The sequence below is a fragment of the Drosophila virilis genome, chromosome 4 (assembly GCF_030788295.1).
Source record: "Drosophila virilis strain 15010-1051.87 chromosome 4, Dvir_AGI_RSII-ME, whole genome shotgun sequence".
In the NCBI taxonomy this organism is placed as follows: Eukaryota; Metazoa; Arthropoda; class Insecta; order Diptera; family Drosophilidae; genus Drosophila; species Drosophila virilis.
In genome coordinates this window covers 27,832,096-27,904,184 of record NC_091546.1, presented here as the reverse complement: position 1 = coordinate 27,904,184, position 72,089 = coordinate 27,832,096, and the positions used below count along the sequence as shown (strand labels likewise).

Sequence of the window (72,089 nt, the reverse complement as noted above, 5' to 3'; positions counted from 1 at the left end):
TTGCCCAGCGCCTGGGCATTTTGTATATCCTCGTCGGTGATACCGCCGCGATTGAGCATATCCCTAACCTGTGGCTCGAGGTCTGCCACCTTCGGTGGTGCGGCGCCATTAAAGGTGCCGCCATAGTTGGTTATCCGTGTTCTCGTACTCACGGGCAGCTCGTCAATGTTGATGGTGGCCACAGTCTGGGGCGTCGACTCGCCGCCCGTCTGCTTAAGGAAATCCTCAAATGCAGGCAGCGGCGTGGTGGTGCGCAGCTCGAAGACCCCAACTGCAGGCGGTGCTGTCGGCAGCGGTGGCTGACTGGGAATGAAAGTTGGTCGCGTGGGCAAGGGCAGCGGAGTGGGCACGGGATTCGCAGAACTGGGCACATCACCAGCTGCTATGCCATTAACGAAGTGAGGATTGTGGAACCACGGATTGGTGGCTGGCTGCCAGCTGGCGGGCAAACCTCCGACATTGTCATTGCCCGTTGACCATGTTGTAAAAATGGGACTCTTATAGCTTCTCGTCAGGGTGGTCACCGTTCGTCCCTGGTCATCGATTTCCGTTTTGGTGCTCGTTTGTGGTGTCGCACCCGTTGGCAGCTCAAAGCTTGGCCAATTCGCTGACAGATCCGTGCCCGTTGACCAGCTATTGCTGGCAGGTGTCTTATAGGTCTTGATCGTCGTGGTTACTGTGCGTCCCTGATCGTCCTTCTCCGTTTTGGTGGTTGTTTGTGGTTCTATGCCCGCTGGAAAGTCAAAGCTGGGCCACTTGTTGCCGCTGCTGCTGTGAAATTGCGGAAAGGCGCTACCAAAGTCTGGCCAATTGGCGCCAAATGGCGAGCTGTTGCCCAACACAAAGTTGCGACGATTAGAGGGCACATATTCCCAGTCTGTCTGCGGATTCGTTGGCTGCACTGCAGCTGGCGGACTGACCGTGCTTGTGCTGGTGCTGGTGCTTGTGCTTGTGCTTGTGCTCGTGGTTGTCGGCAGCTGTGGCTGATCCTCTTTGACGGTGGAGCTGGTTATATGTTGGCCATCCGGCGAAAGCTCGTAAGTCGTCGTATACAGCTGACCCAGTGCGTCCGGCTTGCTGATAATCAGCGGCTGCTTGGTGCGCCACAGTTCCCCCAATGCCGATGGCTCCAGGCCCAGCTCAATGGCTTGTCTGGTGATTGCGACGCTGGGTCCGTTATCGCTGCCGCTGCTGCTGCTCGTCGCCCAGCCCGGCTGCGATAATAAGATGACGTCATTGGAGTCTACCAAGTACAACCTGACCTACCTCCAGGGCCAATAGGCAAAAGCCGATGCAGCTCAGCAAAATATTCGCGCGTTTCATTCCGTTCAATTCGATTGTCCAAACTAAACTGAGCTCAGCGATCGAGCGGGTGGCCACTAAATAGATTCTAGGTTCTCTGGAATTATGATTAATATATAAGTATTTACAGTCCATGCATCTACATGTTTTTCGGATGGGTGTACACTTGGCTAAAGGTTATCGCAGCTCATGTCTAATGCCTCATTTCCACTCACTACTGATTGGCATATATATATATGTATATGAAATTACCCAACACAATTCTACATATGCACATAATAGTTGTTTAAAAAAATATATATATATTTCTCTATAAATTTGCAATGTTTGATAATTCAAAGACATGCACTTCTAGGAAAAACCTAGTCGACTTAAAGACCCGACTACTTCATTTTTCCTAACATAGGCGCCTTGAACCAAGAAGTCCTACCAAATATATTTATTCTTTCCTGATTTATTTGTTGAGCGACCTCACATGCTGCTGACACATTCAACTTGTTGGCCGAACTATTGCCTGCTCATACATACCTATTAATACATATACTATATAGATGGCAAATATTTAAAATATATGTATATAAAAATAAATGCTGACGCAAATAGAAACTCGTTGATTGACCTGCCCAGCACCACAATAAAGCCAACAGCTAACAAATGCATTGACAAATGCAAAAATATAAATATAAATAAATACCAAAGTAATATATTTAACTTATTACGAAACCTAGATACTCTCTATAGAACTATTAATATCCATTAATAAATTTGAAGCATAGATACTGATAAAGAAATCTAAGCTAAATTTTGATTATATCAAAAGAGCTAGATCTAGACACACTAAAACTTTCTTGCTATCCCAAATGTAACTTCCAGGCGATAACTTATTCTTCTAAGCATACATTTATTTATCAGCTATGTGAGAGGCCTGCATATATTTCAAAAGTATCTCAATGGAAGAAATGAAAGCGATGGTTATTCCAGCATATTTGCTAGCGGGTATACCCCGTTCTTTTCTGCGGCACGCATAAAATAATTCTCTCAAAGATCTCTATAAATGTGTTTGAAACCGATCGGACGGTAAATAAAAAGTTCTCATACAACAGTTTTACCACTGTTGCGGGTGGAATTTCCACAAATCGCTGAATCACGTATTCCTTAAGTCCTTACGTAGAGCTTTAAAAATAAGTTTGACTTAAATCGGGCAAAATTTAAAACTTTGCCCATCATGGATCGCATTTTTCACCAAATCAGCTTGGATTCTGTGAAAAGTTTGAAACACATCTCAAGTGATTTTTCCTTGGAAATAATAAACATCCCCAAATGAATTCAAATATAGATCTTTCAAAATGAGTTTGACGCCGATCAAATGGTAAACGAAAAGTTTCATAAAATTGTTTTTCGCGATTATTTGGAATTTCCCGAAAGTCGCGTTCATAACATAAGGTAACTACGATGAAAATATTAGTTTCCCAATAGTTTATAAATATTTTTCAAAAGAATGGTAGTTTAAAGACTGCGAGCTCTTTACAATCTGCTCTCCGTTAGGGTATACAAATCAAACACTGAAATAATACAAATATGACGCACTCTCGTATACAAAACCAACAAGAACTTGGATAATATGATGAGCGACAAAAAATTGGGCAAAAAAATCAACTTGTATTAAAGTTTCGACTTTGTATGTGTGGGAGTTAGATGGCAAAGCCACCAACACATCCCAGGTCCACGAACCGTGCTAAAAAGGATATTGAAGATGCTCTCTCTGTCTCGGGCAGACATGGCCATGGTCCAGTGGCGGTCACACTGTCGGCCGGACGAACCGAAAAGGGTGCACATTGTCGGGCGGGCGGGCTGGGCATGAGGTTAGATGCACGGGTTACCGGTTACCCATGCAGGATTTACGCTAAAAAGACGCCATAAACTTTGAATGCCGGTAGAGGCAGAAAAAATAACGAGTCAGAGTGCGCTTATTCTAGAGTATCCGACTAGTAGATGCCTTGCTTTTCAAGGCTTAAAACTTAAGCCGTGTGTCTATCCCAAATATCAAGACTCGCACTTCAAAAAGTAGTTTTTCCGCCTTATAGATATTGGCTATAAAAAGTAAAGTCTCTTTTATTTATGTTATATGAATTATCATATATCAAATTAAACTAGAAGCTATCAATAAACATCGATCAAATAACAATTTAAAATAATCTAAGTCTTAGACAATAATCTGCATATTGCCAGACTGAAATTTACGACTAGATCGGAAATGGGGTATCTTATAAGTTTGGGGATGCCTTCTTCTACCTGTTACATCGACATACCCTCTTAGTATCCCCTTTCAGTACAGGTACAGGGTATAAAAAAGGGACCGAAATTGGAATTTGATAGACGCCTGGGCGTCGGTCTGTGCCTCGTGCCTCGTCCTTCGAATGCCCTCGTTGCTGGCAAAGTTCAGAGGCCGTTGCACGGCACACGAATCGCTCACGACATGTAGGTGGTGGAGGGGTAGGAGGGAGGGTGGTGGGTCAACGCGGGGCAGGACTGTAAGGGGGTTACATGCCAAGTATTGACGACTTTTTAAAAGGGTCGAGTGACGTCGTGGCCGTTAAGGACGGGACAATCTGTGGGCGGCGAGTTCCACCAAGGGCTGCGTTGGCGCGTGTAATAAACCAAGCGATTTTAACGCCCGCAAGGCGGTGGTGGGTGGTGGATGGTGTGGTGGCACAGGGTGCAGGATGCAGGGTGTAGGGTGTAGGGTGCTGGTCTGCGGGGCGCTGGCTGAGCTGGGCAAAGTTATAAAACTTTACAGTTAACTAGGCTTGGCAATCAAGCTAAAAGCAAAGGCGTCGTCAACAGTGTCCCAAACACCGCTCCCGCACCCCGCACCCCGCACCCAGCACCTCACACTCCACATCTGTTGGCGTCGCGTCACGTCTGGCGCCACCTAGCGTACGTTGTACGAGTATGCCAGCCGAAAAAAAAGAAGAGCTGGCAACACCAAACGGAACGGCAGGCACCTCTAAACGTGGACAGCTCTCAGCGCACAGCTGCACACACCTGTACACACACACGCACATGGAGACACACACACACACACACACACACCCAGTTGACCGTGTGTGTCCTTTTTGTGAGTCGGTCGACTACCCGCCGGGCTTGGCTTACCCAATGCGCCGTTTGTTTGCTCAAATCGCTTCTCGTTTTAAACATTCGCCTTTTGTTTTTTTGTGTTTCCTTTTTTTTTCTACTCTTGCCGTTTGCCATTTTATCTGTCTCGTTCGTAGACATTGTCTGTGGCCCGACCAAAATGGGCAGCACCCTTTATTTTCTATTTTTTCATCTATTTTTTTTTTTTTTTATTTTGAGTATAGCCCATGAGTGGAAATTAAAGTCTATCCAATATGCAATGCCAGCAAAGATCTAATTAGCTAGATACTCCATAAGAAAAACCAAAAAGAAATAGAAAAGAAAGCAAAGCTACAGAACTTAAGGCGAAAAATCAAATGAATAATATATAAAGCTTACATTTTTTTTTTAATTCCTGAAAGAATAATTATGTTTTGTAATTCTCTACACAGAACAAGTTTAATCGTTGCTAAAAGTTGGAAATTTCTATACAAAAAAACAAATTTATGAACTTAATGAATTTTTAAGAATTTCATTTGTGCTTCCATTGAAAAGTTTTTTCGCTTAATTCAAGCATTAAAATGACTGATTGACTCACTGACTGACTGATTGGTGATCAACGCACAGCCCAAACCGTAAGAGCTAGGGAGCTGAAATTTTCATTGGAATTTCCTTATGTGATGAAGGTTTACGGTGAGACATGATTCCGGGATCGTTTTAATAAAACATTTTTGTTTACCATCCGATCTGGCTCAAACCCATTTTCAAAGATCTTTCATTTGAGGTGTGTTTGGCACTTTTTGGAAAATCCATTTGCAAGGATCCATAAGAAAAATCACTTGAGACCGTTCTTACATTTTTCACAGAATCAAAGTCTCCTCGTTAAAAAGCTAATGTATGTATAAACCTCATGAGATCGAAAACGTGTTTTTCTATTTTAATAAACAGCTGATAAATATATTTCTATGTGTGATAGAAGCATTTTGTCAAAGCTGCAAGCGATCATTTAACCGTTGTAAACTTTTTTTAGTTTGTATTTTAAAAAATTTGCACACAGAAAAATGAAAATCTAACAAATCGCTTTCCCGAAGTGTTCAGAATCATTTAAATGTCCACATTAATGTCGGGAGCTTAGAAAAAAATATTCAAAATAATAACAATCATTTCTTGGCTTGCTTCAGACAAGCGCAAAAGTTGGACAAGAATACGATACGCACCCTTATAAGTTAAAGGCACAAAAACAAAACGACAAATGGAGCTCGGGGTGCCACTGCCCTCCCCTTGCACCCCAACCTAGCACACATACCCCTCCTGGCCGCGTCTGGGGACTGGGCATGTCAGTCAGACTCTGGGACCGAGCGGAGTTTTAGGACCGGTTGGAACATGGGTCGGGCACTTCTTCATTAATTTTCATGGCGGCACAAGAACAATGCCCGGAACGAACCCCAGACCCAAAGCCAGCCCCCATTCTTAGTTCCCGGTTAGGTCTTCAGTCAGCTCCCCCCCCCTTCCACCGTTAGCTCCTGCTCTGCTCAATGCTCCAATATGAAAACGTAGAAAACAGAAATGATGAGAAAAAAAATACCCAAAATACACTTCAAGAAATAAGCCGGTCAACTAAAATATTGTTCTTTAAAATTACGACTAGATTTTATTCTTCGATATTATTAAATAAAATTAAAATTCACGCTTAAAAAAGTATTAAAATCCGTAAACTTCTCGTTAAAAAATCGACAAGCTGTGAAGTGCACATTTTCGATATTCATTTAGGAAATTCAGGAATAAACAAAATTGCATTTTGCATAGATAATTTCCGATTGTACTTGATTTGAGTTTTAGTAAAAAGAATATTAAAAAAATATCTTGACCTTACAGAAACTCCTGCTGGTCAATTTTTGACAGTATTTGTAATTATTTTGTATAGAGTGTGCCTGAGATTTTTGCTGAGTGTAAGGAAAAGTTACTCCGGCTGCCAAGTTGTGGGTGTGCGTGTTTGTGTGTGTGTGTGCGTGTGTGTGTTTTGTGCAAATGAGTGGAGTGAAGTAGAGTGGAGCGAAGGGCTGGCTTCTGGGGCTGGGATAGACTCTGGTTAGGGAGGGCAGTACGCTTCGCTGCCCTTCGTTCGCTGTCTGTCTATGTGTGTGTGTGTGTGGGTTGATTACTTTCTGTTTTAGGTGCCTGTCCATCCACGCCCACCACCCACATCCACGCCCATGCCCACGCCCACAGCCCAGACCACACGCCCCACGCCTTTTCAGGACGAACGCATTTTTATGTTTGCTCGCCTGGCTAGCGGTCCTTATTTTTTATCGCCAGCACAGGATGCGAAGCCCTTTTTTGTTGCCCCCACAGCTCGCCCGGCAGAATGGACGATTGGCAGAGACAATTGTCCACTGAGCTTGTGGGGGGCGTGTCAGGTGGGTGGAGGAGCAGTTTGTTGAAATTGCAATTTTTGCACAGAAGAAAAAGCCAAGAAAACGTCTTGGTAACTGTTTGACATGCTCGGCCTCGGCCTCAGCCTCGGCTTTAGCTTCAGCTTCAGCTTCAGAGTCTGCCTTCAGCTACCAAATGCTCTAATGAATTTCCGTCCAGGCAACTGGGCAACAACCCTCAAAAGAAAAGCAAAAAAAAAAAAAAAAAGAAAAGAAAAACAATTAAAGTGTACTTACGAGGGGTGCCTGGGATTTGGGGCAGACGCACCCTCACCCGCACCCATAATCATAATTGCGCGCCCGAAACTGTCCCCCCTCCCCCACCCCCTTCAGCATGTCGATTGTGTGCACCCCACCCGCACCCCTCGCAATACATTCTCTAGTTACCCCTTTTTTCTTTCTAATTGTTGAGCCTGTATTCCCGTTAATTTTTTCCTTTCTTCCCGGGCTTGATTGTGTGCCCGGCTTGTTTTCCTTTTGGATATCTGTCCTTCATTTATTTTTTCTTTTTTTTTGTAGAATTTTCACTTGCTTTTAATTTGTCAATTTGGTGCGTTGTTTTTTTTTTCTAGTTTTTTTTTATGTTTGCTGATGAGCTCAGAAAGTTGCCAAACAAGGTGGCAATTACTTATTTTGGCTTTTCAGTGACTTGCGTTTTAATTACTTGCTAGGGTTTTCCCTGAGAAGGTTTCGCCAGGGATTTACATTTAAGTTAACACATTTGCTTGAGGTTTTTCTCAAGTTTTTACTATTAATTGGGGTTGATTTTGGGCAAAGAATTGCGGTAAAAGGAGAATATACAGCTCCAATATTGGTAAATCCCAAATCGAACATTATTTCAGAATTAATAACAGTATTTTTTGGGTAATGGTATTTTTTTATTTAGTATTTTTCATTTTAAATACCTTTGATCTTAAAAAAAAAAACCCATTGATCATTATTAATATATCTTTATAGAAAATTTTTTTTAATGTTTCATATCGAAAAATAGATTTCGATAGACTTGGAAAGATTTAGAAGAGATTTGAAATTGTTCCCATCCCTCTACATAAAGTAACTTCCTCTACCTCATTCCTGTTTGTATTCTCTAAATCCTGAGAATCGACATTTTATTATTTATTTTTTCATTTATAATAATTTATAATAACACGTCTTTATATTGGGCTGCGCAGCTTACAACCTTTTTTGGCTCTGTCAACCGGATCCCATTTTGTGATCGGACCAGAATAGGGTTTTTTTCCTGTACTCTCTTCAGCCTCTTATATTCAGTTTTCTGAGCTGTTCTCAGTCTCAGCTGTTCTCACAAAGAACTCTTCCCTAACAAGCACAATTTGGCTTCGATTACGAAAATACTTTTTAAAATAAAACCAGGATGAGTAAAGTGAAAGAACAAATAAGTGAGGACAACAAATGCATTGCAACCGATTGAGCTTCCGTTAAATGTGATGACAAAACAACAACAAAAGCGAAACAATAAAAACAACAATGTCCATGATGACGATGACGATGAAGATGGTGCTGATGATGATGATGATGATGATGATGATGATGGGGACAAATAAACAACAGACTAAAGCCAGACAATGCTAAACACAGCACGAAAATCTAAACAGGATGGGCGAAAGGAAGTGTGCAAAGAACTGGCAAATAATGAATTCCTTTGGAAAAACGCAAATTGATAAATTAAGCGCCACTTATGCACAAAGTGAAGAGGCTGACAAATAAATAAAAGGAAAAGCTTATGGCAAGGAGGGGGCAGCAACAAGAAAGAGAGTGTTGCCGGCGCATGAGAGAAATAAAGAAATCAAAATAATGGCAAGGCCACGCACAACAACAACAACAGCAACAACAACAACAACAATAAGAACGACCGCAAAGTGCACGCAAATGGAAGCGGCAATAAAAAGCCGAGCATAAACAAGCCAAAAATAAAAGTCAAAAGACACACGCACATCATCTCTCACTTACTCTCACTCTGTCGCACCCACATGCACACACGCGAGCGAGTCGCTTAAAATAAACAAAAAAAAAATACAAAAAAAATAGAAGCAAAACAATTAACGTCCTTGGCAATTTTTTTTTGTAATTTTTTTGTTGCAGCAAAAGCAAAACTTGAGTTTCGCCCATATATAAAAGTGCAAAAAGCAAACGAAGAAATTATGCACAAAAAGTGGAAGCAGAAGTAGCAGCAGCAGCAGCAGCAGCAGCAAGAAGTGCACAAAAAGTGAAGCAAATAAACAAATAAACAAACAAGGCGAACAAACAACACAAAACGAGCCGCACGTCGCCGTCGCCGTCGCCGTCGCCGTCAATTTGCTGAGAGCGCGCGTTCATTTCCTGAGAGAGAGTTCAAAAGAGAAGACAATGATGATGATGATGGCGACGGCGATGGCGATGATGATGACGCACGCACACACATAAAGAAATACGCAGGCAAAAGTGTTTGAAAGCAACAAAACAAAAAAAAGTAAAGGACAAAACTAGAAAACGAGCAAAAAACTCAATGACAATGCCAACAACAACAACAACAACAACAACAACAACAACAACAGCAGCAACAAGAACAAAACAGCCGAGCCGGAGACAACAACCTGTTGAGCCACGCACACACTCACACACACACACACACATACAGAGAAGCCTGCAACTCAAGCGGAAATGCAAATAAACAAACACGAGGCGCTGTGAGACGAGGCGAGCAAGAGAACGAGACAGACTCAGAGAAAGAGACAGAGAAACAGCAACGGCAACTCGCGTCGTGCTCAACTATGGCTGCCTTTCATTGTATTGCAGCACGCACACTCACACGCACACACACACAGAGGCTTTGAATAACATTATGAGAGTTTCGCCTTTTACTTTTAACACTTTTTACAAATAAAAAGAAATAAGCGCGCTCAAAATGCAAAGCAAAACAAAGCAACAGAAGCAAAAACAAAAAAAAAAAAAAACAACAACAAGCGAAAGTTGCCCAGAGCCAAAGGAATTTACGACTTTTGCGAAATCAATTGAAAAGTGGCACAGAAAAGAGATGCACGAACTCGCTTGCTATCGCACTCACACTCCCATTCCCAATTGTAATTCGACTGATTTTTGATTTTGCATGCTAACTGTAAGGTTTTTTTTGTTTTGCTTCCCCTTGTTATTTGTGACAAAGGATTGTCGAATTTTTTGATTTGTCAACGAAGCGAAGCGAGGCAGAGATACAGTTTGCTGGACTACTCATATCTTTCGGGCAATAACTGTTTGCGGTTGAGCTTTTATTGTAATAGATACGCCGTTCGATTGATTTCTAATTGCTTTTTATTGGAATCGGGTCGGAAAATGGTTTCAAATTTTCTTCTTTTTTTTTTTTTTTTTTGTTAGATTATGTCAGTTAATGCTTTTGCAATAACCAGTGCAATGAGATAAAGTTCTCTTGAAAGCGAGTGTTGAATAACGAAGCAAATTGAAGAGGGTGTAAAGTGAATTTAGATAACATAAGAGCTCTTATTGGATAATAGGTAAGAAAGCTCCTTTTGAATGATAATTACTTTACAATATTCTTAAGAGAAAAATCAGCATTTTGACCAAATAAGTATATAAACTGAAAAATATTATAGCAAATACTATTAGCTACTCTAAAACAATACTATGTCAGAAAAGCTGTAGAGCTTTTGTGTTACTGTTTTCTGGGAAATTAAATAGCCGAATATCTGCTTATTTATATTACGACCAGATGTAAAGGTTATATAGCTTATAATAATATCTCTACAGTTAGTTGATTAATGAGATGCTTGAAAGTCAGATTATTGATTCCTATGTACAATTTTATTGAATTTTTAGCCTTGAATTTTGCAAAAATATTTTCTATAATGTGGCCTTCCAGAAATTGCAACCTTTCTGTATTTATGTTTTCTTTAAAAGTCAAAGCATATTCGGAGGGGAAGCTCCAAATGGCCAACTATGCCACATGAAAGCGCCAACATTTTCTGTAGCTCAAATTTCAAACGATTTTGTTTTAGTTTGAGGCACTACACATAAACAAGAAGAAGAAGAAGGGCAGCAATAAGCAAGCAAAACATATTTGCCAAAAGCTTGAATTATATTTTCGAACTAATTTAGAGCAGGGCACTAGTTTTACCCAGTCCAAATCTATGTAACTCACTCTCTCTCTCTCTCTCTCTCTCGCTCTGTCCCTGTCTCTCTTTTCTCTGTGCATCTCTTTCCGTTGCGAAAGAAGAAATGCATTGATTATGCATGCGTAAAGCTGAAACTCCAGTTCTCCAGTGGATGCTCCTGTGTCGCCTGCCTTTGATCTTACGAATGCTGCCTGCTCCTTGACAAACCTTTCGTTGGGTCTGCTCCTGCAGCAGCTGCTGCTGCTGTTGCTGCTGTTGCTTCTGTCGCTGTTGTCCTGTGGCAAGTGGAGGCTTTCAAGTAAAAAGATAAGATAGAAGCACATTTACAGACGTATACTGTTCCAAGATTTGCCCAGACCACCAAAAAACACAGGCTCCAGTGTGGACTCTGTTTGGGCGTGTGTGTTTGTGTGCATGTTGAATTTTCTTGAAAATTGTGCCTTTTGTTTATTTGCGTATGTGTTTGTGTCCTGCACAAATTAAAAGCATTCATGTGTGTGCACTGAGAGAAATGTCGTTATACACTTGAGATGCATCGCGAATACATCTCTTACCTCACAAATATTTACAAGGTACATTTTCGACTATAACTAAGAATAAAAAGTTCTCTAAGAAAGAACTTAATTTCCTAGACTCACTTGATTTAAGCACAAAATTCTTAGTTGAAAATTGCTTAGATTGAGTACTGTATTTGATCTCCTGCAATTATTTTCTTCTTACTCGGGGACTTGTAAAATAATTGATATACAAATATTATTTCCTATGGGAAGGAAGCACAATATGTATTTAATTTAATTAAACATTTTTTGGACTTTTTCTCTGCGTGTATATATGCATATGCGCATACGAATGTGCCTTGAATCAACCTCTTGGGGAAAATTAACCCAAACCCGTCCGTACTGCTCCGCCCCGCCCCGCCCCGCCCTGTAGCATATCCCTGCTCGATGCGAATTATGCAGAAAACTTCATTCGTTCAACATTGCGTTTACGTAACGTTTGGCCAGGACCCACAGCCTGCTGTGTGTGTTGATTAGATTTTCTTGCAAGAAAACTGACCAAAGAGTGCTCATACGTCAGCAACACATACATATATACATATGTATATATATATTTGTATGTGGTTACACCCACACACACACACACAACTATAGAAACTGATGTATGTGCCAGGCTTGCATTACTTTTACTCGAAGAATTTTGGGCCTTGTGTGTGGATGTGTATGTGTGCGTGTCTCTGTGTGTGGTCAGCTTCTTAAAATGCATGCATACACACATACAGAACTGCACAAGTCATGCACATGTGCAGCTCGCACACCCACACAAACACACACACACACACACACGCTTACACCACAGGCAACTGCAGCTGCAGCCTCAACTTTTTGAAGGGGGCTTTCTTGGGCTTTTCTAATGCACATTTTTGCATTTCCTCTAGAAAGAGTCAACTGCAATGCTAGAGCAAGAGCGCCTACATTTCAAAATTTCTTATTAGTGCACACACCAGCACACACACACACACACACATGCACGCGGAAAGTGTATGTGCGAGCGAGTCCGATATATTTGCGAAGAAAGTGCAGCAAGTTTTTGAGAAATTCGGCTTGTGGGTGTCAACATACATTGTTATGTATGTGCGTCTGTATGTGTGTGTGTGTGTGGGTGTGGGTGTGGGTGTAATTGAGTGTGTGTACTGCTGACTTGGCACAACAAAATTCAAATATTTTTATAGGGACATATTTAATTTTAATTGAAGTGCAAGGCACTTATTGTGGGGGCAAAACCCTAAAGAAAATTGTAGCTGAGAAATGCATTTGTGGGGAATAGAAATAATAAAATGGGTGAAAATTGAGAAATTAGAAAAATTCAATACAAATTAAAAAAATATAGAAATGAAATAAATAAATGAGATATCAATATTTATTATCATATAGTTATATTATATTATATTATATATATAAAATTAAATATAAATTCGGTATCTCGTGAGTTACTATCTTTTTTATCCAAAAGCTAAGAAAATTCTAAAACCAGGCGTTTAACAAAAATTATTATTGAACCATTAACCAATAAAAGGTTATCGATTCTATTCCAAACGATCTGTAAATTACAATTTATACAGGAGTCTAGTAAGATTTAAAATTTAACCTCCTATCAACTTTCCCTAGTCTACCAAAATGTAGAATAAAATAAGATCCATAAAATCGTTCACCTCAGGTTTAGTTTTTTTGAAACTAATTCGAACTTTTAACGAATACATTTTCTCGATGCTTTTGAGTAAGTTCTGGAAGGAGGCTTATACAAATTTCATAAATTTATATGCGAAACAAAAATAAATAAATAAATAAATAACCAGCTCGAGTAGAAATTAATCTAAATGCTAGAAAGCACAAATGACAAAGTAAATTGCTCATTTATGCATAAAACTGGCCAAAAACTCCAGACGTTGAGTTGTTGCAAGAAGAAAATGCAATTTCTTAAGACATTTTGCTCGAGCAACAAACTCAAACCCCGAGCTAAATCCAACCAGTACAATTTCTAAGCTAAAAGTCCACAAAGACATGCATACACATACATATATACATATGTATTTATATATATATATATGTGTGTATATTGTTGCGTGAGAGTAAGAGAAATCTCAGGTGTGTGCGTCTGTATGTCTCTGTGTGAGTGTGCGTGTTTGTGTGCGTAGGTGTGGACGAAGGTTTGGGCACGAGTGTGTGTTGGTCAAAATTTTAATCAAACTGCGTCTTAAGAAAAATGAAAATGACCATAAGACAAGCGCGTGCGTTAGAGCGGGACGTACAGAGCACAATGGAAGCAACTGCAAATCGATAGCATTGCATACTTTTAGGCCTCAAGATGTGGGCGTCACACACGCACACACACGCACGCACACACACGCACCTGGTTTGAGGCCTAGTATAATAATAATTATAACAGGCCAAACATTCTCTAAACTTAACTTCCTGCCAGGCTTGCCCATTTTTAAGAACAGCAGCTATCTCTTTCTCCTTACGACTGGCCTAACTAAAATAATTATAGGCTGAGACGCTCTATAATAAAGGTGCAACTTAACTCCTTAAGTTTGGCCAGTTGGCTCTTAGCCCAACACACACAAGAGCAGCTCAGACCCATCGATTGTCTGGCCAAGTCATTGATTAGAACAGACAAATCCCCCCACACCCCCTACACACCCACACACACCACTTCCACGCAAAATAGTGTAACCCATACGAGCTGTTCTCGTTGGGGCAGAGCAAGCCCTGTTTATTGTGTGCGTGTCGCTGCCACAGCGGCTTTGTTCTATGATGATGCATCGCCATCATTATGATTTTCTCTACACACACACACACACACACACACACACACACACACACACACACATGTGTATGTATATATCTGTATATATATATACTACAAGTGTATGTAGGTGTGTGTGTGTGTGGGTGCTTCCCTTGCTTTGCCCCCAGCTTTGTGTGTTTGTATATAATTTTCCACATATAAATATGCGCACATTGGGCCGCAGTTCAACATTCAGACTGCCCGCTGAGTGTGAGTAATTATATGCGCGTGTGTGTGTGTGTTTTTTTTTAATAATTGTTTTCATTGCATCCGACTGTATGTTTTTAGTCGGCCATCAACCCCGCCCACAACATATGCAGCAGCGTTCATTCAATTAAACGCATTAACTTGATTTTCAATTAACTTTGAATATGCCCCGCAAACAAGCGAGATTTTTATGATCAATCTATAAATGCGTTTCGTATTGCATGGCTCATAGTTAAGAAATTATTTTGCGTAAATTGTGTAATTTAACGAAATTTGATAGCATTCAACAGGAAACTAAATGACTGTCAATGCAAATGTTCTCTTTAATCTTAACTTACAGATATGTGAGTACGTGGCGGCAGATAATTATTGAAAAAGTTGGGAAAATATATACCTAATGAGATAAACTACTCAATATCCCATCCTCATTAACATTATCAGCATTATAGTTTGATCTCAATGAGATAAAGGGTGTTACATGTTTAAATGAAATGATCTGCTAAATATATATGTACGTATATAAATATATTTTTATATATTTTGAACATATTTAATGTACATATCTGTGAAAGTAATTGTAAGATAAATGCCTCACATTTTTAATACATTCAGAGTATTTTAATGGAGGCTCTTAAGATTGCAAACTGCAGTTACAATGTGATTTATATGTTCTTTAAAATATTCTTAAAAAATGAGTATCATATACGAATTGAGGTTCCAATATATTGGAAATGCCAATAATCGTAAATATTTGTAATTATTTGATAATATCTGAAAATTTCCGTTGATACCATTTTTATCAATAGGGACAGTTTATTCAATATATTCATTAAATTAAACTCACAAGCCTAAAATCATTTGTGAAAAGCTAAAATATTCACCAAACATAATCTCAGCTAGAATATATATATGTGATATCTATAAAATGAACCCTGTGTGCCAATCAGTTCCTTTTAAGTCCTTACGCACATTTATTTCACCAAACTCATCCCTTAAGACTTTTTCAACACATATCTCAGTCACATAAGTATTTTGTCCAGGCAATTTCGCTTCCCAACTTCTGCTTCAATCCGTGTGTATGCCACAGGCCAACCCCCTTCTATTATGTTCCCCTCAAATTTTCGGCTCACTTTCGTTTGGAAAGCGCAAAAACTACTCAAAAGTAACTTTGGCAACTTTCGCTGTTAAATGCAACCCTTTAAGTCCAAGTTGCCACACACCACCCTCTAGCTGACAGCTACCCCACCCCTCACACTGCTGGAAAGTTTTCACCGCTTTTCTGCTGTTATTTTCATCAAATATACGAATGTTTTTGCTAAAATGCAAAACACAATTAACTGAAATTAAAATAGGCGTACAGTCACAGGCACAGGCAGTGGGAGCAGGAACAGCAACCCTTATTGAGTCGTTAGGCCTGGCCGTTACCCGTTATACACCCCGCTGCCCCTCCTGCCCGTGGAGCCATTTCACCTGCACGCAAAACCTGGGCACATCTTGGGCCGAACCCTCTTGCTCTGTCTTTGCCTTGGTTTTTAATCACTTTGTCACCCCCGTTTGGGTAGCGTCATCTAATCCTAATTCAGAGCGCGCGCATTGCCAAAACCCTTTTCAGAAATTGTGCCCATGCCCATGCCCCTGCCCCTTAAGCCCTTACCCAGTGGCGACCCCTTGTCCCGTTCGTAAATGCAAATCAGACACATTTTCCGACCCAAAATGAAAATTCCAAGTGAACGCTTAGAAAAATACGACTTTGTGTGCCCTTTTTCTACAACATTTTGTTGTTGTTGTTGTTGTTGTTGGCTTTTTTTCAGCTGCTTTTCTCGGAGTTTCACTTTGAAAAGCGAAATTTATTTTTGATTAGGAACACCCCAGTTTGTAGAGAGCTCAAGACCCAACCACCCAACCACCCAACCACCCGAGCTGCTGCTGCTGCTCGTCATCATCATCATCAAAACTTGAGCCCATCAACCCCCTGGACCCGCCCGCTGCCCGCAATCTAAAGAAACCAAAGGGGGTCCGCGCTGAGTAACTTGGCGGTCCTGAAGATTTTTGTGCCTGGTTGCCATGGGCGCCTGGCTGGGCGGGTGAGCCCCACCCCTTGGCCCCTTGGCAGCTGGGAGCAGTTGTAGCTTTTGCCCCCGATCCCACACTTTCCTGGAACCCTGTTGTTGTTCCGTAATCCTCCACGCAAAGCGTAAACTGAGCTCGCGTCGCCGTTGCCGCCTGGAAGGACATCTTTGTATTATTTTCAACATTTAATTTGTTGCCGGCGACAACGAGTAGGTGGACGAATTGGACAAAGACGACCGCCTAACCACACCGTCCCCACCCACTTTGTAACTTTGTTTCACATTTTTGATTCCCCAATACATATATATATATATGTTATATATAAAAAAAATGCTCGGTCCTAAGGACTTCCCCTTAGGGCCCTCCCCCAATGGGCGTGTGTGGGCTCCCAAAAATGTTGTTGGCTCGTTTGCGCTTATGTAATAACGTCGAATCTAATTACTTTTTGACAATATCAAGTGAGGAAAGAAAGTTTTTCGCTTTTTCCTTGATTTCTATTTCATTGCCCGAACAGCTATTGCTATACGGATTGCTGCTGGGTTGGCTTCTTTTTTTTTTTTGAAGGGTGCGGAGAACTTCAGGGAAAGACTTTACTTTGGCAACTGACGTTACATTATTGCTGGTCATCAATTAAAATGCATATGATGGATGACTTTGAATAGTATTACGAAAGATCAATTTGGGTTGAATTTAGAATGCAGGTTAGCTTCAGATAGCAAGATAGCCAAAAAAAAAGTGTACCCAATAGAAATACATAAAATGAAGATAGAAGAAAGTTGTGCAAAGGTAGCGGAACGTGGCAGAACATGGCTGCGATTCATTCTCATCATTATCAACCGATCCATCTGGACATTACCAGCTGTCTGTAGAACTTCTCCTTGCATACCGTACGTATAACCAGCTTATTTTCTCCAGTTTCCAGTTTCTCCAGTTGTTAAAACGATAATTATCAATTATCAAATTCAGATTCTTAAACATATCTCGATGTTTTGAGGAGCTACAGACAGGCATGCTCGTATTTAATTATTCATATAATAGAAATTGAATTCTTCCTCAAAAAATATAATGTCATTTTAAAAGCCTTATAGCGAGCTATTCCAACATTGAAACGGTTCAAGTGTTATTTTCCCATAATGTGAGTCACTGATAACACGAAGCATAACAGCTGTAGGGACTCTGTTAAGTGTCTGTTAAGTTTCGCACTGTTAGAGTATTGGCCTTCACTGCAGTCTCTGTTATGCTTTAGTTAGATAGGCATTAAGTCCCAGTTTATCTAGTGATTCATCAAGTGTCATTGACGGTAAACAAAACCTGCTTTCACACGTGAACAGAATTCATCTCACTCGACATGTTCAACTGTGCTCAGCCTGTTTTCATCAGCTGTAACCCGACCTGTTTCGTAACAGGTAAAAGGTATTTTATTTTTACTGGAAGATACTTGAAGAGTTATGCAACGTGCTCCCTAACCACATATATTTCCAGCTTTTACGGCAGTGTTACCGCATCTTTTTTCTATTTCTAGCACCAGTTCAACGATTTTTTCTGTTTTTGCGTTATTTTTTTTTTGTTTCTTGCAGCCATAACTTTGGCATCTTATAAACGAACTCTCGTGCCCCTCACTCAAGGTGAGCCTGAGTTAAACTCTATTTCGTTTCCCCCCTTTTACTTTGTGCAAAACCTTTCATATTATGCAAAACAGCAGCCCGGGCACTTGATGAGCAGCAAAAAGAAAAGCATAAGGAAAACCCCTTGAAATCGAAATGAAAAGCGTAAGGGTAGAGGGCTAAAAGGGGTTGTGGGACGAGCCAGCCCAGTTTTCTTTCGATTTTTTTCCTTCTTTATTCGGGCCCAAAAGTAAACTTTTCGGTTTTCGGCCCAACGCGAGAAAAGAAAAAAAGTTATGAAATATATAAAAACGAAGCGAGCTAAAGGGTGTATGAGGTGTATGTCGATTGCGCTGATGTGAGGCGAACCATGCGGCATATCCTTCATTAAATCGAAGAACAAACGAGCAGACAAGCAGCATGGCGTCGTCCAGAGCACAAGCCAAGGGCTAAGCCGAAGGGCGAACGTACCCGTAGCTAGCTAACGGTTAGTAGAAGGAGCTCAAGAATACACACATGTACCAAAGCAACCCCGCCAGCCCCCGCCCATACCAGTCGGGCAGATTTCTTTCATTTTAGTTTACCATTTCTTTGCTTGGCCACTCTTCAAGCCCCCTGCCCTCACCCGGCCATTTTCAACCCGACTCACCCAACACAGTGTGTGCCAATGCGAGGGACCCTCTTCAAATGTGTTGCCTTTGGCCTGGCATGTGGCGCGACGACCGGACCCCCACATAAACCCCAGCCACAAGGTGGCGCAACAACGTTTCAAATTCAACAACGAGTAACGACGACGAGGACCAGGGTGAGGACGAGGACCAGGACGAGGATGAGGACAACGGGAACGACAGCGACAATGATGAAGGACAGGGGTAGTAGATGGGAAGGAATTTCGAGAAGAAAACAAAAAAAAAACAACTTTTTCTTGGCATTTGTTGAACAGGAAACTAAGTCGAGGCATGGCTTAAGGGACAGGGGGAATGAAGGTTGTTGGGGGAAAAAAAAAAGGCGGCATGCCAAGCTAGACGAATGAGCCAGGGCAGCGTCTGATGTGTCCTGGGTTTGGCACAGGCCCTTGGCTCGCCCTCGTGCACGAAATGGGCATAGGACTTGGATTTGGCATGAGACTGGGCCACGTAGCTGTGGAGCTGGAGCGCTGACTGACGAGCGCGCATTTCTCGTTTTGGGGCTGTGCGCTGTGAATAGCTGGAGGTTTTATTTGGGCAAGGCCGCTGGATATGCCCAGGGACCAAATGGCGGTTGGGGCGTTGGGTTGGGCGAGGCGGGGCTGGGCGTCGGACTCTGGCATGTGTTAGGTTGAGTTAGAGCCCGGGCTGGGCGCATACGCTGGGGAGGTTCGCTGCGGTAACCATGTCGCCTGATAAGACACAATGGACATATCAAATTGTGGCTTAGCTCATGTGTGCACCCCAACCCAACCGACTCACACCCGCCTCCTCACTCCACTCCACTCCACTCCACTGTGCCTCCCGCCCATCCCGCCTGTTATATTCGCCGACCCAAGGGGCGTTTGCCTTGGGGCGCGGCTGTCGTTCGAAGTTGGCGCTCGTTCCGGGCCAAAGTAAAAATATAAATGGAATTTATGTTCGAGCAACCCCCTGGCAAAAAGCGTAGCATTTGCTTTATGTGGGAACCAGTTCAGCGACCAGTTCAAGCGGACAGTTCTAATAACTAACTAGCGAACGCTCTAAAAACTAAAATCGCCCCCAATAGGAGCCAGAGTCAGAGTATATATGTATATGTACATATATAATATAATTCCGACCAAGCCCCCAACACGCAGGGTCCACGGCCGCACGCCGTAACTGGCCCAACTGTCAGTTGATGGACGCCAAGTGCCGTGGCAAATATAATGCGCGTAACGTGAAATGAGTTTTGATGTGTGGAGTGTATGACAAAGACTGACGTTTGCCATAGGGTAAGCGGGAAGGCATGGCCGGAGGCGGGGGCGGGCGCCGGCGCCGGCGAGCTAGCCCCACAGCAGTGCAGCGAAGGACAATTTTATGGCCTAGGGCTATTTGGGCAACTGGCTGGAAACAACACACAAAGCACCGCTTAAAAACGTAAATGGTAAAAATTTCAGTAATTTAGAATAGGCACTTACCTGGAGCTGGCAGGTCGCGAGCAGATTAACAGCATGTTTTTAAGACTCCTATGATTGTATCCTCTTAAGGCAATAGGTCAACTTCAGTGCAAAACTTCTTTAAGATCCTTTTTGAAATACCCTATTTTTGGCTTGACATTTATCAGCTAAGTACTTTTGTATTGTAGAGAGCGAAAATGTCGACTAACTCTTAACAGACTCTTTTTTCTAAGGCTAAGAGAGCTTAATTTGATTCCCACATAAGTCCAACTCTTTTGTTGTATTATTAATATTAATTACAAAAGATCGTCTTTAATTTAAACATTTTTTATTTTCAAAAGTAACTGGCGAAATTCAGCTATAAATAAATAACTTTATCGTTAAAGAATTTTTCCAATAGATTTAAAGCTGATAGAAGGAACTATTCAGCCTTATTTAATCCATTCCAGATGCTTTTTTTTTTTTAGATTTGTGAAAATAAGTAACTTTATGGCATTAGCTAAGGTAAAATATGTGTCAGCATTTAACGATAAAAAATCTTAAGTGTTCGAACTTCGATTTATGTAACATGTACTGTATCAGGCTCAATGCTGACATTTCATTTAGCTAGCCGAAACGTTTTTCAAAATTGTTTTATTTTCCCGTTTGTCAGCCGATGTGGCTATAACCTCATTTACTGCCATCGTTGCCATCAGCGACCCGCACTTCCACACCCAGCTGCCCCATTCAAGCGCAGCAGAACACCCACCCCTTTTATGACGATTATTTTTATACATCAGCCCCTTGGCTAAGATTTTGACTGCCCCCAAGCCCCCTCCATTCACGGATTGGCTCACGCCCTCAAAAACTTTGCCAGCTACCAAAAAATGTTTGCGATTGCCTTAGTCACCAGCCCGCGCCTCCGCCTGCCTTCATGCCCTGCTTGGTGTCTTAACATTTGCCAAGCTTAGAGCAATGGAAAAGGATTTTTGGTCTTTTATTGCACGTCAGACGTTAGTCCGCTCACAGGACTTCTTGCCTGACCGGCTGGCTCCTGCTCCTGCTGCCGGCTCCTGCTGCCGGCTCCTGCTGCCGGCTCCTGCTGCTGGCTGCTGCTGCTGCTGTTCCTGTCCGTTGCCTTGGCCATTATGCTGCAGCAGCAAAAAAAAATTTAACGTTTATTGCTTGCGCCAATGAGCTAGCTTGCCTGCTGCTGCTGCTTGGCTTCGCTGAAACTCCTGGACTGCCCGCCCGCCCGCCTTGCCCACTCCTGCGCAGTGCTCTCGACATTTTGTCGGGCGCCAACTTGTCCCCGTTGCTCTTCCTCTTGGCTCAGTGCGGCCAAGGCGTTATCCTAGCCCCCAAACCAATCGACTCAACTTCAGTTCGGGTTGCCTTTCGCTTTTGGGCTTCGCTTTAGCTGCCTTTCGTCCTGAGCAGCGCCATCTTGTTGTTTTGCTGTAATGCGAAGGACATTTGATGTAATGATGCCTGGAGGCAGCCACCACTACCGATCTAAGCGTGTGAGTGTGTGCATGTGTGTGTGTGAGTGTGAGTGCTATCAGGCAATGTTAGGCGGACCGACGGGGGGTCCTCGGGTGCCAGGTCCTGGGTTCTGCTCACTGCTTTCTTTTCGAAAAGGCTCTGTGGGGGCCGCCTGCGCCTTTTGTTTGAGTTCACTTAAGTTCAGCGCTTGGGGTTCTTGGGTCCCGGTTCTTGGGTCCCTCTACTTGTGTCTTGCCTGTTCTTGGCTTTTTTTTTTTTTGCAAAACTTTTGCCGCTGCTTTCATTATCCTTTTGGCGTATCCTTGGCAGCCACTGACTCATGTGGGCGTCTTGAGAAGTCGTCGGAGGGAAACCAAAGCGAAAGCAACGTGAAAAAAATAAGATGAATTACTTCTTTTGGCTGCAGCGCCAATGACCAACACCCGACCGACTCGCCTTCCCAGTCGCTGGCCGAGATCACGGGCTGCCTAGGCAGTCAGGACTAACGCCAGCTGCCCAGTTGCCCAGCTGCCCTAGCCTGGCTGGTCATCAATTTTCGTTCTGGACGAGGGCGCAGCTTTTGCTGCAAGATGTCCGTTTCATTTTTGGCGCAAAGCGGGACAGCAGGCGGGTCGAGGTGTAAAGGTTGGGCGAACTGACGGTCTTAGCAACCGAGTTGCGGGTCCAGCAACAGCATAAGCAGTCGCTAGGAGATTAGATTTGATGGGTTTTAGGTGCCGCCATTGCCACAAACCAAGCGCATGTGTCCTGCTCCTGTCCTGGTGTCCGCTTTCGTGTCCTGTCGCCTGGCAAACTCAAGCTTTTTCGTGCGGGAACATGTCTTGGAATATTATGTCCGCACGCTTTTTGCGGCGACTGTAACTCCATCTATTGCGCACCCATATCTGCTTAAATTTCTTTTTGGTGGGCGTCTGAGTACGTTAGCTTTAAGCTGGGCTAGAGGTTGGCATACGACATGGGGATATTAGATTTACGGTTTAAAGTCTGCGATGTTCTCGGGTCTTAAGGTCTAGTCTACTGGCCTTAAAATGAAATGGAGTTTACTGATAGGTTTGGGAAATAAGGATTAACATCTTAAGAAAATATATACTTGTTTTAGAGGCGTATGACTGTCATTAAGAACAGACGGGTGGCGGTTGTGTAATGTTCAGAGTGTTGATGAAGGGTCTATACTAAACAGTAGATTATTATTTACTGCTGCTATCTTTAAGAGTCCTGCAGATGAGGAAGAGACAGTCTAATGTGCACCTACATAACCGTATGCAGATGCATATTATCAAATGGCAAGTGCTTCGTTCATTATTCCCCTTCAATCTAGAAAATGCAAGGTGGATGAGTCGAGGGAAGACTTCCCTCAAAGTCTTCAATACTTTTTATTTGTTCTGTAAATTGAGTTTGCGATCTGAACTGAACTAAAATGCTACAGAAATCTACTATATCATTGGATTTGAATATGAAAATTGGTTGACGTTATGGCTATGAATGCTGTAAAAAGACCTTTAAATGAATTAGATATCAACATCATACTTAAACCTGGCTATTTACATGATGTTACCTTATGCTTGCTGCTTTAAATAGGTTGGGCAGACTAGGGGACATGGACTTGAGCCTGTTTAAGAGTCCAGTTCAGTTCCTTAAAATAAATCTGTTTGGTATTAGCCGTACTAACATTAAATATGATAGATGACCTTTTCTAAAAGCCTAAGCAACTGCTCATGACTAGCTCCCAAGCCGAAGGCCTTAAAATCTATAACTTTTCTTTAGGTGCCACCTATTAGGAACCCAAGTTTGCCCAACAAGTAATTAGAGCTCGCTCAGTGAAAATGCGCGCTTGATTTCATTTACAATAGTTTTAGCCGCTTGCAATTATTGTAAAAATCCAATTTCATTTATTTGCTTCAATCAATTTTAATCAAGCACAACTTTGGCCACACACACGCACACAAACAGAATGTGTACCGAAAATTCCTTAAACAAAGACGACGTCACACACACACACGCACGCTCACACTCGCAAAACATTTACTCACACCTCCCAAATGTGTTAATGGGGTTTGGGGCGGTTTTATCTTCGGGTTATTACCGCTGAGTGTTGCCACACAAAATAATGCATTAAAGACGACAAGTAATAGAACAGAAGCAGCAGCAGCAACAGCAGCATCAGCAGCAGCATCAACAGCTGCGGCGACGAGTGCTGTGATAGTGTGAGCCTGTGGGGGACTTGGGGGGTGCTGAGTCGTCTGCAACCCCTACGCGTGGATTTCGAAAAGCGAGACAAACACAACAGACCCCCTCTCCACACCTCGACGACCCTGCACCGTATCGTACACTGTTCTGACATTGCAGTCAACCTGCTCGGCGTTACAAAGTGCATTACAGGCCAGACCCCAGCCAGATCCCAGCACAGCCCAACACGGCCCAACCCAACCAACTCTCGCCCGCACAACTTGCCTATGCCCGCCTGGAGCTACCCCAACAAAATTTATGATGCTTGCAATGGGCCGAGTGTGAGTTTTCTTGGGCCTTTGACCAATACCAGGGCATGTATGCCTAGGCATAGGCCTATGCCCTATGCTGTTGTACTTTATATAGAAGTCCCCTCTTGGTACACAACAAAAATGCATTGCATACTTACAGGCGTCGCTTGCATCGCCTGCTGAGGCATCTTAAAATTTAATGAAAATCTGCAGTTTACACACACACGCGCACATACACACACATGCACACACACACACACAGTCACATTCTCAAAAACTGCACATTGTCTGGGCTGTGCCCGCCCTCATACTTCATTATTATATGCCCAAAAATCTATATACATATCTATTTATGTGCTTCTGCTGGGTTATCTGCTGTACTTGTTGTTATTGTTGTTGTTTTTTGTGCTTGTCAGAGCCTGCAATAATAAGTTTTCTATGCACTTAATGTCAAGTAAACAGAGAGCCAGCAACCACCCTAAGCCTCCACTTCTCCCTCTCTTCTACACCATGACGAAACACTTGAGGTGCAAGTCGAACTAATGCACTTGAAAAAAAACTTGCTGGGAACAATTTGTGAAATAACAAATACTAAAATATTTTAATAAATTCTTCATACCATTTACTTAAACAAATATGATTACTTTGATTTCACAGTCAACAAAAGATATAAAGAGTATTTCCAACATATGAAGGCATTTGCTTTCTATGGAATATATGTTTGTGGAGCCGAAAAATGAATAAGAGGCATTCATATAAAACGAAATAATAGATAATTTTCTTATAATAGGAATTTTATTTTATTTGAAAATACATAAAAAATATTGAATTCAATTTTATTATGTAGATTTATAAATAATTTTTGTATATAATAAAATTTATTTAAGATTGCTTTAAAGGTTTCTGCAGATATTATTCAATTTTTTTTTTTTGAGAATTTTTTTTTACTTTAATTAATATGTTTCTGTATGATTGTATGATTGTACGATTGTCTTCAGTCAGTACAGTACAGTAAGAAATTTGAATACATATTTTCCGTTGCACGTTTAACAGTTTATTTGAGCTTAAGAAGGTATCTTAATTTTACGGGTATAATTATAAACTATCAATATTCAAACAAGATAGTCGAATATGACAATATTAGATACGTCCACAGATTGAAACTCAGATATATCTTGCTATTTAATATTTATTTACATTTTTGCAATTTTTCAATTTTTTTAAGTGTCATTACGACGTCTACGTTCATTTTCGTCTGCTTAGTTCGGCATTTACACAGACACACACACAACACCGAGCATTGGGGGCCGAGCATTGGGTGCTCTTTTGAATAGTTTTAGCAGGCAGCACATTACGCATACGCAACGAGGCCTGACCTGTGTCACACAGTCGGCAACCTCATGTCCCACACATGCTGTGCTGTCTTTGATGCAAGTGCAAGTGCAACTGCAACTGCTGCAGCTGGAGCTGCAGCTGCAGCAATTTCTTGTGCAATTTTCTTAAGATTTCTGCCAAAGCATGCTGCACTGCTCACACACACTCTCTCTCGCTCGCACCTGTTGAAGACGTGCATTGTGCTGTCTTTGGTCAAAATTTGTTGCTGCTGCATTTTCTTAAAATTTTGTGCAAATATGTGAGTAATTGCAGCACGTCCCGGCCTATGTGCAATGTTGAGCCAACTATATAAGTATATATATAAATATATATATGTATATATATCTAAATATATATATTTGTCTATATAATATTGTGTGTGCGGCTCGTATATTTTGCAATTTTCATGCTGCCTTTTGTCAACCCGTCTGAGACTTACATGAATAACTAGAATTTTAATATGTTTATTAAAGTGCTCCTAAGTAGCCCAGCAGATTGGTGGGGCTGTGGGGTTTTGTTCTGTGCAACTTTTGATTGGTCATTGATTGTATACGTTTGGCAGGCAATGTTTGGCTATATTAAAATTGCAATTGCCGTTGAGCAGTAAAAACGAGGCTGCCCACATTCAGCTCCTACTAATTCATGCACATTAGAGACATACACATTTCAGCAAATAAGCAGCTAATACGATATATTCGAATGCCCTCACAAATTGCAGATTCTATATACAAATAGTGTCCACACATGAGAAAAGTTCGCAGTTTATAATAATTTATTAAGAAATGAAGCAGAAATCATGTGTGCGAGTGTGTGTGCAAGTGGGTCCGGGCGTGTTTGTGTGTGTGTGTGTATGTGTGTGGGTGTGTAGGTCCTGGTCATGATGAGAAGTATTGTGAGGTATTATCATTTTAAAGTTGTTTAGAGTTCAACGTACTCGATAACATTGCTTCATGCAGCACTTCTTCAGACACGCTTAGTTAATTGCTTGTCTTGCTGAAGAACTATCAAGAGTCCCAACGACAATATCGATAATGCGATTATATATATTATATGTGATGATATCGATAATTTTAATGGTTGTTTCTGCACATGCTTTACAGATTTGCTTAGTTGTTAATGCCTTGCTGAAGAACTATCAAGAGTGCTATCGATATTATCGATAAAGCGATTGCAACGATTATTTTTGCTCTTTCGGATTAATTTGAACTACATTTTTCTAAACACATTAAAAAGTTCTATTCAAAAAGAAGTTTTAAAAATATATATTGATAAAATTAAACGTATATAATCTGATAAGAACACTTTTAAAAATGACCGAGCCCAAAGAAGTTTTTATAAAAACTTGAAAAAACAGTTTCGATATTTCAGATAAATTAAATTGAGCGATTAAAACTTTAAGGATCTTCATTCATAAAATGTTATTTTAAATAAAATCAGATTGTTCTTTAAGTTCAAGATTTTTTTTATAAAAAGCACATTTATTACTCATTACCCAATATTCATTACTCAATTTTCATTACTTATAACGCATTTCTGATGCTGCACAAACTTCTTAATATCCCATTGCCTTGCCTTAAAATATGATAGAAAATTCCGTTAATAACGGATTTTTAAGCAATTGATTTGCAACAATTATTCGCAACGCGCATTAAAAATTAAGCCCTCTGGAAAAAAAATACTCGATTATAGACCACACCCACAACTGAACCATAGCTGATTAACCAACTTTATGAGGTATAGCAAATATATTATGTATTTTCTATACGTTTGCCTGATTTTCCACTTGCTTAACCTACCTCAACGAGCTGCAAACCCCAAATTGAACAAAACGATGTTGGTCAGTGGAACGGGGCGTGGCGGAGGCAGAGGCGGAGCAGGCGTGCAACGGGGGGGCAAAACAAACAAATGCAGCCAATAGGAATACGGGCGAGAGCTATGAGCTATCATGCCACAGTCATAACCATAACCGTGCACTAAGCTGAATACCCTACACACTCACACACACACACACACACACACACCCGCCCCTGCCACAATTTACGGCTATGTTCAGCCGTAAAGCGTTGCCAATTTTTGGAACGCGCGTCAAAGCAGAAAAAACATTGGACACAATAAAAGTTTTGTAGGCGCGTTTTTGAATAGTCTGACTGCGGGAATGAGTGGGAAGTAGTTTGTAGGCGTTAGCTGCAGAGGGGCTTAGGGTGTGCGTGTGTGATTGTGTGAGTGTATGAGTGTGTGGGTGTCTTTGACTTTTTTCTGTAAAAAGCAGTTGCCGCCGCCTCCGCCGACTTCGCCGCTGGCGCAAAATATTTCGATCAGGCGTAAAATGTGCGCAAAATTCAGCAGTTTTTTGTGCAGCAACAAAGATAGAGGGTGGTTCGGGGGGTTACATGCATATGCGTGGGTGTGTATACTTTATTATTTATTATAAACACACACACACACACACACACACACACACACACACACACACACACACACGCACGCACACTCAGCCCCAGTTGTCGCTGCGTTTGGTCAAGCGCAAAAAATAGACAAAATGCAAACGGCGAAAAAAACTACAAAAAATAAATTCAAATAAAATTTTCTATATACAACAATTGCAGATGTGTGTCCATGTGTCTGTGTGTGTGTGTGCGTAGGTGAGCGTGGCAGATAGATGCAGTTTTGCATAGGTGTGCGTTTTTTTTGTGGGGGATATCTGTGTTTGTGTGTGAGCTATTTAGTTTGCTGTTAAGCTTCAGTGCCAGGTGCCAGGGCTGACAACAAGAACTGCAACAGTCAAAAAATATATAAAATATCCTGAAAGCAGAAATTTATTGTGTATTTTTTTCTAAGATCCCTGGCTAGTGCCTATACATTTTTTATAAAGTTTTTTTCTAAGATCAGCCTTTAAGCCTTCCATTTTTTTAATGCGTTTTATAAAATACTTCTTTACTTAAAAAATAAAACACATGACATAAATACATTAAAAAATTATTTTCAAATAATTTTATCAACTAAAAAAGAAAATTCGCTGACACAAAATCCCTTTGAAACAATTGCAACATTTCATTCTCGTTCTTGTGAATTGATGTATAAATATGACTATGAATTCCTATCGTTGTGTAAAAACAGATTGATCAAAACTTTGATTTAATCAAAATTAGAATAGAATTAGAAATTGGAACAGTCGATTATTTGATACGATCTCAAACTAGAATAGATTCCTAAACATATCCGATTCTTGACAAAACAAAATATATATATATATATATATATATATATATATATATATATATATAAAATTATATCGCAAAGGCGCATGTTAAATTTAACATACACATGCGAACAAGTTCAATTAATTGTTAACGTAGCCGGTTTTTCTTTTGAGGAATATCTTTTGAATGGACAGGAGTAATTTATTGGAAACGAAAGAAGCGAGATTCCGCTTCTTGAATTGTTTTCCAAATCTTTCTTTGTACTACTTTTGCATTGTGTAAACTTTCTTGTAATTTATATTTGAATTCTATTTTCCATTCCTGGTTCCTTTGCCATTTGGTTGCCATGTGGCACCACTAGCAAGCCCCAGCCCGCAACGCTTTGTTGCCCCATACCATTTAAAGCTTAAGTGGCAGATTTTTAATTGAATTGGCTGCAGTTGCAGTTGCTGCATTTCCGCTGGACCAGCCTCAACCCTTGACCCCAACCATAGCCCCAGTCCTAGCTAGCCCCAACCCCCCCCCCCCCCCTTTGGGCTTGTAACATTTGAATTTTTTTGCCATATTACTAATCATTTTGTTTTTGTTTTTGCATTAGTTTTGGCCGCCTGCAGCAAAGAAAAAAATAAAACACACACACACACACAAATTGTCTGACATTTTGTACATGTGGCATTATATATATTTATATATATATATACCTTATATATAGATGTAGGCGTGGGCGGAAGCAGGGGCGTGGGCGCCCCTACTGACATTTTAAAATAGAGGCGGCTGCGCATTTTACGCCATTCGCTAAGTTTTTTCTTCGGTTGAGCTGTGCATTTTTGCAATTTATATAAATATTTTATATATTATTTATTTTTCACATAATATATAAATGATTTTTGTTGTTGTTGTACGCTTTATAAATATTGCATTAATTTTGTTTTTGTGTGACTTTTTGCGTGTTCGCATTTATGCATTTTTGATGAAAAAGTTTTTGGATTTTACGCAACTAATTTTATTGCGCAAGAACTCACTTAAATTTAAGTCCGAATCAAACGTATATATGTATATACATATATCCATATATATGTTTATTTACATATATCTACAGATATCTACATGTATCTATTTTTGCAAGATTTACGATGTTTACAATGGAATATTGGGCCTCAGGCTTATGGTTTTTAAACGGCTCTTTGAATGTGAAATCAATTTTATATACCAGCATATTAGTGTAACATTTGGTCATATGTTCCCAATTTTATTTATATGCAATTTATTAAAATTTAATTTTTTACGTGCATTTATTTTATTATTAAATGTGCGTAAATATATTTTATAAAGCAATTTCGGTTAAATAATAAATTATATACATAAATAATTATAAATCTATAATAGAAAAATATGAGAAAGGTTAAATTAATTTCAGTAGCAAAACCTTGGACTGTTTTAAAGGAAAATCTTTAATTTAAAATAGGGTATAAAGGTATAAAAACAAGTAAGAAGGGCTAATGCTTCTAATGCTTTGCTTGTACCTCAAAAGCACAGGGAAAATGGCTAATGCCTCGCATGATTAATATAAACCCATCGTTCGTATGGCAGCTATAGTAGTAGTGATAGAGTCCGATGCAAAAAAAATGTTGCATATATGTAGGGTGCATAGCGAATCTTATAAATACTGAGTTTGGTAAAAATATCTTGAAAAACAAAAAACTTTTTCACACAGGAACATACTTTTCGACTGATCGTTCCTAAGGCAGTTATATGATATAGTTGTCAGAAGTTTATAGGTTTTTCCACATATATGAGGAGCATAATAAATCTAATGCCGAGTTTGGTGAAAAAATTTCGAACAACAAAAATTCATACAGTTCATACAGGAACCAAATTGAAATCGTCGACCGATCCAGCGGGCTCAGACATATGAACTGCGTGGAACAGAAAGAAGGCACGCAAAATTTCATAAATAAGTATATCTTTAACACGCAAGGGTTTCTAGTCGTGAGCTGCCGACTAGGGAATGCCCTGAACTCTCTTCTTCCAACACCAAATGCAAAAATATATATGCTATTCTAGAAAATTGTCAAAATTGATATTTATCGATTACTTGGAAACGGAGCCAGTTATCGAATATACAGCTTAAATTTCCAGTATCTAACTTTTATAGATTCTGAGATCCTTGCGTTCATACAAACGGACAGACGGACAGACGGACAGACAGAGATAGCTGGATCGGCTCGGCTATTGATGCTGATATATATAAACTTTATGGGGTTGGATATGCTTAATTCTGCCTGTTACGTACATTTGCATTTTGCACAAATACAATATACCCTTTTTACCCATTTTCAATGAGGTTCAGGGTATAAAAATAAGAGACTCGTTCGCATAGACGGACGGACAGACGGACATGGCTATATCGACTCAGGTGTTGACACTGATCAAGAGTATATATACTTAATGGGGTCGGAGATGTCTCCTTCTACACATTTGAAGACCACATTTTAATACCCACTGCAAAAGTACGAAAAGCTTGATTTGCTTGCTAAAAAAAATTGCGTACCAAATGTTACGGGGTATAAAATTCTATAATTAAAATGCAAGTTTTAGGTTTCACAGGTTGAATTGCCTTCATCATCTGTGTACTACTGCGGAACACGAACCAGATTATTTAGATACTCTGATTTGTACCGTTAACCCTAGTTGCTTAGTTTTTTTTTTTAGTTTTTTAATATATATATATCTGATATAGTTATATATGTACTTATAAAGCACCCAACGCAGTCTTGCTATGAAATATGTCTTTATTTTAGGAGGTATTAATAACACTTCCTATACACAATTAAGATAGTTACTTTTACTATCTATATAATTATCGCATAATTACTTAGAAAAGCTATTTAACGTGCTTCTCCATTTCGGAAATGTTTCACTTTTGCCTTTACATGCATAATATTATCTTAACAAATCAATTGTCTGACTCATTAAACACTGAGCATATTCATTAACCTAATTATGGCAAAAGCCACTTGCAAGCCCACAAGATGCGTGTATATAGATATATATATATATATATATATATATATATGGTATATATAACATATATGAACATATACGCTTGTGTATTGTATATTAATACACTTGACGCCCAGTGCAACAGTTTGAAGATGTGGTGCCAATGCCCAAAAGCGCACGGGAGCTAACTTAGCGAGCTTTAATTATATATTAGCCAATTGGCCTGTTCAGCTTAAACACTTTGACATGCAAATGCTAAACACAAACACGCACATGTATGCTCTATTATCATTTAATACACTCAGCGAAAAGAGCTGCTACTTAAATCAAGCACAAACTTACTTAAACTGCGAATTTCTTAAGCTGAGCAGAAAAATCTTCAATTAAGAACTTTTGTCAAGAACCGAAATAACTAAACACAAGACTTTAGAAAAGTACTTGATCGAGTGTATGTTGTTATTGTTGTATTATTATGTCAGCTAATTCTTTGTATAAATATAATGCACTTATTTCGAGCCTTTTTATAAATTTTTAGCATTAGTTTTCAAGGCAAGTCAGCAAATTTGGATATGACGTATGTATTATCTACTTAGTTAAGGAATGTGAATGAACAGCACATTTCGTCTTCGAACATACTTACATTAAGTTATGTTTTAATTTGTTTTGAGATACTAAGAACAAAAGAATGCATATTTTGTGCCCATCAAATTTGAATGTAGACATGATTTTTCTGCAAGTGTATATCTGTGCTTATCTGTGAGGATTGCGATTTGAAACTTGAAAATGCGTTGTGCGCGTCAATTTGGCTGGCAAGTTGTAGACGTCGTCTGGAGGCCTCGTCATGCACACATCATTGTCCTTGCGGTCCTTGTTGTTGTCCTTTCGCCTTTCGCCTTTCGCCTATTCGGCTGGCACGTGTTGAATGCCATGCGCGCCGATGCTGACAAACATCATGATGATAGCCATTATAACTAATAATAATCAGCAAAGCCTCGATTCTGGTCAGAAGTGCTAAACAATGGGCCGGGCCTTAAATTGCTGCCGACAGGCTTTGGCGTTGGGTGATGAGCAGGCAATTTGCAGCCAGAGCTGTTGACATATTGAACAGCAAAGATGAGAATCATGTTACCCGAAACCCCTCCACTAGCTCCTCAAACCCACCCCCGGTTAAAGCTATCGCTTAACTTCAACCCCCACTCGACGATTTTGGTTTTCTTTCTTTCCTTATTTTTTTTTTTGACAATTTTGATTGCGCTGACCCCCAACCACTGCCCTTCTAATTTTAGTTGCTGCAGCTAGCCAACCCCTCCACTCTTCACTCTCCGCTTTCAAATCCATACCTCCGCAGCTATTTTGGTCAGTTTGGCGTGACGAAGAAAAAACCATAGAAGCGAAGAAGCAGAAAAACGCTGTAGACAATCATCAAATAACTGACAGTCCAATCGACGCTTGAAAGCGTTTCCCGTTTCCAGTTTCGAGTTGAATTGCGTTAGGTTTGGTTTTCCCTTTTCCTTTTTTTGTTTTTTTTTTTTTTTTTTTTTGATTTTTCGGGCATGGGCGGATTTTGTGGTTCATGCGTTTGGGAAATTTTAGAAATTGTAGTGAAAAAGTTTGTGCTGCGGTCTCCAAGAGGCAGCTATTTAGCCGAATGAAATCCAATAAACCAACGACCGATTCAAAGAGTGCACGGCTAAAGCGCTCCCAGCGAATACCAAGGATATCTTTAAGCAAGAATATAAAATTAAAAAAAAAAATTATTGAAAGCTCCCAGGGAATACAAAAGATATCTATACTATCCAAAAATAATAGTCTAAACATTAAAAAATTTTATAAAATGTATATTGAAAATCAACTTAGAGGAAAAGATTGGAACCACAGTTGAGAAAGTTAAGGATTAGAAAAGACTCTTCTACAACATTACTTGACAACTTGACAAGCTCAAACTTACAAGAAAAATTTGGATTTTGTTAAACCTTACGATTTTTTAAAAATCAAAACTTTTTCATTCCGAAATGTAGTCCACTTTAAGCTCAAATAAGTTCTGACCGAGTTAGGTGAATTCTAGATGAACAGGTATTTACCATTTTGAACATTAAGCCTTATTATATATACAAGCTTTTACTTGGATTTCTCTTAATTTGGATAACAGATTCTACTTGGGAACAATTTCCAAGCGATTTATTAATTGACACTGGCCAATAAGGGTATTCCACTTGAAGATAGCGTTTTTTTTTTTTTTGTTGACAAACTTGTGGCATGGCGGCATCTATTTTAATTATCACGACGATTTCACATCCTAATCATACCCTACAAAAGCGAGCATTGCGGTGCATAAATCGTAATGATAAAGACAATAAACCGAACGCAAATCAACAGCAAACAAGACGGAGACGCCGTGTCACGTTTGGGCTGCAAACAGCCACAGCCCCAGACAGACGCCCAACCCAGGCCCCAGGAGCAACAATGATGACACACAAGCCTCAGCCCCTTGTCCACTATTGTCGAAGGAAAACAGAAATCTGTCGAGTTTTATGATCAGCAACGGAGGACGACGACGACGACGCACTCTAAAGACAAACCTAAAAAAAAAAATGTTGAAACAGCGACGGGACTGCAAAGTTGAACTTGGTGGGTTTTTGGTGGTGTGGGCATACGCTCAGTACACACGCACCGTCGGGCGACCACCCCCAAACTCTACGCTCTGTGGCTAAACAATTTCTTTTGCTAAAGGTAGCCGTAGCCCCAGCGCTCTTGACCCTTTTTGCACTCACACCAACAACACGCGCGGGCACACAAAAATATAAGCATACAAAGAGACTGAAGCGGCCCGTCGCCTCTTTTTTTCCTCTCTTTTATTCCTTTCAAAAACTTTACGCTGCCCAACGCACACACCCTACTCACCTCAAACCCTAACACAGCGCAGCGCACACGGCAGACAAGCGACAACAACGTTGTCCACTTTCGCACCAACCTCTACTCCCCGCACCAACAGCCGCCAGCCGACACTCCCGCACTCATTCACCCACGCTCTTGCTCTCAGCACACGCACAGAGCGAGAATCACCATCGCCCCCACCTCTAACTATGGAGTCCCTTCCAATGGTGGAACAGCAACAACGTTGCCGGCTCGTCGTATATTTTTCTCATTTATTTTTCAAGCTCCCAACTCCGGTCTGCCAACTTCACCGAGCCCACCCCACAAATGCCCCTCGACGAACCCAACCCAAAATGCCGCAAAGCATGCTTTATTTTTTGTGCGTTTTTCATATCCGAAACGCCGACGACCACCGCACCCCTGCCACTTTCATAGACACACACACACACACACACACACACACACAGACGCCGCCAAACCGCGCCGTCCGTTAACCAAACGACGAACCGACCGATCCCAACCGGCCTTTTTTTCGCCATGCCGGCGAAAGACAAAAGCAACAACAACAACTCAAACTCACACCAAAGCGCTCACAATCCTACCCACACCAACAAAGCCCACTCTCACACTCTGTTGCGGCGCTTATTCTCGCTCTCTCTGTCTCTCGCTCTCGCTCTCTCTCTCTCTCCCTCTCTATGTTCTTGTTGCTGATGCATTTTTGTTGGCGACGCGCAAAAAAAGCAACAAAAATAATTGCCATGCCCCCACCCCGCATCCCAGAAAAAAAAAATGTTCACAACACCATACCCAAACCTACTCAGCGGCAACACCTCACACCCCCAACCCGCTGGCCGAGTACCACCCAAACCATTCACAAAACTCGGCACTCAGCTGTTTGTCAACTCATCTGCCGTCGCCATCCGCTGTTACTCCAACCCTCTCCCACCCCACACTCGTCGCTGTACCCAACGCGTTGGTTCGTTGACGCCGCAGTTGCCGTTATCGGCGTTTCTCTGTTTTTGTACTCATATCCCTCGACTCGACCATGCAGAGTCCTCGCCCATTGCCCGTTGCCGTTGCCCGTCCGAACACATTGTGTTGCACACTTTTTGGCATTTGCCTTCCACACGCACGTTCCGCGTTCTCCATGTGCTTTTTGGCGGCGTCCCACATTCAGTTCGCCTTGTTCAGGCGCATGTTCCACGCTCTTTCTTTCTCTCTTGCTCTCTCTCTCTCCCTCTCTCTCTTTATCATTCTGCTCTCACTGGCCCATCACGCTCTCTGTCTCTCATGCTGCCGCTGTCGGCGTCACAGGCGCTAGCGCTAGAAAACGCATTTGTCTGTCTCTGTTTTGGTCAGTCAGCAGTTGGCTTTCGTCGTGTTTGGTTCGCCTCTGGTGGAGCGCTCTAAACCTTCAGAACAAATCTCACACAAATCTCACAAAACAACCGTTAGCGTTTAGTGTGCCAAAAAGCGTTCGCTTGTTGCATTTGCCGCGAACCAAAAAAATAAAAAAACAACAACAACAACAACAAAATAGAAAAAAAAGAAAACAAATTTTTGGGTTACTTTTTAATCTTGAAACAATTTTAAAGTGTTGTTAAACAAAACAAAATTACAAAAAAAAAAAAAAAACCGAGAGGAATTTCGCGCCAAAAAATAATTGTTGGATATTAATATTACTCACTTTTCCATACGAAAAATAAAAGCAACAGTGTAAAGTGTTTAGTGCTAAAGATCATAACAAAAGTTGCCTGCTGCACAGCAACTTTGATATCATCGAGTTTTGGCAACGTTTGCGTCAATTCGATACTTTGGTTTTTGGTCAATTTCATTACACTCAGCGGGCAATCAAAAAATTTGCCAAAATTCCGAAAAATCCGAGAAAAACACCAAAAACATCGACACGTACCGCATCGGCAACCGGTGGCGGTGGCGGAGGTGCTGGCGGAGGTGCCACCACCAGCACAAAAATGGCATCTAAAAGAAAAGCATCGGTGTTGCTGCACAAGGTGAGTTCGATTCGCGAGTTGTTATCCCAAGATCGTGACGTCACAACAGATTGTGGCAATCCTTCAAAATAACAATTCCTGGAAGCAATTCGCGCAAACTTTAATATCTCACAAGTAGCGAATTATCCAGGGCACAATTCCAGCTAACTTCTTATGTTGGATTATCCAAGAATTTATTTCAAAAATCATTAAAGCAATTTGTTGTACAACTACAAGAAAACGCGATAGCTAAGCGGTCCACTTCTTGGAACTATTTTTGTAACTTGGAAAAACTATAATCTCTGCTGAGATCATAATAATTGGTCTTCAGATCAAGTTGAACAAGCGCAACAAATGGGTTCTTGATTTAATTTCATTTAATTCAAATAATTAACCAAATGCTGACATACTTAATTCAATTGCAAGTAATTTATAATAATAATTTAATTATTATTTTGATTGATATCTTTAGCGTTTGTCTTAACAGTTTTATAAGATGTGACCTCCAAGTTTTAATAAGCTATTGCGACCTCGCACACACACACCTGCCTCGGATTTAAAATCCTCTTCGTCCACCTGCCGCTGGCTTAACTATCTACTAAGCACTCTTGATTCCAAAATAGAACGCGCTTTGGGTGTGCAAACTTTTGTTTCTTCCAAGAATTGAAATTAATTAGCCAACATTAAGTCTACGCTCGCGCTTCAGTTCCAAGAAATATTATGTGCTCTTGTTATTACAAAGGCTGAGTACCCACTACAAAAATCTTCGTTTCCCAAGCTTATCCCTAGTTGGCCAGCAACTAGCTACAGCTGCTGTAGCCACACCTGAAATGTCTCACCTTTGGAATATCTGCATTATTGCTTCTTAAGCTAGAGCTCCCCACACGAGCCCCCTTTCATTTAGACGAATATGAAATCAATTTACATACCTTACTCACACATTCTCTACTATTCTTTTTTTGTCTACCTTTGAGCAGCAGCCGCAAAGCAAATACCTCAGCCGCAGGCGGAAAATTAAATCGAAAAAAAATCGTAGACAGTTGCAGAAATATTACTAATACGCCGCGTAGGCAGCAGCAGCATAAGAAAACCTGCTCATAATGCCGATTTGGATGAAATGGCGCCTAGACAGGGGGGCACACTCTAATGATATACGACAACGTGCTAGCTGTGCATGTGTGTGTGTGTGCTTGAGTGTGTCAGTGTAAATGTGAGTGTCAGTGTGAGTGTGAGTGTGTGTATTGAGTATATAGAAGCGCGAAATGAGTTGACGGGTGTGAGTGTGTTCCAGTTGATGGTGTCTGCAGCCCAAAATGAAACGCAACGCACACACACACTCACATTCCCTACACACAACCCCCACAGACACCCACCCACCCACACCCACACGCACTCACCCCACGCAGACTTTCGTCCCACGCTTCCAAAGGGCGCACATTTTGCCCTGCACGGTAATTCATCAAATGACGAAGACGCAGGCAAAGACGAAGGCGCTGGCAACGCCAAATGCCTGACGGGTTGGGCAGGCGGAGGAGGCGGGCAGGTTTGTTGGTGGCCCAGAGGGTGGGTGGTGGTGTTGCGGGAGCTTGGGCGCCAGCGTTGCCGCCACAAAAGAAGTAAAGCTTCTTGAGCCAAATGCCGCTGTTCCCGCCCCAAAATCCCGCAACCGATACACACCCACAAAGTCCAAAGACTGTCCAGCGCTCAGCCAAGTTTCTATGGGCTGCTTATACCCTAAATTATGCAGGGTATAACCACTATTTCGTGGGTTTTGTTTGACAACAACAAACTTAAACGATTAGTAAGCATGGGAGTAAGAAAGGTTTTTGAGTTCTTTAGCAGAATAAGGAGGAATCAGGGCAATACTATTTTCGTTTTTATTTTATGTATTTCAAAATCTATTTCTTCTTGCTTCTAGTATACTTATAAAAGAGTCCGAGAATATCTGTTGATATTGACTTTTGATTAGATTTATTATTAAATATATGAATGAATAAATATAGATGATTTAATATATTGATAACTTGCAAAGAAACAGGGAGGGCAAAATCTGACGAACGTTGTGAGATAAAACACATAGATAGTTTTTGTACTTTATTTTTATTTTTTTTTTTTAATCTATGGATTGTTTAATATGATTTCTCCAAAGATTCTAGAAATGGGAAATGATATGCATATACGGAGAAAGACTTTTAAGATCTGTCAAATTCTTAATTCGAATTAGAAGTTATATATGGTAGAAAGGGTATTTGGGGTGCATAGCACTTATGAAAAAGTGCGCTGCTTGTTTGTTTATTGCAAATATGGGTGGGTCAGCCCAAGAGAAGGGGCTGCCAAGACGAGCCCCCAAACCCGGTGAGCAACAAAAGCATTGACTTTTGTATATAGTCAGCGGCATTTGTATATAAATAGTGGTGTGTGTGTGTGTGGGGTGTAAGGGGGTGTGGGGTTTGTGTCAAAGGCAACTCCTAACCAAAGGAGGGCGGGGATTGTGACGCTACATATGTGAAGGGATGTGTGTGTGTGTGTGTGTGTGTGTGTGTGTGAGATTGAGTGTGAGTTTCTGTGTGTATGGATGGTCAAGCTTTGTGCTTAAGCGCACATAAGCCGCCGCAGGACATCGTGTCGAAAGCGTCTTTCGATTTAATATGTACCTTTGCAAAATCTACACAAAACTTAAAGACTGAATAGTTACCCCAAAAATCTCTCGAGTCCAGTCAAAAGCATGCACTGCAAAAAAATTAACCTACATCTTGAAATATTCTTGTGTTAAGTACGTATTTTTGTTGATCGCTTGCGACACAAGAATTTGCATGCTTAAAATAAGCGTAAGAAAATAGAGTACAACATTTCCTATCACTGCATTTGAGGCTTGTGCTTAACAATTTTCGGATTACAAAAATATCTTGCGCTATGAATTTCAATGTCAAATTAAAAAAATATCATATTTCTATGAATTCAAAGAAAGTTTTGACCGGTTTTAAAATGAAATGTTTGGGTTTTTCGATGAGTGTACCTTGTTATGCTGCTCAGCTGTAATCAAACATGATTTTGGTGACGCTGACGCTGACGTTGCCAGGTTGTTAGGGTTTGGGGTAGTCAACACCCTTGCTCATCAATTTCGGGGGGCGAATGAAGGCAGAAACTTAAGATGCGAGCTGCAGCCTGACGGTTACACAACTCAGCATTAGTGTCGCAGGCAGACAGACAACAAGAGCAACGTGCGAGGCGAATCGAAGCAGACAGAGAACCAGTCAATGTCGTCAACAGGACCCAAGCCTGAGACAGGACCAATACCCGGACCAGGACACTGGTACCGTATGCAGGAAGCGAGTGTGTGTATTGAAAGTAGAAGGAGTTGCAGCTTTTACGACAACGTCGAAGGCGAATGTCTTTCGCCCTGGCTGTCTTGGGTTGACACTCTTTCCCACTTCCCATCCAGTTTGGTTAGATGTTACGGAAAATTGCTTACGGTTTTTTGCACACACACACACACAAACAGACATACACACACGGCTTCCACACATGAATAGATCAGGAGCGGGCAGGGATTGGGAGCTGGGCTGCTGGTGTAGCTGCTAGCATCACATCATACAAACAGACAAGTTAGACAGCCCAAGACCCTCATCTGCACAGCCATAGCTCGAAAATAGAAATAGATGACAAGAAAACCGACGAAGACATTGCTGAGTTTAACTCCCCGGTAATGGTAGGACGAGCTGTGGGCGACTACAACGCTAAGGACGACTTTGGCTAAGGGCAAGCGACAAGCTCGACGGGTTACATTTTGGTTGATACCACAGACACTGAGAGAATGAGTCGATACAGTTGATGAGGGGGCGACCTTGCCAGAACTTCTGGTTTGTGGGCGCACAAGAAGCAGCGATTAGACATGATAGCCCTCTAATTATGGCATCGATTCAAAGAGCATCGTTGATTGGCTTTTCAACTTTCGAATTCCAAAGTTTCCTTAAACTACAAAATTTCGATAGCTTTTAATTAAACTTTAACATTTGACTCATGTGAAACTAATATTGGAATATCGTAACTGCCGTAAGGTCATAAGCCTTATTTATCTATAAAAATATTGAGATATAAATATATATCGATATCTCGATATGTTCCGATAACATTTTGTTAGCGTGCACTTATCGATAGTTTTATTTATTGATTTTTAGCTAGTTTTTATCTTGGCTAGTTGTAGTATGTAGATCTTATATCTAACTTAAGAAGTACAACACATTCCTAAGCCAAGCCTGGTAATTTCTGTTAGTGTAGCTCATCACTAGCTTCTGCGCTTACCAACCGAGCACCCGCATCCCGCCCATAGCACAGCCATACACATCCATATAAATAACAGCCATCAGCTCAAAGTCCTTCATGCCCGCAACTCTCTAGCTCTCCTCCTACACAGAAGGCAGCATCACACTCGTGTTCACGAAAAACCTGCCAAGGAACGTCTTTACGTACTGTCAAGCGCAAAACAGACAAACCTAGGTGGCTAGGCCACCACCCACACCGCACCGCACCGCACCGTACACACATACACAGAAACACACACACATAGACACATTGGCAGCTGAACTGAACTCCATCTTGGCCAAAATGAAGGCGCTGCAGCAGCAGCAGCTGCGGCAGGCAGCAATGTATTTCAGCTACAGCCACAATCAAAGTTGCTGCGAAAACTGAGTTAGAGGCGGGCACCGGGTTAGCTCAGCCCCAGTCTTAATACACACATACACACACACACACACAGAGGCACACACATATACACTGAAATCCCACATCAGAAAAAGCACGCCCAACAAGCGACGCCGCCTCCAATACACACACACACACGCCCAGCCGCACACACAAAAACAATGCCAAAAGTTTCTACACGCACACACACTCACACACACACACACACACACAGAAGAGCTAGAGGTGTGCAGAGACGGCTGCAGTGGGGTTTTAGAGGGTAACTACAGGCGCCTCACCTTTCTGCCAAGTTTGTTGCCTGTCTTGCCATGTTGCCAAGTCAAAGGCTCCATGCACTTGGGCACTCTCCCACCCCCCACTTTCCACTCTCGAGCTCTACACTTTTCATAGGCACAGCCTCAACCACACACATCTGCGTGTGTGTGCGTGTGTGTGTGTGTGTGTATGTGTGTGTAAGTGTCTTCGACTTTGGCTTAGTATTTTTGGTTAATTTTCTTGCAGTTTTAGGTTACATTTTTGGCTTTTCCCCCAGTGATGGCTGCCAGCCTCGCCCCCTGAACCCAATCCGCTGCCTGCCCTCCAGGCCTTACGCTTGTGAAAGACGTTTGCTTAAAAGCCACCACACCAACACATGTACACCCCACACACTCACACACACACGCACACACACTCACTTACATTTAGTTAGTTTGTGATGCTTTTTAGTGCCAGCGCACGAGACATCTTAAAGGGGTGCCGGTACACATGTGGCAACAGCGCCGGGCGGGCAGGGCCACATTGGCTCAAGTCCTGCCCTGCCCTACCCTGCCCTGCCTGCCCTGTTGCCTGCCACTGTCGCCAGCAGGCAGCATACAAATGAAACCCATGTCAACTGTGTAGCAAGTTCTCCCTTCATATATACCCCTACTCCAACCCGGCTGCTTGCCTTCCATCCCCCCCCCCCCCCCTCTCCTCATCCTCCCACACTTTCTTGCCTTTGCCAGTGCTTCCTTACCCTGCATTATATGTTGGATCTTTTTGCGGGACGCTGCGGTGTTTTGCTGATGAGCTACAGGCCAGAGCGTAGGCAAAGCCAACAAATTTTTATGCTTTCTGCCTTTGTGCGCTGTTCATCAGCCGCATTTTACTTTTATTACTTGGAACAACGTCGCCAGGATCCAAACTCACCGAGTTTTTTTTTTTTTTTTGTTGCTTAATGAAAACGAAGAATCCCCTCCTTTTGGGCCTTATAGCCAGAACAACGCCCAGCTGCGAACTAGCAAAGTCCAGCTATGGCCACACGATTGATGTGTAGCTACTGCTGCGTACTTGAAGGCGTCGCTAGACCGACTAGACTTCCTCCTCTTACTCCTACTCCTACTCCTACTGCTGCTGGGCAGCTAAAGCTTATTGCTAGCGACAGTGCGCGACTTTGTTGTCGTACACTCCACCAAGCAGCTAGTGCCCAACCGCGTCGGGTTTTTTCTTGGCACACAAAAGCAAACCCAATCTTAACCCCAACCGAAAACCTGCCCACCTAATGGTCGCCCACTCGAATGCTCAAAACGCCAACACAAAACGATTCATCTTCTTGTGCTTTCAATCCCAAACCCAGCCACAGCCATTGGAGCCAACTTTTCGCTTAGCTAAAACGTTGGCCTTCATTGTTGGAGCTGCGTTTTTTTTCCTTTTGCCTTTTGCCTTTCCTCTCTTTCCTTCTTTTTTTTTGTCTGCTCTCCCTTTCCCTTTGCCAGTTTTTGGCTGGCGGCCTTATCTTTGGGGCATGAGCAGCGTCTTCAATGTTGCCTGATGCTGATTCATAGCGATGCCTGATGCCTGTTTCCCCCTGTCCCCGAACAGTCACATCGTCTTCACTTACAGTCCCTGGGCAGCTGGCAGCAGCGTCAGCAGGAGGTGGAGAAGGGTGGGGTGGAGAAAAAAAGGTTTCCGGTTGCGACTTCCTTTTGGGCTACAGCCCCGCCTCTCAGATCGTCCGCTCGGACACCAGAAGCTCAACACACAAATTAGAGAAAGAACTTTTCAGGCAACGTTCCTCGAGGACTCTGGCAAAGTTGCAAGGCACAAAATATTGGAGAAAAAAAAAAGTATATTATTTATGTATATACAGGAGTAATTGGAATAATGAAGAGGATGGCAAAAGAAACTCTGAAGGCTTGCCCAGAGCTCGTGCAGTCAGTATGAATAAGACCTATGATATCATTTACTAGACATAACATGTAACATGTCATATGCTTGACGTCAAACTAGGAACACTTATGGAATAATTTCATCCAATTCCTACAAATCAAGTCCTTCGAAGGCTCTTTAAGAGTATAGATTTCCCTGATTTTATCGCAACTTGTCTGCAATTGAGCTTTGCTTTAGCACACAAGTCACACCTTTTCCCTACTCAGGTTAAGCCTAGAACAAAATTAGCTATTGAGTGCGCACGCTAGGCCAAGCTGCCCGTCCTCCTTATCCAGGTACCCCTGTACCTAGCACCCCACCCTATCCACCAGCCCACTTCAATCTACTTACTCCACTATCAACAAACTGCTAATGAAATACGCCACGTAGCGTGCGCCGGCAACTTTTCCCCGACTCTAGGGGTTGTTGTTGGATTCCTACGCTCTGCTATTGAATTACTCAAGCATCGCAATGTTCAGCGTCGCCTTCGCCTTCGCCTTCGCCGTCGTCGTCGTCATCCTCGTCCTCGTCGGACCCCAGCTCCTGCAACTAGCTCAAGTCAGCAACATTTCAGCGAGGACGCTGTCTTGTACCCTTTCAACGCTCTTGTAAAGCATGGCCGGGCACCTATCCCACCCTCTTTTAGAGCTGCCGTCGTAGGTGGCGCACCAAAAAAAAAATAAAGTAAAATAAAATAGAAAGAAATTTTTGTTCTGCAGGCGCTTGAACGGGAATATGCGCTATATATTTTCTACCATGAAGTCGGCAATCGGATTGCCTGGTGCCGGTGGCCAAGGTGGTTGCTATTGGAGACAAACAATGGAATGAAATGGCAAATATTTACGTTTTAAATATTGATAATATGTGGGATTTTTTTTTTATACAAGTTAAAAAGCAACGGTTTTAATACCTGCAGCCAACTGTAGCTGGACACTAATTGATATAAATATTAATATTTATTGTCCTTCGATTAAAAATCGATTCCTTACGATTTGATTTTGTTTGTACATGTATTATTATTCTTATTATTATATTAATAATTACGATTAATATCATTGTTATTATTATTATCATACATTTCATTATAATTATTACTATTATTTTTTTTATTATCGTTATTATTATTATATTTTATTCTATTTATATACCTTATAGCTTATTTAACATATAATAATATAACTGTTTTATTAAAAATGTACTAAAAATTACATGTTGTATATGGCGAGTGATACTTGAATAATATATCGTTATTATTATCGATAACTTTTTTTATCATTTGAATTTATTTCATTTGACTTAAAAAGTTTTCATATCGTTTGCAAACGATTTGTATTTAATTTTATTTCATCAACATATTATTGACAATATCGATTATTTATCGATAACTAACCTTAAGATTTCATCAGTCGACCACTGTGCCTCGTCGCCAACTGCTTCAGTTGTCTTTGATGCTGCCCCTCGCCCACACACCCACACTTCTCGCTCATCTACCGCTTTACCCCGCGTTTTATCATCCCCTCCTCAAGCATTTACTTGCCTTGTCCCATTGTCGCTACCCACACACAGTTGAGAATTGGGATTGCTGTGAGTTCCTGCCAGGCAACAGCCGTGTACGCCAACTAACCCTTCAACAGTTAACCAACACTCTTGCCACCCCCACCCTCAGCCCCAGCCACACCCCCTCTTTGGATGGTTACCCTTGGTACGGTCACTGTCTGCCCCATTTGCTTGCTTCGCCAGCGCAATTTTTATACAAAAATATTCTTGCCCATCAACACCCCCGTCCACGCGGAGCATAATTTTGGGGTGTGGATGAAAAGTAAAGCAAGGCAGGGGACAGGACAGGGTAGGGCAGGGTAAGGCAAGAAACGTAACGGAAGGGCAGCCTCGCTAAGAGTCACTTGGCAGTGTGGGCAAGGGGCGGCGCTTGCGACTAGAGGACTAGAGGACTAGAGGTCCAAAAGGACTAAGGGACTAGTTCACGCGGACGTCGTCCGCAACGCTTTTTATTAGTGTGTTTCAGATGCTGCGCGCTGCTGCTGCTGCTCCGGCTGCTGTTCCTGCTGTTACACCCCCGCTATACTCACTCCCCACCCCATCCCCCCGTGTCCTGTGCATATACTCAGCGTCGTCGTAGTCCTTGCTCATCAGCGTAGCTCATGGGTAGCTGCCTCCTGCCAGCGGTTCGGCTTGGCTCGGCTCGAGCTGCCTTTGCACGTTTGTCCATTTTAAGTTTGAGCTCTGCCCGTGGCACTCATCCAGCAGCAGCGAGTCCTTCAGCTGCTTACTATACCCAACCACCCCTCGATTCCCTCCAATGCCAGAACCCACACTCCGCGCGCTTGCTAGCTCCTCATTTATTTTGCACCCACGCCTGCCAGGCAAAGTTTGTCTTGCGTTTCGTTTGGGTTTTCATTTTTTAGATTATTTCTTGCCTCGCCGCCCAGTCCAATGATATTTCGTGCATTTTTTTTCGTTTTTTGCCTTTTCTCCTCTAGTTCTGTTATCATCCTGCTGTATGCTGGCGCTTGGCTGGGGCTAACGAGCATGTTACTCCTTTGCTTGCCTTTCGCTTTTATTATTATGCTTTGGCGCACATTCCAGCAAAGAGTGCAAAAAAATAAAAAGTTTTGTACCGCTGCAGCGAACCAAAGCAGCACTCACCCTTCCCCTCAGCCGGAACGTTGCCTGGCTACTCGCCCACCGTGCCGAATGCTGCATAAAGTTGCATGTCCGACTCGGACTCGGACTCGGACTCGGACTCGGACGCTGAGACTCGAACCCGGTCTGCGGCCATATAAAATAATAACAACTAACTAAAAATCCGTACGCTTTAGCTGCAAAATCCTTTTGTTTTGCCAGCCCTGCTCTGTTCTCTCCCCCCGCACGAATAAAACCCAAAACTACTCACTAAAAAAACAAAATAAAAAACTAGACAGGGGTCGGTTACGTTCCAGAGGTAGCAACAAGAAAAAATAGAATTTGTTTGGCCCGCTCAAATTCAATGCAAAAGTTTCGCCTACGTCGGCGTCGGGCAGTCCACATAAATTCTGCACCCCTCCCCCGCCCTGCGCTCTTTCCCATTGGCAGGGTTCGCTTTTTGGCCCGGCTGGTAAAGTTTATCAGCGCCCACCCGCCTCCCGCTCAATCCTCAAACCCAGACTAAGCGAGTCCGTTAGCGACCCCGACCGCTTGTTTGTCTTACTTTTGACCTCTATAAACGTGGCGCCGGCGGAGGCGCTGTAGCCGCCGATGATAATGAATTAGAAAGCAGGCAAGTGCAGCTCCTAGCTGAAATTACATGAAGAGCCACGGGGCGCAGAGAGATCAGGAGCATAAACTATAAACAATTGCCATGTAGTTAACTTTAGTAATGCTCACAGGTTGGATATAATCCTTTGAATGAATGTAAAATGAATCTGAAAACATATTTCCAAACATCAAAAGATCATTAAAAAAAAGATAAAGGCAATTCTACATCTGTTCCTTTAAATGAGATATTTTCTTAATTGTAATTTTAAATATATTTAATATTATCAATTGATTTGAAGGTTTATTGTCTTTAAAATTTTTTGAATTATAAATTGTAAAAACTAATATTTTCACTTTAACACTTGCTGTCGTAATACTTGATACTTAGGATACATTTCGTAAAAGTATTTTTTTAATTTTTAAATTTTTTTGGTAACTAATTTTTTGATTAACTGATAAGCTTAAAACTAATTGCCTTACAATTCTATGATTAATGGTTGCGAGTAAAGATAATTCTAAATAATTACAGACGGGCTTCACTCTAATATTCTTTTTCATAATTATTAAGTATTTTTCAATATGTTCTTGTCTAGCCAATTCAAAACTTGTTATTTATTTTTAATATCGAAAATAATAATAACTAATAATTATAATGAATATTACAAATTAAATAAAACTAACGCACTTAAATCTTTTCTGTTTTCGTTACAGGTAAGCAAGCAATGACATTTCCCCCCTAAAAGATATACAATTTCCTTCAAGCAGTAAGTACGGCAAACATTTGGCCAACACAGTTAGTAACTGTTTCTTTTCCCTTAGTTTTTTTTTTGCCCCCTTTTTTCACCCCACTCTTATTTGATATCAACGAAAATTCTCACAGAAACTTGGTCCGAGCCCACTTCATAAACGCATAAAGGCGCACAAAAATGAAATGAAAAATGTTCTCTCTTAGCTTAAGCAGCTTAAAATTAATTTATATACAACTGGCAGGGTACCAGGAGCATGGCTCGAGCGCCGATGGGGTGGTGGACTGTGTTGTCGGTGGGAGGGAGGGTGAAGTGGTGCCTAGGCTCGGAGAACAAAAAAAATATCCAGTTGCAGTGGCATAGAATTATACATTTGCCGGCGGAAGTTGGAAGTGGCTGTCGCGTTGCACACACACACACACGCATGCACACACACTCACACACCCAGGCAGAAGGATGGTCAACATGCAATGCCACCTAAAACCTAAACCCCAGCCCCCTTAAACGCCCCAGCCCCCCCTCCCAACGCACTTAATAATACGGTTTATTAGCGACATAAGCACATCCGAAGCTGGGTGCAGACATTTTAATTGGTAGGCGAGTGCATGGTAACATAAAAATTATAGTCGAGTGCAGCATTAAGGGCTGCCAAGGGACAAAGGGGAATGGGCAGGAGGGGGCGGGGGAGGGTCGGGGTGTTGCTGCACCCTGTAAACAGCGACTGTCTGTCAGACAGGGGCGCCAGGCCGAGGCAATTGAAATGTGGGATATACTCGTACTTCAATCATTGGCTGCCTTTGTCTCTGCCAGCAGCTAGGAGAGCAGGAGACGCTGCTCAGTGTTAGGTGTTGCATGTGGCATGGTGGAGGGGTATGGCAGAGACATAGTAGTTGCCACAAATTAAAAAGTGCTGCGTTTTTTAATCAAAGCCGCATTAAAAGCTCACAGATGCGTGCAGATAGGGCGCTAAACACAGCGCTACATTATTTTGGTACCTAAGCATTATGAGAAAATTTTTTCATTTAAATAAATATAAAATAAAATATATATGAAAATAACTAGCTAAAAAACGTCATATAGATATATCAATAATAGGGATGAGCTGCCATTTATTTTAAATTTCTTTTCAAATCAAGCGTTTTCAGGGCCAAAACATATTTGTTTAAATGTTATCCAAGTTTATTTTGATAACATTTATCTTTCCATGATCCTTGTAAAATTCTACAGCTAAAATGCGTATTTTATGTATTATTGCTTAAAAGGTGGCTTTTATAATGTTCTTTTGTGAAATCTTGTTAGTATAATACTCACTGAAAATAGAAGGATCGTTCCCTCTATTTTGTATTCCTAAGAATTATTCGATTGTCGTATTTTCTTTTCTCTATAACAATCAGTTGCTCTTTGTCCTATAAAATTCAAATTAGATATTGAGGAACTCTCTCTGAATTTTATAGACGGAAAATATAAAATATTTGAAATTGTTTTTTGATTTTTGTTTTTTTTGTTTTTGATATTGTCTTTTTGTTCAGTTTTTAGTTGTTTTTTTTTAAACCATTTAGATTATGTTCTAAATTGTAGCATATCTTAAGGATGTCTCTAAACAGGAAACAGGAACCATTCACTCGAGACCTTAAATATTTTATACAGAATTAAAAAAAAAATCTAAAGTCAGCGCTAACTACAGCCAACATCCGTCTGCTGCACAGTGTAATTGAGTGCCACTTTGTGGGCCAGGGGCTTAGACAGCCGCTCGGGAGCGGGCAGGTTGCGGGCCGCGAGGCATAAGAAACGCAAGTCTCAGCGCCTCAGCGCCCATTTAAATGCAGCTAAACATTTTTTCGTGCCTCGTTGCAAGTTCTCGAAAACAATTCTACTGTTGGGTCCTGAGTCTGGGTCCAGAACCCTTTTCAGTCATTTACTCCGGACTGCTGGCTGCCTGTTGGCTGGCAGACGTATGAATTTTCCACATCCCTAAATCGCTAATCTGCTACGCATTTTTGCCGTGCCACAGACCCTGCCCACAGCCATGCCCCTACGCCCACTTTGTAATAATTTCGCTGTTTTTTCCATCCCCCTACCCGCCACCGGCGCCCTCTCTCACTCTACCTACTTTTATGTTGCACCCAAGCGCAAATCGGCAACTTTGAGCTGTAAAGTTTGGCGGTGCCCGACCGGGTTTTAGCTTGGGTTCGAGCTTGGGTCTGCCACCTCCTGCGTCGCCCGCTGCCACATATGTGCGAGGGCGCGATAAGGCGTCAGAGAAATTGAAATTGTTACCATTTGTGAAGGTTGCCGCCAACGCTAGACGACGTCGACGATGCCAACGCCGACGACCCTGTCAGGCATATTACGAAGGTGTGTTAACCCACCCACTCGGGGGAGCGAAACAAAAAAAAAAAAAATATATAAAAAAAACACAAACGCAAAAAGGGACCAGCGAACGCAGCTTTCGCTCCGGCGAAGGTTGTAAAACCGCCAGCGACGACATGGGAAATGGGGGGAAAATGGGAAATGGAGCCGTTTCGAGCATTTTGTGCTCTGCCAACTTTCTGGCGCGTTCGCAAAACTCAAGTGCGCTTTGGGGACGCGTGTTGTTGCTTCAAGAGGCCGGGGGTAGCGGGAAAGGTGCGCCAGCTCGCGGGTATTGCCGGGTCTGAGGCGTTGTTGATTATGATGGCACCGGCCATCAAATTGCGGCATGGGCTTGGGCTTGCCTTACCCTGGCTTGGCTATATTTCGGTGCGGAGCCTCTTTCCGGACTGCGAGCTAGTCAGGAGAGCGGTTGACTCAACATCGAGCGTAAATTGCATTTGAAAATGACTGGAATAAATTGGTTTAGAGCAGCGCAAATTATGTCCTACACTGGATTATAATATCCCAGAATTACATTTTTACTAGGTGTGCTCGAAATAATAATTTCCTTAATGCCAAGGGCTCTTTGCTTAACTAACTTCTTTAGTTCTTATACACTTGCTTAAGCTGCTATATTTCTTGCACAGCATTTATAATGACTAGATTCTTATTCTTGATCAATATCAATTTCCAAACTCCGCCAGGATCATCAGTCTTCCCGTCTGTTTGCCAAATTACTTTGTTTAAAATCAATTTCAATGAACCTTGCCTTGCTTCGTCTTCCAATTGCCATCTACATATTCTATATTCAAAACCTGATCCAATGATCTACTCCCCCTATAAAAATGTACAATTTCTTTTCAGCCCATTTCCTGCAACCCTTTCAAATGAATATTCGTACAATTTCATAACATTGCGCGAATGGGCGCCAGCTCTATTGGGTACGACTCACTTCAAAAAAAATAAGTTCAATCCGCTGATAAACTCGCTCATCCCCCCTCGCCCCCCACACGCAATCACTCTCTCTCTCTCTCTAACCATTCACAAGCTCAACCCTTTGCAGCTGCCTCTTCTTCGGCGCTTTGTTAGCCAAATAAAAAGTTTTCCCCAATTTTTTTTCTGCCCCAAATGTTTGTCGTATTATCTAGCTGAGTAAAATACGGGGCGCCCATTTTTAGCAAAAAAAAAAAAAAAAACAGTCAAAAAATTGAGAAAAAAATTGAAAGAATGAGCAAAGCAAAGAGAAAACCCACGTGAACCGATGCCAACAACAAAACGTTTGCCGCATCTTTTGGGATTTCTTGCCTCGTTTAAAAATCATTCAAGCAGCAGACACAACCCAACTCGGTCCACACAGACCACACACACACATACACAGACCAGCACCCACCGAGCCACAGACAGTGGCACAAATTGTGTCAAAAACGTTTGGCGTTGTCGCTGCCGGGCGACCTGATGCTAAGGGGCAAGGGGCGTTTTCGGGTCCACCTCTAAAACGTTTGTTTGTCAGACTCTCTACCCGACTTTATTCTTATGTTTTTGCGCAATCCCCAGCGCCAAACTCCTGGCAACCACACTGCCTGCCCCCTCACACTTGCTGCTGTCTCTCCGGCGCAACTTTGACGCCTAACGAAAGAGGCAGCAAATAATTCATCATTCTGCCTTCAGACTTCAGAGTATTTCCTGTGCCGCCGAGTTGTTGGCTGCCACGCAGCTTTGGCGCTGGCTAAGATGTGGGGCTAAACTTGGCCCAGCTACCAACCGAAAAAAACCCCCGCCCGAATACTGCCCCTGCGGGCGCTGGGAAAAGAGGCGAAAAAAATTTATATATATTATTTGGAACGGTTTATCATCAATTTTATGTGCGATTTTTCTTTTATTTCCTTTCGTTTTTTTTTTTCTTCTCTGTTTGCGCTTTGCTTTTAGTCTGCTTCGCACACCCCGCACCTGACCGGGCACTTGGCCACATTGGGGCTCCATCTCTTGCTCCTTAGTTATCTTGAGCTCCGGCAATGAGTCCTGCTGCCAACTTGGGGCCACTCGCTGTGCCTCGCTGTCTTTGCGAGTGAAAATCAACTGAAATTCGATTTGATTATGATTTGTTTCGATTGACGACGTTAACGGGCGGGCGGGCGGCGGAAATTCTGCTGCTACCCTTAACCCCACCTAGCACTGTATCCCCCCCCCCTCCCCCTCCAAATTGCAATGAGTTGGAGTCAGGGTTCGCTGTGAAAGTTGAATTTGATTTTTCGCATTGCTTGGCATTTGCTGGATGCCAAGACGAAAGACCGCCTTTTAATGGGATTTTCTAACGAGGTTTTTTTACACGCTGGGGGAGTCTTTTTGCCAGAAGTGGAACTCTCCATAGATAAGTTAAAAAAATGTATGTATTAAGCTAAGGCAGACTATCCTAGAAACTAGCTAAAGAACTTTAAGAGCAAAATATCTTTTTAAATAATAATATATATTTTGATCCTATTGTCATGTAGATATTTTCCATTATTTTAAATCTTGTATTCTCGTTTATAAAATACCCTTCTAAATTAAATAAATACCCCTAATCCTAATGGAGCTTAGCACCCGATCCTGAAAGGTTACGAGTTTTAGTTCATTTACTTCAATTCGATTTTTTCATTATTGCTTAATAAAATGCAAATATTTCATTTGCAAATATTTTGTCTATAGATATATTTATTATTTCTTAATTTATTTTTACTGCATAAATATTTGGTATATTTCCATGATTTAATACCTATTTTATACGTAACACGCATACATATTTTATATACATATTTTCTATATGTGCGGCAACAGTTTTTGTTAGCCAATGTTTAGCTTTTATAAAAAACATTTATTGGTACACGGCTGGCAAAAAACTGTCAAAGGCAGCAACGCATCAATCAGCGGTAAAAACGCAACACTAAAACAATAGAAGGGACCAAAAATTATAAATACACACATATATATTTAAGTTTTTCATAACATTTTTTAGATTTTGTTTAATTTCGCTGCCGTATTTGTTATGATTTTTTGGGCGCAAATTTTAGTTTGTTTAATATTTCATGCGTTAAATATTTGATGGCACATATTCGCTGTACAATACAGTCAGCTGCATAAAGCAGTGTGCATATCAATTGCTTTTTTTTTTTTTTGTCTTTACCAATGCACTCAAATTTACATGGAAAAAAAAAGAGCACAATAGAAATGTATTCAAAAAATTAAAAATATATATGTATATGTGTGTAAAGGAAAAAATTTGTATTTGCAGCTTTTGCCATATTTGCATATTCAAATAATTTTTTCTATATACATATTTTACCAAATATATATAAAACATATATATGTACATATATATATATATATATATATATATACCGTTTTATACACATTGCGTATACGCGATGTGTGCGCGCACATAAAGATTGCATAAAATATGTGAGAGACGCATAGAAAAATCAGCGCTGCATTAATAAAACAGCCACGCCCAGAGCCATATTCTATTTCAATTAAATGTTTTTTATGTATTTATATTTATATGTATATGTACTTTATGTTCGCATATTTTATAAAACATTTCGCGCATTTTATTTTAATAACAATCATGTTGGCACACTCAGAAAAAAATTGGTTTTTATATTCTGATAAATTTCATTTCGGCGAATATTAAGTACATATACATGATTTTTGAATTATCTTAAATTAACTCTGAAAAGGACTTAAATTTAGCTTGACAAAAAGTACAACATTTCTTAATACAAAAATTTGTATATGGGAAATAAGCCAATTTCTCGAAACTCTATTTAAGTCTTGTATTTGGAAAGAATTGCGTTCTTAGATAAAGTCAAACTAAATTTTGGCCATAAAAAACATGATTTTTATTCTTAGTGTAATATTTTTTGCTGGGCATTGCATTTTTTTACAAAGCAACTTTTGGCAATTAAATATTGTTATTAAATACTTCACAAGCGAATTGCGCACATTCTCTTCTGTATTTTTATTTTTGATTTTTTTTTTTAAAGTAGAGCTTCCATAACAAATTAAGCCTGCATAAACTGGCGCTTATTGTTGAGACACTTTGTAGTCACTTTCCCCTACTTGTCGAGTCGCTCGTTTTACGCCTCATCTGTCAGCACTTTAGCTCGCCAGGACACGCAGCGGCCAGGACTCGTTGTCTCTGGGTCTAACGCTGATTTGCGTTTTGGATTTGCATATGAATACTCATCATGAAGTTTGATGAAGATGATGTTGCTGCCTGCCTGCCTGCCTGCCTGTTAAGGACAACATTGCGCTGCAGTTAACTGAAATCTATGGCCATCCCTCTACACACACCTTGCTGCCCTTCCCCTTTACACTTGACCAGCTCCCAGATAGAAGCAAATGTTACGCATACGCCGTGTGTGCGTGCCGTCGTTTTAGTTCTCACTTTAGGCGTGAACAGCAGCTGGTAGACAATCTGGGGACCCAGCTGCTAGACAATCTGGGGACTAAACTGGCACGAGCCAAATGCAATGTTGCAGCAACTGCTATGCGATCAACTGCACTCTGTGCCCCACTGTCTGTCTATGTGTGTGTTTTCCTGTTGTATACGTATATGTAAAGTTGTCCCAATTCTGAACTTCTTTTTAACATAATGCGTACATTTTGTCCTAGTCTGAGCATTTAAATAAAATAAAGCCTTAAAAAAAAAAAATGTTTAACACCTGAACTGAGAAGGTGGACTAAGGACTATTCCATTGACTATTCCAAATCTTACACCTAATAAAATTAATTTATTGAGAATGTAGATGAACATCAAACTGTTTAGATATTTTTTATTAAACCTTTACGCCTTTTAATTATCAACATTTATTATCTAAATAGCAGCATTTTTTAATAATTCTCTATGTTTAAATAATGAAATATATAATTTGAATAATTGTTTCATGTTTTAATCTGCCTGAAGAATCTTTTGAATTTAAAGATATAATTCCTTCAATCAATTTTTTAAATATATTTTTATTATTTTCATTATTTAATTTTGTTTAGCTCATGCGTATCGGCATCAACTGCAAATAAGACAAAATAATTCATTTCAAAATATGGTTTTTCATGTGGTGTTGCATTTGCCAATAGATTTGTCATTAGGTCTTATATAAGAGCTATAAGAGCTAGATACTTTTATCTGTAGGTCTTCCGGATGCCTGCGCAGATCGAGTTTATTTCCGATATTTTACTTCGCTTCCAACCAATCGATAAAAATCGATATCAAATTTCTATTTTTTGAGCAATTTTGATATATAATAAGAGCTAGAGTCAACAAATTTATATGTTGCTTCTAGACTAGTATATCCCGTAATAATTATGCTGCCCACAAATATAAGAAACAATTTATATTCAATTGACTTTTTGAGAACACACAAATATTCTACGGTACAATAAGATATACTGTAGAAAATTTCACTAAGATCAGTTAAGAATAACCTAAGTTATGTTTTACTGCGTAATTGGATGGTTCAGCTTGTGCAAATTCCAAGAATCTCTGCATACATATACACACACTCATTCATGCGTGTCTGCTTCCAATTCAATCAACGGCATTGCAATTGTGATTGTTTTCTGTGCTGCTATTTTAATTTGTTTTTCTCAATGATACACAATTATTGGTATGGTTGTTGAGGAGAGGCATAGCATGACTATTGAGTAGAGTCGTCCCAAGAGAATTTTTTTTAATTTATCTTATTACTTCAAACGAGCGCGTTGCGCGAACTGCATTTGGTGTTTTGGAATAAGGTTCAGGGTATTCCCTAGTCGAGGGCTCCCGACTAGAACCTCTCACTTGTTATTTTTTAAGAGTGTGCCATAAATCTATCCAATCGATGTGTAACTCTTCGATTTTTGCTTATGAATCCTCTATTTAAAATTTATAATTAAAGTTCTTTTAGATTCTATGTATATATATATATATATTTCGTTCCCCATTAGGCCTTCATCATTTTAGTACATCATGTTAAAGAACAACAAATAAAAAAAAACGCTGCTGCAGAAATTATAACGTATTATATTTCGCATACGATTGCAATTGCCAGCTAGGCTCAATCCCGCCCTCAACACCGCGTGCTCCGCGCCGCACTCCCTCAACTAAAAACACAAACATGCCGCCTATTTACATGCAAAACATTTGCCTACTTTTGAGGGCGCATTTCACACATATCCTTCCCAGCCCTGCCACGTCAATCCGTCATTGTTCGAGCAGGCAGCGGCTAATGCATTGACTAACGGCTCATTATGCGTACGGGTCGTATGAGTGATTTGTTGCAACAAAAAATAAATAAAAAAGAAAGGAAAAAATTGCAGCAAAAACGTGCACGCGTTTTGCACGCGGCAAGCACCAAAAACAAAATGCAATTTTTGTTGCTGTCAGCCGTTAAAATTATTGTGAGAGTCAAAAGCGAGCCCAAGTGGGTGGCATTAACTGACCCTCCACACCCACCCACACACAGACACACACACAGCCACACATAAGCAACTCATTTGCATGTGTGTGTGTGTGTGTGTGGGTCGGCATTAATTGTGATGTCTGGCGTGGTCGGACGCCGGAGCTGATGAGTAAGTAGATTTCCTTGTATGCAGCGTCCGGGCCGCGCGCCCCTCTGAATGCCCACCGCACTCCCACGTTTTTTTGATCCCATTTGCTTTTGTTGTTGTAGTTGCCCGCACGCCTACTTTTTGCATGCAGTTGGTGTGTGTGTGTGTGTGTGTGTGTGTGGAATGAGTATATGCGACTCGGTTTGAGTTTTATTTTATTTTATATGTACTTTTTTTTTGCTGCATTACCTCATTGATAATAATGCCGCCCCGCGCCCAACCCTCCGTCGGCTGCAGTCGGGTTTGTGCGCTTCGGTTTTTTGTTGTGTTGCACGCGGCGTATGCGTAATATTTTTAAACACGCACACACATTCAGGGGGCATCACAGGCATCGGGCATTGCCCAGTGAGAGAGTCGTAGTGCGTTGTGCGTGCGGCCAGCGCGAAAAAAGGACCAAAAAAGCTCCGCCTTAAAAATACGCGCGCACCAATTGCCATTTGTGTCTGTTTTTTTCTCTTTTTTACACGCACAGCGGCCAAATGTGGGCCTATGTTGCATGGTGTATGCTCGATAGGCGCGCATAGTTGCTGCTGCTTCTACTTATTGTTGTTGTAAATGAAAAAGACTGCTGCAACAGCAGCAACAACAAAAAAGTCGCGGCTGACAAATGAAAAGTACAAAAAGTGCGTTAAATCGCAGACCGATCTCTCTGTCTGCTCCGGTTTTTGCCGCTGTTGCTGTTGGCTTTGTTGTTGTTGCTGTTGTTGTTGTTGTTCCTGTTGCTCCTATTGTTGTTGTTTTTTCTCCTTTTTTGGTCGCCAAGCTCCGTTACTGGTCCATGGTGCTTGGCCCCGAACATATGGCAACAAAACTTTACATACTTGTAGGCGTTCTTTTTTTCCCATCTCTACTTCTTCCTTCTGGTTTTTTATTTACGCACCTCTCGACAACAGCTGGTTAAGGGGCAGCGGGCAGTTGGCTGAGAACGCGGGCGGGGGGTAGGTGTTGCGAACTGCGGTTAAGTGGCCGGGCGAGGAGTCATGCAAAGTTGTTGCGGTTACTGAGGAAATGGGCCTCAATGTCCAACAATATTATGTTTCAATTTCTGCTTTGGAACGGGAAACGGTTCACACACATATGTATAAAAGAGCAAGGCGAGAGGTTGCCGGGGGTCGTGAGTGTGTGTAATGCATGACGCGAAATTTGACTTGATTGAAATATTAATAATGTCTCCGGGGAGGAAACATATTAAGTTGCGTATTTATGCGCATAAAAGCGTTGAAATATTCTTTGATTTTATTATGAGGCAAGCTTATTATAAAGGCTTTCAACGTAAAAGAGTCTGCTAGCTGTACCATAGAAAATACTCTCAACAATAGCAAAGAGTACTTTTAATGAAGGTGAGCAATTGCATGAGCTTATTAAACAAAAGAGAATAAAGCTCAACTTTAGAGAGAGAATTATTAAGAAACTATAAATATAATTATTCGTTTTGAAAGTGAATTAAATAATTAATTAAATTCTTTTTAATTGAATTTCTGGATGCACAAAATTTAAAAAAAAATATTGGTTAAATGTGTATATATTTTTTTAATATATATAAATCTTTAAAGTCGTTTTTAAAGTGTGCCACAAAGCAATCGACTGAAACGTATAAAGAATAAGTTTTATTTATTTAATTACTTTATTTAATACCGTGACCACGACTCAGCTAAGTCTTAGCCTCAAAAAACTGCTTTATACGAATTTTTGAATGATCGTTTTATTATTATACCCCGAATGGGTATCTTGTTTTTATGCAAATGTATGTTACAGGCAGAAAGCCGTGACTCCGGCTCTATAAAGTACCTATATTCTAGATCAGCATCAATAGTGTGATCGGCCGTCCTTCCGTATGTCTGTACGCAATAATCCAGAATCTATAAGAGCTAGAGATTTGAAACGAAGGTGTTTTTAGTGCCCACGTAGTACGAGCTTGTTTCCGATAATCGACACTTTGCCCCGTTGCCACGTAATCGCTAATAATCGATACCGAAATCCTGTCCCCTAAAGTCACCAAACTTAATATGTAGCCTCTAGAATAGTATATATAAGTATATATTGAGTATCTTTCATTTTTCAGCTCTCGCTACCTACCCGATACCACCACATAGCTATAAATAACGAAAATAAACCAATTTGTATTGACCAAAATTTGTAAGCCACAATTTTAATGCAATTGACTGTTTGAGAAAAACAAATTTTCTATAGTACAATGAGATCTACTACTACGTGTGGTTGTATATATATATATATATATTGGCAGCCCACGTGTCAGAGGCAGCGAGCATACACGCATTCACGCGCATCTCTATTGAATTCTATTAACAGCATTGAAATTGCGAGTTGCTGCTATTTTAATTGGTTTTTTTTTAGCAGCAATTAGTTCTTGGTCTGGCTCTTGAGCAGAGCTGGTGGCAACTAGCGTTGTCTATTACAAGTTCGCATCCTATCGTGGGATTGGTTTTTTATTTGTTTTATTACTGTTAAATATAACGAAGAATGTTCAGGGTATATCCAAGTCGGGAGCTCCCGTTTAGAGCCCTTTAACTTGTTATAATTTGGCGACCTTTATTTTATATAATTGCGTGTTTGGCTGACACTCGTGCTTGAGAAAAAAAAACAAACACCAAAGAAATTTATATTTCAATGCTAAGCGACGCACAAGCAGCGGCACACACAGTGTATATCCAGAAGATTTGCAAGATATTTCAACGTTTACTGGGGTATAGCATATATTCTTTTGCCACAGCGCTAGCAAAGCTGAGCTGTAATATTTATCATGAATGGTTCTCGATATATTCCCTGTTGCCACAGAGATGAATATTGCTTAGCCTCATCTTATGCATAGTTTGCACCTAAATGTCAGTCTGCAGGCTGTACATGCCAACTGGAAATACGCATATTGGCCCCGTATACGCCATTATACAGTTTTCTTTCTTTTTTGTAAGCATATATGGCCCACGCAGTGGGAAACTTTTCTGCTGCTGTTTGTTGCAATGTCCAAGGCAACTAAAAAGCGTTGGCGTTTGTGTACACACTCCCCAGCAGGGTGAGCGGGTGTGTAGTTGTGAGTGTAGTTGTGAGTTCATGTGTGTGTGTGTGTAGTTTCCCATTTTTATGCTTTGTGCTGGCCGCCAAGCGGGCAATGGACAAAGTGCAACAACAATTGGCGGCAAAAAATGCTGCAACTGCTGCAGCGAAAATCAACAAGAGACGAGTTAAAGTCAAAGTACCGCGAACTACTTATATTCCCTTAAAAACTAATAGAAGCTCTAAATAATAAATGAAAACTTTTTAAAAACATGAAAATAAAACAACAGATATCACATTATTTTAAAGAATTTTACATGTTTTATGTTTTATTCACACACATTTCATATATGAATAACAATTATTCATGTGAATACACAAAGTTTTGAGAAAGATTCAAAATTATTTGTGGATCGCAATTATTAACCACAAAAAAAAACATTATTTGACAAGAATATTTTAAAAATCTTATAATAAACATTGTTAAAATATATCAAGTCTATTGAAAAACTTTAAAGTATATACTTTTTTTAATATAACAACGATAAGAAAATATTAAAAAATGTAAATTTATATAAAAGAGTAAAAGCAAAATATATAAAAGTCAATCATTGCTTGAACTTAATTTCAAATAGTATATAAATGAAAAAAATTTAAATAAATTTAAAGAAAAAATGGTTCAAATACAGATTAGCATGCAAATTATTATACCCAAAACTACTTTTAAAGTCCATCCATCCATTACATGGGCGAAGAATTCTAAAACAATAATTTAGATTCCAAAAAGAAAATAATTTATAAAAAAATATATATAAAATATAATAAAATAAATTTGCTTACAAGCCAACTTAAAAAGTTATGCCACACTTTGCATAGGGTAGACGCTAAAACCCAAATAGGCAGCATAAAATGGCATCGGCGGCTTAGTGTGTGCAGCCATCCCTTACCCCCAACACCGCATTGCCCACATCCAATCCCCACCCCGCTTCGCTTTGCATTTGATAGCATTGATGATGTTTTGGTTTGCCATTTCTGACCCGAACGCCTGTCCATAGGCTACAGAAAACAAAAAAAGAAAAAATAACCGAAAAAGGAAAAACGCAAATATTTATATAAAAGGGTATGCCACCCCCATCCACAACTGTAATCATTTTTTTCAATTTTTATTTTTCTATTTACCGAACGCGCCAAAGTTACTCACATCACGTGAGCAGCTTGAATCGTCGTCGGGCGTGTAATTGTTTCAGCGTAGCACACTTTTGGGTGGCACTGTAACTAACGCTACATGCCACTCAATCGCACAACAACAATAACGACAACTCCATAGAGTGGGCGGGGGATGGGGGAGTGAGCTGGAGGGCTCAACTGATGGAGCTGCTTCAGCTTTTATGCGGCACGCGAATATTATTTGCCGTGCACCATAAAGTATGCAACGTTTTTGTTGTCCGGTCTTGTTTGGCGTTTCGGACACAGTCCGGCAACGCCTGCAGCGCATTTAGCCTTCCAGTGCTGCCAGTGTACCGCACCTTGTCTGGCTGATTAGTTTATGATGTGGTCGGGCCAGACAGCATGGGGTTTGCTTAGTTAGCGGTTAGGTTAGGGGCTACTTGGTTCGAATAGGTTAACGGGCTTTTGGCTGGATTGGATTGCATTTTTATGTTTCGACTCGAAGGTTTTCCGGCCACATGCAAAGTTCACTCGCTAATTTGAGTGGGCGAGTGTGGTAAATGTCTATTTTGTCAAGGAAGTTGTTAAGTATTTAACATAATTTCAAGGTAACAAATTATAGTATATGCACAGTGAGGTTAGCTTCTATAATTTTCTATACATTTACTGTATTCATATAATATTTCAGATCCCAAGAACTCTTCTGTCATTTGTTCTCATCGAGAATAAATTATAACATAATATGGTCCTAATTAAAACCCTTTATATATTTATTTAGCTTAAAGACGTAGTTTTCATTTTAAAATGATTTATTTGTTTTACCTATAATGCAGTTTTCAACATATAGACTTATTAGCAGATATATACTCCAGCTACGATTTGCTTTGCGTACTTATCTTTTAAATACCAATGTAAATATACAATTTTTACCTTTTCATATTTCCAAAGCTCACATAATCCCTTTGTAGTTTCATCCTATGCATTTTTTCCATGAACCATTGACCGTCTGAAACTCACTATATATTTATCTCGCTCATTTTCGGACTCGCGCTCTCTGTCTCCCTCTCTCTCTCTCTCTCCATTTTTATTTCCAGCGCTTTGCTAATGGCTGTAAACATGACTGGCAACTAATTTGACATCACCCAGTGTCTGTTCTCAGCCCCGTCTTGCGCCGACCGATTTTTTACACATATCTGTATATATTTACTATATATATATTTTTTCAAATCTAGTTGCTTATTTTTATTTATTTGCGCTTTCTTTTTTGACAACCTGCTAGAAAAACGTTTGTCCATCCGGCGACATCGTCTGAAAGTACGCTGAATTTAAATTTTTTTTGTAATTGCTTTGACCAACACTCGCGTTTTGGGTCTCACATGCCTGTTGGAGGCCATTGCCAACGGGGGCGCCATGTTTTACCATATCTATATATACATATATATACATATACTATATATTTAATAGTTCTATATAGCACATGCATATAATGCATTTAGACTGCAGCTACATGCGTCAAGCTGCATTCGAGCTGCACATCGAATGACGCAGTGCTGAAAACTGAAATGGAAAACATGCATATGGAAATGCTGTTGGCCAAATATTTATGTGCATATTGATGCCCTTAGAAGAAGTACCAAAAAGGCCATTTGATGGACCAAAATATATAAAAATAGTTAGCTTTCTGCTGGAGTGCATTTATCTGAGCATATGACTTCAAATAAAGTGGCTTAACATAATGTAAATGGGGGTTAAGCAGAAAGTAAAATGTGAACTAACATATGTAAACTAACAGAAGGTGAAGAGAGTGAAACTTAACAGTGGTTTAACATAATGCAAAGGAAGGTTGAACACTAAGTAGACCCTTGAAAGAATGTGAAGAAACTTAACTGAGGGCAAAAATATGTAAAAAGAGCTCAACGTAGCGTTAAGTCAACCTAAGCAAAAGTAAACTAGGATTAGTATCCTAACAAAACAATAATTAAACAAAAGGAGGGCCTAAGAAAGAGAGTCCTATAGGACAGTAGGCGCTTTATTAAAGTTAATAAGTGATTTAAACAAATCAATTTGTTTTAATAATAGTTTAAGTGTAGTTTGTACCTCAACTAATCACAGTTTCCTCTTAAAGGTAGCTTACATTAACCGAGGCAACAAGAAGTAAAACTTCTATGGGCCGGACTTTAAAGACATTCAATTAAAATTTAACAGAGTCACCTTTACATTAAGAACTTACAAGCATCAAAGGAAGTACCTACTCTCGAAAATCGTAAAGAGGCTAAACGAGAAACCAAGCGGAGACTTTACGAAAGGATTAAAGATACAACAGGATATTACGCACTTTGCAGAGACCTATGCAAAGTTGCGATCGTTAGCATCCCAATCCAATTTGCTTAACATAGACCTTAACATATGTTAAATAGAGGTCCTTTGAAAACTAAAGAGCTCGTTACACAGGTCTTACAGGGGCTTGACAAAGTTCAATATTACTAAAATGTTGCTTACGATATCCAATAAGGTTACGATAACTTTTAAGCAAAATAAAGTATTTCTGTTTTTAGTACAGGTTACCATGAGGCGCTTCTATATAATTCCTATGTAGTATACATTTTCTAAGAGGTCTCTAGATTTCGTAGAATTTCTTATAGTTGTATTTTAAGCCAATTCTGCAAACTTTTTTCGCCTTGTTTTTTCTGTTGAAACACACTATTTTAAACGCAATAGAAAAGTATATTTCGCATAGTTTTTCCCTTACCATTTCCCCACTTCATTTGCTGCAAAAAATACTCAACACTCGACCGTGGCCCATAAATTTCCCACGCAGTTGATTTCCGAGACCAGAGGAAAATGTAAGGCAAATACTTTGCTTTTTGGTCGCTGTTCAAGCAACTAAAGTAAATATTTATTTTAATGCACACTCAGCTCGAACTGTCTCAGGCAGTGTAACTGTGCACACAAAAATACATAGATAGATAGATATATATGTATGTATCTTAACTTATCGTTCGATATTGTCTTGCACAATTTCTTTTAATTTCTTCGGCACGATTGCGTAGTTAAGTTTTCGAATTCTCATTAGACTAAGTTGCCAGCCCACACAGCTGAAGAGCTAGACCGACTCTGACAGACATCAGGGCCGCACCACAACCCGTCCTGCTTGTCTCTCAAAAGTCTCAGTCAGCCCCAACCGTGCCTCGCCCAAAAACCAATGTCGTAACCACAAAAACTTTGCAGCTCCCCAAGACTGAGATGGCAATACGTATCTTGAGCTTGAGACAAAAACTAATGCATATGTTTAGGCATTTTAATTTATATACGACAACCCACCCACACAAACACACACACACACACACACACGTTCACGCACACAGTCAGTCAACTTCTAAGAAAGCTCACACATGCACAACTAACCCCAACCCTTGGCATGCCACCCAACCCCCGAACCCCTCTGCCGCCTTTGCTGCCGGCGTCGTTGATAAAAGCAACTTCCATTTCATTTAAACTACAATTTCCTTGACAGCGCACAGAGGCAACCGCTCAGCTCAGTTCAGTTCAGTTCAGTTCAGTTTAGCTAGGGGTTGGGGCTTGGTCTAGGGGTTGGCAACCCTTTCACGCACTTATGAGTTAAACGCAAATTTTCTTAGCTGCCTTTTAGGCGCTCCGCCTCGTTGCAGAGCCTGAGCTCGTCTGCACAAATATGTCATCGCCAGTTGGCAGGCACCAACACACACACACACACACACACCTACACCCACACCCATACACACACACACACACACTTGAGTCGTTGGTAATTCATTATGCGTGTGCTTAGAGGCTTTTTCGGCATTGTAGTGCTGCGTAGTTGTATTCAAAGACTGCTTTTTGGCGTACCAGACAATAACAACAACAACATCACACACCCAAAACTTAACCCCGTCATACGCCCCCCCCCCCCTCCCCCCTTCACTAACCGCCTTTGCATTGAACTTGTATTTTAGCACGCCCTAGCCCCACCCACTTGCCAATTGAAGCCTCTTGCCTTTTGCTTTTCTTGCAAGATGCCACAGCCCGCATATTTCTGTTGTTAGACTTAGCAACCAGTTAGGCGTGTGTGTGTGAGCATACTTTTAGGCGCTACTATAAAAGGGCTACAGCTTGGCCCACCTAACAAAAACTTCAAAAGAGACTTCGCTGCCACTCTCGAGCATTTTGTGGCAATGGAAATAAATGCTCGGATTTATGTCTAACCTGTGTGTGTGTGTGTGTGTGTGTGTGTGTGGTGTCTATGTGTGCGCGTGTGTGTGTGTCCCTTGCAGGTGTTACTCATACGCCGAGTAGGCTGACAGCTCACAACAAATTGCTTGGCACATCGCGTCCTCCTGCCAAAGTCAAGGTTGCCCTAGGATGAGCTCAGCAGCTTAAGTCAATGCCAGTCTCTAAAGTTGAGCCAACTCCTAAGCCAAAACTTGCACATAACCCATGCACACACACACACGCACACGCACACACACATATTGACTGAGTCCAAGCTGTGCGCCTGGGCTCAACGAAGACTCCCGACGGAGTTGCTCAACTACACAAAAATGTCAGTCGTTTGGTTCCTTTTGCTAGATTTTACCACCCATCTCAAAGCCTGCCAGCAGTCCGGCCTGCTTTCGGGTGGCTGGCCATTGACTTCGTCCACCCACTTCCCCTAGCCAGCCCACCGCCCAGCCTAGCTCCCCAGTTGCTTTTCTTGTACCGTTTTAATTAATGGAAAATTTGTACGTTTTCTTCTTATTCATGTGGTCGTTTCTTCAATGCCTCAAGCAAAGGGTAACTCGAACTAAAAGAAATTGCCAGCTAGCATTGAATACGTAGCTTAACCCCAAAACCCTCCGACGCACCCAAAAAACCTCAACCCCTAAGTCCAAGTCGAGCCAGTTTGGCCTCATGTTGCGCATCTCTTCGACTCTGTTGGCTATTTTCGTTTGACAGTGGACAAGATCCAAATTGCCATTTGGGTTTCTCTTGGCTTGATTACAAAATTGACTTGGGAGCTGTTGCTCTAAGTAAGTTGCATCACTTTTCGTTTGCTTGACAATTTTTGTTTGCTCTGCCTTACGTGAACAATTCAATAGTTCTTTTTCAATAGTAAAAAACCTTTTTTAAAGGAACTGTAGCTTATTCCTCATTTATCTATGCTTGTCTTTGAATTACAATAGCTTTCATTTGGGAAATTCTTATAAAAAACATCATTGCAGAGGAGATTTTATGGGCAGCATTTTTTTGTTTTTATATTTGTGGCCCGGCATGCTAGTTTCGCGCGGCCTCGGCCGGGTAATTTCTTCTAGTTACCTATAAAAAGCAAAAGCTTCCATTAAGGAGCACCCATTAAGCATTCTTTGGGAGTTAAATGTTTAGCAAGCTCATGGCTTTGCCTGCAGGATTTGTAAATCTTTTCATGATTATTCCTCCCATGGAATATTCGACTTATACAGCTACTTTGAGCTAAAAGAAGAAGCTCTAACTCAAAGAACACACCTTATGCTAAGCATAATCAGACTCTTTGACTTGCCAGGTAGTCTAGCTACAAATGAATGTTAATTAGGCGCCGTGTTCAAACTTCATTTTCATTTGCTGTTCCTGTTACGCCCGTTCGAGCTTTCGTTTGTTTTTTTTCGTGCAATGCTTCAACTTCGACTAACATTCAACCAACCGGCCCCAAAAGCAGTCGAGCGGGCGAGCGGGCAACCACTGTCCTGCAACCACAACCGAAGGCAAGGATGCTGCAGGAAGCAGCTGAGGCGGGCCAACGTCTTGGAGTTGAACGAAATGTTTCATTAGAGCAATGCTGGCCACAAATGTCCGAGACCCAAAACGCACCCAAAACACACCACGCCCTCACCCTCAAGATCCTGGCAACTAATTTGCAGCATAGCATGAAAGGAAAGCATTGAGGGAACCAAGAAGAAAAAAACCAATCCGTCGGATAAAAAAGAGACCCGAGCTCGACTTTCATCTTGGGCAGGAAAAACTTTGCCGCTCTTGGCCAGCAAAGTTGGGTGTCTCTGCAGGGAATGGGGGCGTCTATGAGGAAGGAGGGCGGGGGCTTCGCTTCTTTGACGCTTTTTGCGCATACTTTTGAATGGTCTAACGAGCTTGGGGTCTGGCCTCGAAACCTCGACTAATCATTGGGATTTGGTATATCGAACGCAGTCCCAAAACTTTGTGCGGTCATTGAAAGTTCCCAAAATTGAACTTGTACTCATCTAACATGCCCTAACCCCAACTAACCCTCATCTTCTGCTCCCTTCCACAGGAAACCATACCAGCAACACCGGCCACGAGCACCGACACCAGCAGCCTAGTTGGTGTGGGCGGCGGCGTTGCTGGCGGTGGAGGCGGCGGCGGCGGTGGTGGAGGCATTGCCGGCGCCGGCAGCGGACTGGTTGACATTGCCAGCAGCCTGGGCGGAGGTGTGACCAGCGAGTCGGAGGCGTACGCGGGCCTCATGAAGGATGCGGACAAACTGAAGCTGATGCTGCTCGCCTGGAATTATCAGAACTCGACGGCGGTGCGCAATGGCACCGAGGGGCCCGATCTTAGTGTTGTGGGTGGCCTCTGGGCACAGTATCAGAACGCTTTGGCCCAAAATGCCGCAGCGGTGGCGGCGGCCAGCAGCAAAATGGACAGCTCGCTGTCGCCGGTGCCCAGACAGGATGCGCATTCGCCCATGGAGGCGCAGGATGAGACAAACTCGTCGGGGCAGAAAGAGGAGGATGAGGTTTCCGAAGATGATTCCGATGACAAACTGGACGAGAAACTGGCCACCACACACGATCCTGAGCGCCTCAAGGCCTTCAATGTGAGTAATGTGCGAGAGTAAGATAGAGAAAGAGAGAGAAAGAGAGAGAGAGAGAGTCGAATGTAAAGCGAACGTTGCCAATGAAGCCGCCAAAAATGGCCAAAAATTCCTTGAATTGTCTGTGGCTCACGACATTCTCCCCTTGCCTTGCAGATGTTCGTGCGTTTGTTTGTGGACGAGAATCTGGACCGCATCATACCCATCTCCAAACAGCCAAAAGAAAAGATCCAAGCGATCATCGATTCGTGCGCCCGACAATTTCCCGAGTTCAGCGATCGTTCCCGCAAACGTATTCGCACCTATCTCAAGTCGTGCCGTCGCAACAAGAAAACACGAGACGGCTGGGAGAATACGGTGAGTACTGGACAGAGTTATCTATAAATCTATATCTGTATCAATACATATAGCTATATAGACTAAATAAATTCTGAAGCATGGTTTAACTTGCATAAGTCACATTCTCCGCCAGTTTTGCCCTTCTTCCTGGATCTCAAGCTCTGATTTTTATTTTTTGACTTCCTTGCAGACTCGACCGACGCCCGCTCACTTGACCTCCGTGCAGGCGGAGCAAATCCTGGCCATAGCTTGTGAGAACGAATCGATGAACGCGAAGCGTATGCGCATTGGCCTAGAGCCAATTACCCATGCGGTGCCGGCGCCGGGCAGCGTTGTTGCAGCTGCAGCGGCTGCAGCAGCTGTTGCCGGCACCAGCAGCACGTCCGCAAGCAATGCCGCCACCGTCACCTGCACAGCAGCCGATGCGGCTGGATTGAGCAGCGTGCCATTTGTGAGCGCCGTGGGCTTTGCACGCTCCACGCCCAACTCGGAGCACGCGGACGCAGCGTTCGGCGGGGCGGCCAACATTGCCGGCGCTGGCAGTGCTGGCGGCAACAGCGCCAGTGGTGCAGCAGGCGGCGGTGGCGGCACTGGTGGCATGAGCTCGGCGCGTAGCTCACCGCTGGCACTCAGCTCGAATGCCAGCGTCGGGGGCGCCAGTGTGACGGGCTTGGCGCTGGCCAACGGCGCTGGGGCATCGAATGGCACCGGCCTGCCCTCCAGCAGTCCCTATACCACGGACTTTAGCTCGCCAACGGCGGCCTCGCCTTTTGTGGCAGCTGCTGCGGCAGCGGCTGTGGCAGCCGGACGTGCGCCCAGCTATCCCGGCTATTTTCCGGGCGTCGCCGGCCTGGGTAATGGTAAGAAAACATCTGTGTACTATAGTGTGGCATTATTTGCAATGACACCAGCTTAAAGCAGCGTTCAAATATGGGATTGAGTTAAAACAGAGCACTAAAAGCAACAAAGCTTCGACATAAAATTATTGTGCTTGACTTAAATGAGATAGTTATTTAATTAAAAAATATTTAACGACCTTTTTTTGCCGTAAGCTTCTAGAAGAACATTAAAGCTGGCATCAACATGCTTGGAAAGCTTCACTAAGCTTCTTAAGCCAATTCGATAGAATCAATGAGTTCTGAAAGCAGCTAAAAATAATCGAAACTTAATGCAAAATACTTTGAGTGCAGCAGAAAGCTCAGCAAAGCATTTGAAAGCTCTGAGCAAACTTTAAAAATAATCAAAATGCCTTGATAAAAAGCAAAGCAATTGGAAAAAAGACTACAAAATAAACTGAAAACGAGTTGAAAACTTCAGCAGTCAGTTATATGTTGAGCTTTAATCTAAAAATATTAGGCTAAAACCTTAAAACTGTGGGCAAAAGCTTAAAGCTCGGCTTTCAGAAAACCGATAGCCACAAGCTAGCCGGTAAAAAAAATGTTCTAAAGTTTAAAGGCACAGATAGCTTTAAAATGTGTTCACAATTCGACAGCTAATGCAATTAGTGCCTCACTCTAATCCAGGAACTATCCGATTTTAAGCAAGTGTCATTGAGTTATTATCATCATTTTCAGTGGTATTTAATTTAAATAAAAACTCTCGCTAATGTCTTGTTTCCTTCCTCTTGCAGTTACGCCCACCGATCTCTCCATGAAACCAACGTCGCTGAGCGCTGGCAGCGGCCTCGCCGGCGGCAACAGCAACAACAACAACAGCAACACAGTCAGCGCGCAGCTGAGTGCCGCCAATTTGGCAACGCTGAGCAATGCCAGCAACAACAATGCGCTGGTCACCGCCACACAGCAGCTGCAGCAGCTACAGCAGCAACAGCAACAACAACAACAGCAGCAACAGCAACAGCAGCAGCAACAACAGCAGCAACAACAGCAACAACAGCAGCAGCAACAGTTGCTTGCCGCATCCGGCGACGGCAACTGCTCCCGTGTGCCGCCCATTCTTCCACACAAGCTGAGCCCCAACGAGGTGACCGCCGCCCGACAGGTCATCTCGGCGTACCGGGAGAGTGCTGCTTTTCTGCTGCGCACCGCTGACCAGGTGGAGCAGTTGCTCGTTCAGCAGCAGTAGGCGTGGCAAGGGTAAGCGCTCGTGGTGTCGGTGGCGGTGGCGGGTATTGGGGCACTCTTTCTAGACCCAAGCGACGCGTAGCGCGCGCGCGGGTTGTTCCTATTTAAATTTAAATTTAAATTGAATTACACACAGCAAAAGCAGCAGCAACAACAGCAACAACAACAACAACAACAACACACAGCAACTAAGCAAATTAGAAAGAAAAAATAGTCAAAGCATAGAAGAAAAAAAGCAAAAAAAAAACCGAAAACAGAAAATAGTCAAAAAGTTCGTTTTAACAAGCATTTTAAGTGTTTTTTCCTCCAAACTACGTACAGCATATTACAAAATATTATTAACGGTATTTGAGAACAAAATACCGAAGAAAATACCAACAAAATACCAAAATCCAATCAGTAAATATTGCAATTATCAAAGCAGCAAATCAGTTTATTATTTTCTAGTTCAATAGTTCGCAGCAAACATCCCATAAATATTATGTCCCAAGCTTGTCCAACTTAAATTAAGTATTAACTCACTTTTATCAAGAAACTGCTTCCAACTTCATCCAATTATTGCGAGCGCTTGAACTAAAAAATAATTAAACGGATTTTAATTAAAACAAAAAAAAAAACAAAAACAAATAAATAAGAAATCAGCAACAAATTAACTTACTACAGTGTCTACTAAAAGTAAAACTACAATAGCCACACCCAGCACACCCAAAAATATAAAAAACACACACACACACACACACACACACACACACATACACAGACTCGCATTGCGTTCAAGTTTTTGTTGAGATTTTAGAGAAAGATGATTATTAAAATTTTAATGCTCTACGCGGAGCTGCAATTTCCGGCCCAGTTCGAAGTGCGCGATTTGTTAAAAAATAAAACATTAAAAGTAAATATAATATTGTATGTAATTAAGTTGAGGTATTGTTGTAAATTTTAAGGCGTATCAGAAGAGAGAAAAAACACACACATTTTAAGGCAACAAACACGACAAAAAAAAAGGAAAAGACATTATTTAAATATATGGGAAACTAAGAGAAAACACAGGGTGATACTTTCAGAAATTATTACAAAAAAAAAAAATAAGCTAAAAATTAAATAAAAACAATTAAATATGTGTATAAAAAATATAAGGCAAAGGCATGGCATAGACGTTGGTATATGTGTATTTAAAAAATATATATATAAAAAAAAAAGAAAAAAAAAACAAATCGAATGAGTGTATTTCCTATTAAATATTTAAATTTAACTTTTAGCTTATTAGTTTCTTTTTCCAATAATTTCTTAAAGCGGACTTTTCTTTGACATTTTTTATCTGTAGCACTGTTGAATTTTTGATTATTTTTTTTCTAATTTGTTTAAATTTTAATACGCATACGAAATACGAAATAAAATATTTAAATACAAAATAGCCATTAATGTTTTTTGCAACTATAAATGTGCATGTAAAAATAAACACTACGAAAATTAAAAATTAAATTTATAAAAAGAAACAAAACATTAAAAAATCGAACGAGGCGCGAATCGGTTAAGATCGTATGAAAAAAAAAAAACGCTATGCAAAGCAAATTATAGAATTTAATAATATAAATCAAATGCAAAAGGAAACGGTATTTAATCAACAAATAAATGAATATTAATTATACGAAACGATGGGAATTCAGTTCACATCATTTTTGCTGGCCAGGCAAAACGATAATTATAATAACAATAACGAAAATTTATTAACTATAATAATTATGGATTGGTATTTGCATAGAAAAGTAAACTAATTAAAATGTCCGAGAACGCAAACGAAAAAAGAAAACACAAAAACCAAACCAAAACATTTTAAAAGTCGACTTAATAAAGAATTTATGAGAATTATATGTATATTAACCACTTGTTGCATTTATTAAATACTTCCATAAGGGCACCAATAATGGCCATCAAACTGTAACGCATAGCAGCGACACAAACCTTTTCACTGTGTAGTTTGTTTCTGTTGCCCAATTGGAAACGGTTTCATTTTCATTAACTGTAAACTACACATGCAGTTCTCAAAAAACGATGTTTATTAACCGATTCAAATTAGTTCAGTGGCACCTCAACTGCTTTATGATTTAGCATATGCGCAAAAC

General features: G+C 41.2%; 2 protein-coding genes across 2 annotated transcripts in view; one reads left to right on the top strand and one right to left on the bottom strand.

Moving 5' to 3' along the window:
- LOC6634093 (mucin-2) overlaps nt 1-1,372 on the bottom strand; it is a 1,900-nt gene extending 528 nt beyond the window's left edge. Inside the window, exons 1-2 of the mRNA XM_002057477.4 lie at nt 1,267-1,372; nt 1-1,214 (exon numbers count right to left, since the gene is read on the bottom strand). The exon at nt 1-1,214 is cut by the window's left edge and continues 528 nt beyond it. Of these exons, the coding sequence (XP_002057513.1) occupies nt 1-1,214; nt 1,267-1,323 (1,271 nt within the window). The 5' untranslated portion in view covers nt 1,324-1,372. The remainder of the gene's footprint in view (nt 1,215-1,266) is intronic.
- Nucleotides 1,373-36,083: 34,711 nt separating this feature from the next.
- LOC6634095 (uncharacterized) lies at nt 36,084-71,841 on the top strand. Its single transcript, XM_032433139.2, has 5 exons — nt 36,084-36,724; nt 67,001-67,546; nt 67,700-67,900; nt 68,073-68,742; nt 69,513-71,841. Exons 1-5 carry the CDS (start codon nt 36,686-36,688, stop codon nt 69,965-69,967), a joined length of 1,911 nt encoding a protein of 636 aa, XP_032289030.2. The 5' UTR covers nt 36,084-36,685; the 3' UTR covers nt 69,968-71,841.
- The last annotated feature ends 248 nt before the right edge of the window (nt 71,842-72,089 follow it).

What these genes read in the sequence shown, in the direction of transcription:
- LOC6634095 (XM_032433139.2), top strand. Translation starts at nt 36,686, where the DNA reads ATGGCATCTAAAAGAAAAGCATCGGTGTTGCTGCACAAG. An exon ending in AGCGCCTCAAGGCCTTCAAT is followed by an intron (nt 67,547 to 67,699) that starts GTGAGTAATGTG and finishes CTTGCCTTGCAG; the next exon opens with ATGTTCGTGCGTTTGTTTGT. An exon ending in CGTCGCCGGCCTGGGTAATG is followed by an intron (nt 68,743 to 69,512) that starts GTAAGAAAACAT and finishes TTCCTCTTGCAG; the next exon opens with TTACGCCCACCGATCTCTCC.